At 47.5% G+C, this 72089-nt stretch overlaps 1 protein-coding gene across 6 annotated transcripts; it reads right to left on the reverse strand.

Annotated features, from left to right (window-relative positions):
- Window positions 1-14380: 14380 nt before the first annotated feature.
- On the reverse strand, window positions 14381-49812 carry FAM174B (family with sequence similarity 174 member B). 6 transcript variants are annotated; one of them, XR_011497491.1, is made up of 5 exons: window positions 48808-49322; window positions 48254-48299; window positions 30127-30258; window positions 16136-16226; window positions 14381-15021 (listed from the first exon to the last, which is right to left on the reverse strand). XR_011497491.1 is itself a non-coding variant. In XM_014842484.3 (3 exons), exons 1-3 carry the CDS (start codon window positions 49122-49124, stop codon window positions 16223-16225), a joined length of 453 nt encoding a protein of 150 aa, XP_014697970.3. In that variant the 5' UTR covers window positions 49125-49812; the 3' UTR covers window positions 14381-16222. The 6 variants fall into 6 exon arrangements, 1 of the variants encoding a protein (XP_014697970.3); XR_011497481.1 differs by lacking the exon at window positions 48254-48299 and adding an exon at window positions 22013-29975 and having other exon boundaries at window positions 48808-49311; XR_011497490.1 differs by having other exon boundaries at window positions 14381-16226.
- Between the last annotated feature and the right edge of the window lie 22277 nt (window positions 49813-72089).

Genomic DNA, 72089 nt, shown 5'->3' on the forward strand with positions numbered 1-72089 from the left:
TCACTTACATGTTTTGAGAAGTGCTAAATTGCAATCATGCAAATATGTTATACGTCCCATTTCTTAATCCGTGTAACGGAAAGAAATGCAAATGAATGCACCCGGCAGATACTGTGACTGGATCACGTCTTTTCTCAATCGCCAGAGTCCTCTGCAGATAGACATCGAGACCCCAGAAATGTCATTACCTCAGGTCCCAACATTCTCGCTATACTAACTTGTACCGCAACTTGCTCAGCTGACCTCTGGGCCGCCAGGGCAATGCGCCACCTGCCGCCTCTGACCGGCTCACAGCCCAGCCCCGCTTTCCTCCCCTGATGAAAGCCTGCCCGTGCTGACACTGAGCTCTGGTTTGTCCTGCAACTTGCCCTACCCCGCAGATACAAACCTGACAGAGGGCTCTGCCCAGCCCCAAAAGGCTAGCGATAAAAGCTAAAGAAACTGGATGCACCCCGGGCGGCTGGCAAATACAGTCCTGGAGGGAGCCCCCCTTGTTCAGGGACAAGTAACCATGGGGGAGAGGAGGAGTTTTGTAGCACAGGAGAGGGAAATCCTACTATGATGACTTAGAAGAGTGACAGATTCCTCAACGGGTCCTCATGCAGGAAAACACTCCTGAGAATGGGAAATCTACATGGGCAGGGCTATGTTTGGTCTGTTTTGTAGGCTGGTATGTCCCCAGCACCGAAAAGAAGACTTGGCACACAGTAGGTGCTCAGTAAATATTTGTGAAATGAATGAATGAATGAATCGATCAAGATTGGTTCCTTACAAACCTGTGGAATTATGAAGTTGAAGAGGGTCCAGGCCAGCCGAGCTGCCCAAGGAGGTCACTGGAGAGGCCAGCTACCTCACTGAGCAAAGGCCTGCTTCTCCCAACAGCCTGTGGGAGGACCAGAGGAGGCACAAGGCCCTCCCTCAGCCTTTGCAAATGCGGAAGCCTGGGTTTCCCTGGTATCCAAAACTGACAAAGTGTAAGCCCAAGGTAATCACTAGAAAAAAGAGAAAGACTTCTGTCGCAGGGGCCATGAGCATGGTGGCATATCTTCTTGGGTCTGCTCCCTCCTCTCTGCTCCTCTGAAGTCTGGAGGTCCCTCAGCATTACTCACTCCTCCTTGGCTTACATGAGGGCTGGGAAGTGTGAAATCAGGACAAGGCACATTAACAGGGGCACTTGGGCGAGACTCACATTATCATTTGCGGCTTCTTGGAGTGCAAGCTGGTGCGAATTCTCTAGAAAAGACAAAAGCAATGATTATATACACCAAGAACCTTTGCCCCCATGATCCCATTTTCAGGAATCTATCCTTAGAAATGATATGAGAAGGCAACCATAAGACATCTGTAAAAGGATGTTTTTCAAAGCATTAATGATAGCAATGAAAACTGGGAAGCCACGTAAACGTCCCAGAATAGGAGAATGGTTAGATAAAGAAACGTACGTCCCTCAGGAAATCCATCCATGCCCTCAGCAACACTGTAGAACCAAGAGATGGCAGGAAACTCAAATTCAAACAACCCAGCCCTACAAAGGATTCTGTAAATTGGCAGGAAGAGGAGGGGGTTTGTAGAGATGACTTAACATTGCAAAGAGACAGCATCTCATTCAAAACAGAAAAATTCGTGTACTCAGCTGTTGTCCCAGTGTCTCCCTGGGCTCGTCTCCAGCCTCCTGAGCACCCTGCTGTCCTCTAGACCCACTGGATTCAGCATCCCCCATTGCTTCTCCCTTCCTCCTTATTAGATATTTATAAAAAGAGAGACCTAAATCCAATGTGTCCCATGCCAAATAAGGGGTCATTGGCACAGGTACCTATGAGACATGGCAGAAAGAGGCCACAGGTCAGAAGGCACAAGCTGACCAAGGCTGACCCCAATAACATAAATGGATATATACATAAATATATGAAAAGAGAATTGGAGGGAATTTGCAGAAATATAAATGTAATTGGATTTCCATTTGGGCCTATTTTTCTATAACAATGCCTAAGTTCAGGAAAAAAAAAAACAGAATACACTCCCTAAAGGCTTAGGTGGGAGTCCCCCAGAAATACGTCGGCTCTTTATATCTGCAGGCAATTTAGTCTCTCCTCTCTGATCCTCTGAGGTCTGCAGGCCCCTCCAGCACTTGCAACTCCACCTGTCTCCTGAGCCATCCCTGCCGCCAAAGCCCCTTAGAGAAACACAAACTTGGCAGCTAGTGAATAAAGATGCCAGTTCTGGAGGCTCCCTTGGGTGGTCCAGATGCTGGACACTCCAAATCCTCTTGGGCAGGTGGGCAGGCCTCTGACTTGAGACTGTATCTCTGAACTCTTCCAGCCTCTTCCCCCACCCCAAGGCCCAGCCAACCTCCCTCTGCTCTTTCCCCTATGCTCTGCTGGACTCCGTTTTCCCACGGTGGGCATCTCTGAAGCTGGCGAGAAGCCCCAGGCAAGGAGGCACCAAGAGAAGTAACTAAGACTTCCGCTTCTGGAAATGGCCTACTAGGCCAAACAGTTGTTTTTTTTAAGGGTGGTATATCATAAGACAAACAATCTTCTTAAAGGCATATAACAAGATAGTGAGAAATTGCTGGGCAAAGTCGTAGAGAACCCAGAACAGTAAACCCAGCTCCCAAAGTTGCTTTTGCCTTGAGGGCACTGGTGGATCCAGATAAATCTGCTTAGAAACTGAGCCGTGCTTCCAATGGGCTTGTAGACGAAAGACACAGCCCAGCACCCACGGAAGTTGGGGGTCCTGATGAGGCCTCCCCCACCTCCTTTATTAACCCCGAAGGGTTATACTCTCAGAGCAAAGGTGATTTCGAATTAAGCCAACCCTCCAAGGACTTGCCGTTCAGCTTCGTGTCATCGGGTTGACTCAGGGGACCTCAAGCTGTGAACTTGGATTATGGTGGCCCCAGTCTGGTGCTGCCAGCAGGCATTTGTCTGAAGCAGAGAAAAGTCTTCTCCAGAAGATGATAACATCATCCTAGGCCTCAAATCGTTCCTACAAAGAAATAACCATCCTCTAAGTCCTGCCTCACCAGGAACTCCTGGCAGGTAGCTCCCCAGAAGGAATCATGGAAGTCACCTTTCAAGGATGCTGAAATGGCTGACCCCTGGGCAGAAACAAACCTGACCCCTCCCCACACTGCCACGAGCCCTCAGTGTGCCCTTTTCTGGGATGAACCTGGACCCAGATGCAGATTGTCCTTGAAATCAGCTGTGTCCATGCTGGAGGTCTCTTCTAGCTGAAATAAAAAATGCAAGTTAGAACCATTAAACTCATCGCCCTCTTCTCCCCCACTTTTCTTTGCACGGAGCCATGAAGATCTCTTAGGAATCAGGTAGCCATGACCCAAAGAGGGGGTCTGACACTGGGAAATCAGTGCCAGGCTCTTTGACAGCAAATTAGCCCCCATGATGGACTCACACACATGCCACCTGCTGGCCATTTCTCCCGAGCTTCACTCATGGTCCTCCTTCATCCTTCCCTCATTCCCCTCAAGTCTCTTCCTGTCCCTTCAAGCAGGGGGGCTGCCCACTGCCTGACTTGTGGTCGACACCGGTCAGGAGGCCACCACTCCGTCACCCCTTAGAGCTCTGAGCACAATGCCAGGATTTTTCCTTGCTTGCTCTCTGGCTTGTGCTTGTGATAAATTCCACGGAAACCGAAGCCAAGTCTGCTTTGTCCGCTAGGGTGTTCCCAGTTCCTAGAACAGTGCCTGGCACAGAGTAGGACTCAGCCACTTTGTATCCTGAGTGAATGAAGGAAATCACAGCATTTCCTATGAAGCCCAGAGACTCAGGATGGCCAGCTCAGGGCTTCACCCCTGCTTTTGCTGCATAGATGGATTTTCCCTTCCTTTGGGAATACTGGGAGACCCTCTCCTTATCTTGCTTCATTTTCCTCTTCTTTTGTCTTCTCCTTTTCTACAAGACTTTTGAGGTGCCTGGATCAACAGGTGCTTTTATACTAAGTGCTGGTTGACTCTCTTTTCTGTTCTAAAAATGGTCCCAAATTCACCTACTGGCAGGTCCTCAAACTACCGTCATTGTCACTACCAAAAGTGAACACTGCCCCTCTGCCCAAGTACAAGACCTGCCACAAAATGACTCAGCACAAAAAGGATCAGGAGTCCGTGCCTGGCCAGAAGCAGGACCAGCGAGGGCTCTGACCACGTTACAGACACATAAGTTTGAAATGTGCACCTTCTGAGAGAAAGAATGCTCTCTGCTGGGGTGGATGGGAGAGAGTGTGATCTGTGCTCATGGCAGAAGTGAGGTCCCAAGAGCCTGAGGTGGCCCATTCCCAGGCTCAAAGGAGAGGATGAAGTAACTGCCCACAAGAAGCAGGGAGACTGGGATGTTTTGGTTGGGGGAAAGGATGAGAGGGGCGAGCAGAGTGAGGCAACAGAGGGCTGGCAAAACGAGTGGAATCAGCAAGAGGCTGGACGCTGACCTGCGGCCCGGGGAACATTCCAGTGGCAAGTGGGCAGAAAGAATGTGTAAAAGCAGGAATGTCTAAGGCATGCTGGGGAAAGGGAGGGCACATGTTAGCCATCCCCAGAACATCCCCAGCTCCTCCAGAAAGTCAAAACACTGCCCCCGAATATTTTATGTGATTCAGCTTTGATTGCGTCTTACACCCAGAGTGATCCAGTAAACCGAGAGAGCAGATGTACAGAAGGCAGAAACCAGGAGGCCAAGATGACCCCACGGTCACAAGCCCCAGGCTTCCAAAGCAAGCAGACAAAGTGGGAAGGCATCAGAGCGCCCGAGACCTGGGATCTCAACGGGGCTGGCAGCCTCAGAGAACAGACACCTCTGGAGATCATCACCGCGGCCCCAGTGGGTGACGTCACCACACAAAAGTGGAGCTTGAACTGCATCTTGACTGGAAAGGGAAGGGTGTGTGGTACGTCCAGGAGTAACCGAGGAGATTGGCTGGACACCAATAAGAGGGTTGTGTAGATAAGAAGCGGAGGAAAGTGCAGGATGGGGCCGTGGGCTGCAGAGCCTCCAAAGCTAAGTTAAAGAGTTTGGACTTTTAATCTGTTGGCAATAGGGAGCCACTGAAGGTTTATTGACCAAAGGAGCACCTAGGTTGAAGAGTGCTTGAGACAACCCCCCCGAGGGTGGCGTTTGAGAGGCCCTGAGGCAGAGCAGGGAGCACCTAGAAGCCGAGGGACCAGTTAGGAAACTCTGCAGGAGTCCAGGCTCACGGGAGGAGGACCTGGACAGGGGCAGGGGCTGCGGGTTCTGCAAAGGCAGGATTGAGGATTATAATGGTTGGAGAATTGACAAGAATCAGGGAGCAGCTGGTTGGGGGCAGGGAGGGGGGAGGAGGACAGACATGGAGTCAAAGAGGACATGAACAATGTTGGTGCCTGGGAAGAGTGTGGGGAGAGGCAAGGGGACCCCGGAGAGAGGCAGGTGGGTTTCAGGGCGCTCCAGCTGGGAAATGCACCAGATGTGCTCATTTCGGAGGGAAAGGGGGTCAGCGGGAGAACTTCTTTACTTTGAAGCCACTTTTCTCAAATGCAAACTTCCTCTCACTCTCTTCCCCTGTCTTCTCAAGTGTACAGAGGCTCTGTGCCATCTTGCCTTGCGCTAAGAGAGGTATCTGTGTCTCATAGGACAGACACAGGCCACCCCAAAATGCCCACTTGGCAGCCACTCACACACCACTGGTTTACAGCACCTACGGGTGAGCCTGAGCAAGGCAGCTCTCACCTGCGGCGGGTCCTCTCCCCTGCCTTTCCGGGAGTCAGGCCAGGGGGACCACGTCCATCCCACCCTCCTGACCCTGCCCAGAATCTACACAGCTGCCCATCTGCCCACTCACTTTTTCTCTTACGCCATCTAGACCTCCACATACAAAAGCCCTTAACTCATTTGAAGTATCCACGGGCAAATGTCCGAAATTCTTGGAGACATTCAGCATATCTCACCTATCTGTTTACTCTTGCACTAGTCTCGTGATTCTTTACCTCTCCTTGCAAAGTCTGAACTTGTGACTTTTTATACATTGTAATCGAAGGTTTCAGGGTACTTTCTCTTTTTCTCCTTTGCATCTATTTCTTCCTCAGGCCAACCTGCACCAGTGCTTGGCTAGTTTCCAAATACTTCGCTGTATTCATCCCCTCCATGGCTGTCGTTCCGCTGGATAGAGAGTGACTATTTGGCCCAAAACCCTATATGCCATATCCCGTCTTTCTCTAATCCCAAAGAGGACTCTGGCACCACAAATCCTAGAGTCTTGCAACACCTTTTTTTGTTTTAACTTTCCCACCATCCTCCCGAGCTCTGATCTGGAGATGCTGCACTGATTACTGGCAATCCCGTTTTCCCTGGGACGTGCCCCTGGCACACTTGGAGGATGCGAGCTGGCATGCCACGGCAAGACTTCCTCTCCAATCCGGCCTGCAGTACAGGTGCGCCCTCCAGGAGACGCCTGGTTTTCCTCAAGGGCTGGACCCTCTCTTTCTGAATCAGAGTTTTTTCCACTTGTAGCTTGCTGAGAAGGGAAGGAAACTCTGTCGTGCTTTTTGAAATCTCAGGACCATCTTCCTGGCAACCACCACCCTAGAAACCCCGTTCCTCCAGACAGAGTGGCTCTCCTGAGCATGGGGAGGAAACTCACCCACCCAAGTCCCCGCTCTCCTCCAGGGCACGAGTGATATCCTCATCCCGGCCTTCTGGCCTCCAGTATCTGGGATGGTCTGTGGAATAGGCATGTGAGACTGCCCAGCCGGGACATCCATGTCTGCTTGCTGTGATTTTAATACGGTTGGGGGGGGGGGAAGCAACACGGTATCTGAGGGCTGTTGCAGAAGGGGGGATGGGTCAGGGGTGATCGCGGGGCTGTGGCCTAAACCTCCAGGGCCAGAGTTCAGTCAGCCAAGGTGGGCTGATGAAGCAGGGTGTAGGAAAAAAGCAACCTAGAACCTTGCTCTTCACGATGCAGTTCCCTGGACCAGTGGTGCTCCTCTCCTGGGAGCTTGTTGGAAATGCAGAGTCTTAGGCCACAGGTCTAACCAATCTCATCTAGGCTCCCGCAGTGAGTTCTCATGCATCTTCCACACACTGTGTGGCCTTGGCCTGAGGGGTCCCCGACTGGGCCTCCTGTGAGGCCGGCTGAGCTAGCTGTTGTCATTCCAGGGCCCGGCTGCTGCCTCCTCCCTCCGGGGCCCCTAGCACCCCTCACAGAATGCCCAGACCTGGCACCTCCTCCCCCAGAGTGAGACACATGTGGCGGAACCCAAGCAGCAGAAGCCACAGTGATGAGTTGGGGCCACCTCTCTCCACTGTGCTTCCTGGTCCCCCCTGGTGAAATTCAAGGCTTTCAGACTCCTGGGTCCTTGGTCACTGAACTCACTGCTTTGGGGAAACACCTTACAGAGAATTCCTTTGCTGGCACCACATTATGAATCTGGGGTTTTTCTATGGGTGGGTCCAAATCCATTCTCTGCCCCGCATGCAGTGGCCACATCCTTCCCAGTGTGGATGTGGGTGAGGTGTGCCCATCTAGACTCATCCAGCCACATCCTCCCCTGAGCGGGGTAGGAAAGCCATGAGGCACAGGTGTAGAAGGAAGAACTGGAGGAAGAGGAAGCCAGCAGCCTGCAGCTGAGTCTTGCTTAGAGTTCGGGGTAGAGATGTCCAACTTCAAAAGGAATTACTCTCCTGTGGAGGAAACAGTTGGAATTCCCAGAAACTCTGTGAGCCAGAGTTCCCTCAAGTATAGAATAAGGATGCTGGACTCCGTGATCCCCAAATGCCCATCCAGCCAGAATACCCACATTATAAGTCCCTGCTGTCAATCCTCAGGTACAGACTTGTGTTGGACCTTTCCAGGCCTTAGGACCTAGTCCTAAAGATAAGTAGAGATAAGATGCAAAAGCTTTAAACATAAGACTCTGATATAGAACTTACTATACAACAGAGATGGTGTTTCAATTCAGTGGTGTGGGGACAGGTGGATAGACATCTGAGAACAAACAAGATTGAATCCCAGCCTCACAGGACAGCTGCTTAGGGACAGGGCTCAAAGAGACCCGTGGTTCTGAACCCTTTCCACACATCAGGACCTCCGGGGGCTCTTAGCGCCACGATGCCTGCGGGGGTTGGGTGAAAGCTAGTGGGGCTTTGATGGGTCTGTCATAGGCGAGGAGCTTCGTTTCACTTTGCCCACTCCCTGCACAGGCTCCCCATGGGCTGTGGGATCCACTCAGTGACACGTGGACAATCACTGCGCTGCTCCACCCCGGGAGGGAGAGCTGAGGGTCAGAACGGCACCCAGCCCGGTTGTGATGGTTGCACCTGGCAGCAAGCAGAAGCTCCCCGGTGGCGCACAGATAATGATGGATCATGGTGAGCTGAGCTCTGCGCTCAGGCAGCCTTCATCCCGCTCCAGGTTGCAAGCTGAAATATTGAAAGGGGTGCAAAGGGGAGGGAGGAGGAGGAGGAGGAAAGGAAACTAATGGTTATCAGAGCTCTTCTTGGGGGCCAGTTCAGACCCCAGGGGCCTCACCCCTGTACTTTGCCATGGGGCCTCTTGCATCCATAGCTTTTGCCAATATAGGTCAGACACAGGGTCACACAGTGGTGCAATCCTACAAAATACAATTCTAAAGCTGCCTTTAAAAATTGTTTTAAATATTATGGATACGAGGAAATGCTTACAATATTAACTGAAAAAATCAGGTTATATGATGCAATTTTGTGGAGAAAAACATGGAAAGGCACCCACACAGAAGTCCAGAGATCACTTGCCCTCCAAGCAGAGCTGGCCCCTCCCTTGTCAGGGCTTCTGAGGCCCTCGTCCCAGTACAGCCCCTCATCCTCTGATGTCCCTGGAGGTCACGTGTCTGGTCCTCCACCAGACTCAGCTTCTTGAGCCTTCCAATTAACACAGCACTGGCACAGGTGGGCATTTGATAAGTGTTTGCAAATGAGAAGTGGATAAATGATGGAAAGAAGGAAGGAAGGAGGGAAGAAAGGAAGGAAGGGGTGAGTTCAGAGGGAAATACACCAAAATGTTAAGGGTTATTATCATCTGGATAATTTATTTTATCTTTATAATTATCTGTCTTCCAAAATTACATGAATGAAAGAATCACTTTTATAATAAATCCACTTCTTATCAAAATTCTGCTATTTAAATCAATCTGAACTTTCTCATAACTTCAAGTCCTGTTTTTAACTAGTGAATCCAGAAGACACTGAACTAGATCGTGTCCACCACAGCAGCCACATCTTCTAGAGCCAGTACTGGGACACACAATCTAACAGGTTCCCAAATGCTCATAAAAGAAATGGAACCGAATACTTGGAATCATGGTGCTTCACGAATCTGAGCAAGACCCCCACATGTAAGGAACAGGCACCTCATATCTAAGGAAGAAGGCAGCATTGCGGGGCGTGTGGGATCTGTTTCACCCAAAGCTGGCCCCTCTGAAATGCCCTAATAAGGATGGAAAGAGGGAAATGTGGAAGGAGACAGACACCCTATCCAGGTCCGATATTCCTTCCAGCCCAACCTTGCTTCCCCGAGGCTGAACTCATTCTGCTTCTAAGATATGTCTCTTGTCTTCCCCAACGAGGAGCTGGATATTCCAGGTAAAGGGAGGCCCTTCAGCAGCCTCCTCTCCCCACCGCATCCTCCCTTCTCCCTTCTGCCCAGGAGCAATATCCGTGGCCCCACTCTCCCAAGCACCAGCCATCAGAAACACCTGCCCCGGGCAAAGAGAACCGCCTCAGGGGGCCCTACAGGCCCCCAGCACTCTGCGCCTCTGGAACCCCACAGAACTTTGTAGCTCTGGCAGGGCCTCAAGGCCTGCATGGGACCTGACCCCCTGAGCTGGGAGCGAGCTCCAGCACTGCGTGGCGATGCAGCACTGTGCATAGCACCCAGGGCATCAGACCTGGGCAAGTCCATTACCAAAGCCTCGGTTTCCTCGCTTGTGAAGCAGAAGTGATAACAGAAGCTACTTTAGCATTAATGCATGTTAACACCTGAGTGCTGTGCGCCTGGGGGTAGTGTAAGCACTGTAAAGACGTCACGCATCCAGTCCACAATGCTCGATGAGGTGGGTGCTGTTACCACCCCCCTTTTACAGGAGAGCAGAGGGGTTCACAGAGGCGAAGAGCTGTGCCCGAGGTCCCACAGGTGGTAAATGTTAGAACCAGGATTCACTCTGGCTTCAGAGCCCGAGCTCCTAACACGGCACCTGGAACCTGTTAACAGCACAGTAAATAGCAGCCGATGCTGTACTGTCGCAGACGCCTTAATAAAGCAGAGGGTGGCCACGGTGGGGCTCTGTGTGCAATCCTCCTCTCCCTCCCACTCTAACTGCCTTAAAAGACGGAGGCGTGCCTGTCCCCTTCACCTTTGTCGCTCAACAGGCCCCGGCATCGTGACTTGTGGCTCCCTGAGCACCTGCTGGATGCACGGTGCAATGACATCCCATTTACTAAGCACATACTGGGTGCACGTTATCTCATCTGATCCTCCCACGCACACTCCCCCCATCTGCGGGCAGCTGAGAATGTCACTGTCTCAGCCAAAGGGACCCAGGCAGGAGGTGGCCAAGGTGGGTGTCTCCAGGCCACCTCGCCACCTCCCCACAAGCAAGGGGTGAACAGTGGACAAAGGGAGACTGATTCTCAAGGCCGTGTAACGTGCCCCTGGGGTGGCTTTCAAGTGAAAAGGAGATAAGTCCATTTCATTAGTTGCTTTATGTGGTGCTTATCCAACTCTGTTCCTCACTTTCTATTCCAGAACGTTTCCAGTAATTATTTTCCATGGATAGTGATTCCAAGTCAAGAGAGAAAAGAACACCAAGGCTCACCAAGGCCTTGAGGGAATCGGGAGGGAGAGCGAGAGCATCAGAAAACCGGGGCTGAGGCCAAGGCCAGTTCAAACAACAATGGTCTTAAAGTCTTATAATGTGAGAAACGGAATCACTGCAAAGAAAAACAAAGCGATCTCAGCACAGTGGCAATCTCCAAGCACGGCTGCCGACTTCATCTTTGATAAGAAAAAAGAGGAGACGTGGAAAATTCCCCCGGAACCCGACCCCAGTTGGGCAAGGGGTCCATTCTAACCTCACAGGCACCCAGAGCAGGCTCCTCATTGCGTGTGTGCGCTTGCTTCTCTGCCCACCCTTGGTTCTAATGTACGCCACTGCTGATGTGATCAGAACTAAAACTGAGACCAAATACACTACTTTCCTCAAATAAAAAAAATAAAAGTAAAGCCAGAGTCAGGACCAAGCCGACCTGCACCCGAAGTTTGCTGGGCCAGGATCAGGATTTCATTGAAGGCCCCTTCTCTTGCCTTCCTCATCTGGTCCACATTACAAGGGGCCTCGAACACCTGTGGACACCACAGCCTGCACACACCCATCCTAGTCACACCTGGTGCAGGTAGACAAGTGGCCCTAGGGAGGATGCCCTGGAAGCCAGCTCCAGGATATGTGGGCAGAGAATTCTAGGGTGAGATCTGGAAAGGGAAGGGCATGGGCCCCAGGGGACACGTCCCCTTTATCCCACCAATTCTTTTCCCCATCAGGAGGCCACAGCCAGAGTGGGGCCCTCTAGAGCGTGGGGTACCAGTTGGGACATTTGACCTTCAGTGTCCTTGACCCAGAGCTCAGACCTCTTATACCATCCCAATAGTGAGCTGCTTGGGTCTCAGAAGAGAAACCCCCCCCTCCTCCCTTCAGGGGAAATTGCTAGAGTGGGCAGGAGGCCCGTGGTCCAAGACCAGCCCCTTATAACCAGGTGACCCTACACAGCCACAGAACCTTCCTGGTCCTGTTCCTCCAAGTACAAAATAAAGACCATCGCCAGCCTCAGCACACTGCCGGCTGGACTCAGAGGGTGTTGAAGTGCTGGGCCAATGTGAGATTTGTTTTCTTACGGGGAGCCAGGGAGGGAAGCGGGGTTCTTGGTGGGAACAGCCCTGGGCCTATGGAAATGACAGTGGAACTCCAAGTGGGTTCCAGGGACGACGCCTACCTGAAGGACTCCCCAAAGGACTGAATAAGGAAGTGGATACAAAAGTGCCTGGCACGCAGGAGGGGCTCGAACATCACTCTCAGTGGAGGTGGTGGCCGTGACCATTTCCTGAGTGACCCTGTGCCGGTCACAGGCAACATGCACTTTGCTAGATTATTCCTTTTAATGATCATGGTAATTACAGAAGTAAGCTTGCCCATAATCCAGATGAGAAAAGTGAGGACAAGCTCACTTAGCTGGTGAGTCGGGGGCCAGGAATCGCACACGGGTTTGGACACAAGAGCTCACTCTGTTCCCGTCCACGTCAACTTGGCTAATCAAAAACCCATCCCGGGAGACAGAGCTTGCTGATAAACCAGCCAACGAACCCTGGAGGAGGCCCACCAGGAACTACCAGTGCATTCAGAGGCGCTTTACCATGAGAGTCACATTCAGACTCTCGTGGACCAGAGAACTCAGGTAGCAATGCAGAGCATGGCTCACGAGCACCCAGAACATTCGTGTCCATTTGGTTCCCAACAAAAATGCAAAATACACTTGTTTTCACAAGCTGTGTGCCATTCACACTGAGTCCACATCAAGCGTTCTTGAATCCACTGATAAGTAAAAACCACAGGAATGTTTCAAGATGCTGGCACTGCCAGGCCCAAGGTGAGCAGCCTGCGGGTCTTGTTGTGGCAGACCCTTTTTCTGCACTGTTGGGCTGCAGTAGACACCTCCAGGCCCCCAGAGCTCGCTGGCTCCTCAGGCTCAAAGGATGAAAGCATTTAATTGCGTCAGACAAGACCTAACCCCAATAGCCTCAGAAAACCCAGGAAGATGTGAGTGGTGAGAAATGTAAGCAATATGGGGACCTGCAGATTCATGACTGCCCTGGAAGAGGTGTTGTGGGTGGGGGGAGGGGGGCGGTCACTGAGAAAGCCTCCATGAGGGGAGGCAGCACCGAATGGGCACAGAGCCCTTCACTGCCTTTCTCTCCCATGCCCAGTGATCATCCTCTGCTGATGCTCCCCACCCCTCCTCACCTTCTCCCCTCCTTCCCCCTTCCCCGCCCCTCCTTCCCCCCTTCTCTTCCCCTCCCCTCCCTTCCTCCTTCCTTCCCTCCCGTCCTCCCCTTTCCTTCCTGTCTCCCCCTTCTCCTCCTCTCCTCTCTTCTTCCTCTCCCTCCCCTCTCCCCTTCCCTTCCTTCTCCAGGAAACGACAACACCCACGTCTCAATCTCTTGACCAGCTTTGGTTGCTGAGATCTCACAGGCAAGTATGGGGCACTGCTGCGCTCCAGCCCCCAGATCCTGCCCTTCAAGGTCATCTCACCCTAATTGCATTAAAACAGTATCCAAACGCAGGAATCCCACGGAGGGGGGCAGAGAAGGGACACAAACACAAGACTTCATCACGGGCCTTTGAGGATAACGTGCCAATGTCCTTATAAAATGTCATTTTGCAATGACACCCCAATCTCTCCCCCATCCCCACAGTGTGAGAGTAGACATATAATTAACTTCCATGATTGAAAATACAGGCAGTAGAGGGAAGGGCTTTGATATTATGAATTCTTTAATAACAGGCTTTCTGCGGGTCCCACATGGCCCACTGGGGAGACAGGTTTTCTTTGTGTAGAAGGGGGCACAGCAGGAATTGAGCCCCAACTGAATCCTCAAAAATAAATGGCAAGTTGCATATCGGCCAACCCTTGGGGGACCCCTGCCGACTCCAGAACATGCCTTGTCTCCCACTCAGGCCGGTCCCTCCCTGGGTGTCTGAAGGAACCTGCCTGATAGGACTTTGGGGGGGTGACTTGGAGAAAGAGCTCCCCAGACACCCAGCTGCTACTGCGGTTGTAGAGAAGGCAAGAACCGGAGCAGCCCTCTCGGGAGAGGGAGGCAGAACACCCGCCAGCTTCTCCAAACTTCCGAGGGCATCGTGTTAGAACGGAAGCACACAAGCTTTTCTTTCTGGCATTTCCTCACTCACACATTAACCCAGCCTGGACTTACTACGCTCGCCTTCCAGAAAGCTTAAGCCAAGCCAGGCAGAAGGCAGTAAGAAGCCAGCAGTTTTTGACTCAATTGGTTATCTATTCTTTGGAGAGATCCCAAGATGCCCCCAAAACAATGAGGCCTCACTATTTCCCAACCAAAGAGGCCGCTGCCAGGAAATGACCAGATGCACCTACAAATGTATGTGGGAAAATACTGCATCCCCTTTTCCCGGGCACCCTTTCATTCCTAAGATTTTTCTAAACCAGCAGCCCAGGGACCTCTCCCTGGCCCACCTCTGCCCTCCTCAGAGACTCGTGCCCCCACCCCCAATCACAAAAAGGCACCTCGCTGGCCGCCTTCTCAGAAAACATCCAAACTGGTGCACACATGGTTCACGCCGAAAGGGTTTTTATTTAAGAGCCTGCAGGGCTGAAGCTCCAGAATTTGGAAGGTCATTCTGGGCAGCTGCTTCTGCCAGGCCCAGTGGTGAGCCCCTGGCAGCCGCTGCCCTGGAGTCTGGCGTTTATGCATAAGGCAGAAAATTCCAGCTTTTCCGTAGATGGTTCAGCTGCAGTCGTCAGTTCCAGTTGGAGGGTTCAGAGGGCGCCCAGCTGCTTGGTGGCCAGTCGCGTTTAGTCACCGCTGGGGCCCATGAGTACACTGTGGAGGGGAGAGATAAGGCAGGCCCACCCTTCCAACAAATAGGGCAGAGAAATGGAGAAGGAAAGTCAACAAAACCAGTGCAATCAAGGGAGCCAAGGGCAACGTGTGCGTCCATACCGCGCTCTTCTCAGAGTGGCCTTCCCAAGCGGCCGTCTCCTTCCGGCACAGGCCAGCATGCCTTCCTAACAGGCCAGGGCTGCAGAACCCCGTGCCCAGGGGCCTGGGGAGCCAGAGGACCCTGCAGCACCGGCAGCCCCTTCTCAGAAAACTGAAGAATCTGAAACCAGGGGGAGTCGGGAAAGGCTGGAGTTTTCATCCAAAGCAACAGAGCAGACAGTAAACAGGCAAGTACACAAACCCTGCAGAATGCTAGAAAACAAAAGAGTAGATTAAAAAAAAACACCTTTCCAGAGAGAACAGAGTCCCAGGACCCCAAAGGCACTGCTAGCAGACTTTAGCAGAAGCATCCTAGTTGCAGCAAATAACCTCAACCCCAGGGAAAGAGAGAAACGGGAGACCTCGATCAGCCTGAGAAGTCAGCCCAAGGCCCTGCCCCCAGGAGCCAGCAGACGTCCTGGCACAGGAGCTCTGGGATCAGCCACCCCCCGGGACCCCCCCCCCACTGACCCCTGCGGGAGGGGCCCCCTGCAGTAACCTGCTGGTCCAGGTGGGTTTCTAGTCCAGTCTGGCCCAGACCAACATCAAATATAGTCCCTGACTGTACTCTTCCAGTCAACCAAACCGCCATCTGCTTAAATCACCACAGTGATTGTTTCAAATTACATTTCTAAGACCATCAACATAGAACCGTGACAGGGCAGAGAAACACACAAGGCTGTTACTAACCAAAGGCTGCCTCGTGCTGTCTTTTCCCTTCAGAGAAGAAGGAATTATTTCAAATGTATATGCACACACTCATCTATGCACACACACGCACACAGGTGTAGGTTTTTCCCTGATATTCAGAATTCTTTGTGAACTAGCCATGCCTGATTTTGCTGAACCCTTAAAAAAAAAAAGAAAAGAAAGAGAAGGAGCCACAGACAGGTGTGTACTTCTGCCAGGGCTGCACAGCTCTGAGCACTGTGACTTTGAGCTTCCACACGGTCATCACCAACCCAAGGCCAGAACTTGCCCAAGCCCTAAAGACCACCCAAGGGTCAGACATCTAGAACGTCATAGATCCAGGAGAAATCCTAAATATACAGCTGAATATCCTTCAGGCTTTGTTTAGGTTCTTGGTAACTTCTGATCTCTTTTACTTTTGTCAATAGTTGCTTTAAAATTATTATTTTTAAATCAACGTTTCTACCCTTTGCCCCTTAGCAGGGCAAAGCCCTCTTCAGGAGGGAGAAAGGGTGACATTCTAAAGGGGCATCCAGAGCGTGGCAGAGGTGACTCCTGCGGTGGCATGCTGAGCGGACGTTCGACACACACAACTGTGCCAGAGTGTCATAAATAATGTGTGTTTTGGTTTCAACACCTCAGATGAGACAGCTTCAGATCCTTCACATCCCAGACTTCAGGTGACCAACCTTCCACAGGATGCCGACACACTGGAAAACAGGTTTTACCTAAAAGAAAAGGAAGAACAAGTCAGTGTCCTCCAGCAGAGCCCCAAACCCATTCTGGCCCCTCCCTAACAGCCTCCATCATTCAGGCCACGCTGTTGCCAGCATGGCAGCTGACATCCCTCTCCATGCTTCTCACGCAATGCCTCCTACTCTCTCAACCCTCATCTCTACTCCTGCTACACAAGCCGTCTTTTCAGTCCTTGAAAACGCCATACTCCTCAACCACAGGACCTTTGAATGTGCTGTCTGGAAGGTACACTCCACTCCTCCAGGTAACTCCTTCCCTTCCCTCAGCTCCCAGCTCAGGATCCTTTCCTAGCTTCCCACACAGATGCCTTGTACACAACCCCTTTTCTCCTTGTATCCCTCCTTCTCAGCACAGTGTTTACTCCAGGGCTCAGCAAACTCTTCCTGTACAATTCCAGAGAGTAAATACTCTTGACTTTGCGGGACCTACAGTTTCTCTGGCAACTACTCAACCCTGCCACTGGAAATGCTTGGTGTGTCTATGTTCCAATAAAACTTTATTTGTGGATACTGAGATTTGAAGTGCATATAGTTCTTACACGTCATGAAATATTCTTCTTTTGATTCTTTTTCAACCATCAAAAATGTAAAAATCATTCTTGGTCCGTGAGCCATACAAACACAGGCAGTGGGCTAGACTCGCCCTACGGGCCATAGTTTACTGACCCCTGGCTTACGTAACCTGGCATATGGTTTCTGACCCCAGGTTGCATCACTATCTGATTCCTGTCTGTCTCTTGCTCAGACTGGCAGCTCCTTGCAGGCAAGACCCTCATCTGAGCTTGCACATCTTTAAACCCCAGCACCAAGCACAGTGTCAGACAATGTAGGGGGTGCAAGAAATATTTGTGCAATGAATGAAAGAAAGTTTAAAAATTGTATCTATTCAAGGGGCCGGCCCTGTGGCTGAGTGGTTAAGTTCACGTGCTCCGCTGAGGCAGCGTTCCACATGCCACAACTAGAAGGACCCACAACTAAAGATACACAACTATGTACCAGGGGGATATGGGGAGAAAAAGTAAAAAAGAAAGAAAAGAAGTTTGGCAACAGTTGTTAGCTCAGGTGCCAATCTTCAAAAAAAAATTTTTTTAAATCTATTCGAGACGTCATCCAAGGGAGTTTGAAAAGAAGGGAAAATCTGAGAGGTCGCCATGGGCATTCTATAATCACACGCGTAAAAGTAGGATTGAACAGAATTTATAAAATAATGAACTTGTTTTCCTAATGTTACAGGATCCCAAATACAATATAAATATCAGGTAGTTATTTACTACAATATATGGACATCATTTTTTTAGGAAATACACACTTAAGTATTTGCAGGAAAGCGACGTGATATATGTAACTAACCCTCAAATGGTTCGGAAAAAGAATCTGTGTGCACACATACACAGCCATCATAAGCCAAATGAGGCAAAATGCTAAAATGGGAAAATCTGGGAAAAGGATACAGGGTGTTCCCTATACTATTTTTGTTTTTGCAACTTTTTCTCTTTCCAAATAAAAGCTTTTTTAAAGGAAAAAAATACATATGGGTAACCTCATATTGGCCACCAGCATCCCCTACTCAACAGACTAGAGGAAGAAAAATACAAATGCCCACAGGCACGTCCAAGCTGTGCAGGCTGGCTTTCTTAGAGCACCCACCTGCCTCCAACTCTGGGTTGGGGAGTGGGGGGCAAACCCCCACTGACTGGCATCCATGGAGACCTGCACTCTACAAATGCAGCCTGGGGACCTCGAATGTGAAGACTCTTGCCAGCCCTGACTCAGCCTTCCACTGCCTCCCGCTGCAAGTTCAATGCTGAGGATAAGGAGCAGGCACTGGGGACAGAGCGGCGAAGGTTTCGAAGAAGAAACCAAGATCAGACCACAGAGAAGGGACCCTCCTCCCGATAGCTCCACCAGAGCAGACGTGCACACGAGCAAAAGCAGCGACAGCGGGCCCGCTGAGCCTGGAAAGAGCAGACCCTCAGAATTCACAGGGACGTAAACTTCATATGCCTCCAATGCTGAAAATTCATTCCCGGGCATCCCAATATTGCTGTGCTGGGGACATGGCATCTTGTGGACACCCCAAGAGCACAGCCCAGGGGCCCTCTGCAGGTCCCCTGCCTGCACCCCCTCCCTCGTCTGCAGCTGTTCACACCCCTGTGCTTACAGGAACAAACGCCCACGAGTAAACACACACGGAGGGTGGGGGGAAACGGAGCAGAAGGAGGGGCCCCCCCAGCGACCATCAAGCACATCACAATCCTCAGGCCCCTTCCACAGCAGAAATAAACCTCCAGGGCTGCTACCAGAGTAGAGAAAACAACAGATCTTTCGTGCCCCTCCATGGGGAGCAGTGATTCTGGGCACGGGCGAGCGCCCACGGAAGCCACCTACTCAGCCTCTCAAGGAGGTGAGCCCATCTCAAGTGGGAGCAGTGGAGCTGGCAGGCCCTTCAGACTCTCTGGTGCGACTGTGACTCAGGAAGCTCCAGGGACAATGGAGAGGCTGGCTGTAAAGTCCCTGGTCTCCTCTTTTCATCTTCTGTCTCCCTGAGGCCATGCAGCTGCGGTTCTCCTGGAGAAGGGCCTGCGGGCAGAGACTCACAGTGGCAGCGCACCTGTTCACCCCTGCGCTCGCTTGAACTTGCACATGTTGCACATGCTGCTTCTTCTGGAATGTCCTCGCTCCACCCTGCACGTTAATCCGCTTTGGGCTCGCTTCCTGGTTCTTCCAAACCCACCCTAAGCTTCACCTCCTCTGGGGAGAGCTTCCTGCCCCGGAGAGGTGCCCCTCCTGGCTGCCCACAGCACCTGTGCATTCCTCCCTGCGGTGGCCAGGTGTCTCCTACTCTCAGCGCCAGCTGGCGGAGGGCAGGGCCAGGCTCACCCATCCTGCGCTCACAGGGAGCAGAATTAGCAGGCTCATGAGCTAGACTCACGAAGGGGTGACGAGCAGAGATTTCAAGCGGACTTTCTTGGTCCCTTTCTCTCCCCGAGAACAGCCAAACTGCTAATGACACTCCAGTTTCATCAAGTTAAACCGGAAGAATGTTAATGTCGACCCTGCCCCCACCCCCGGAAATGCCATGAGAAGTGAAGACACATTCAGGTGCTGTCACCCAGGCTCATTCCTTTCAAATTTCCACTATCCTGGACAACGACAGTGGGTTATAACCATCCCAGAGAAGGAGAGGGCCACGTCCCAACGTGTCCCATATTTACAAGAAGCTTGTCTATCAGCAGAAAGAGCCCGGCACCTGTCTCAGCACCTGTCCAGCCCCCTGGCAGCAGGCAAGGACACCTCAGGAAGAGGGCACAGAGGCCACGGGACAAATGACAGGGAAGCTGAGGGAGGAAGCCAGGCTCCATCTGTGAGTCTACCTGAGATGGACAGATGTAAGGACTAACCACCACGTGCCAGGGGCCCTCAGCAGTCCTACCCCTGTCATCCAGGACACCAAACGCGGAAAAGAGCATCTGGAAAACAGGGCTAGATTTCCAAAAGCATGGCCAGTCAGAATTATTTGTGCTGTTTTCCTTTTTTATTTTTATATTTCGTTTGAAGGCACACGATGCCTCTCCTGAGCACTGCCCCCAGAAGGCCAACACTGCTTTGCAAAGAAACAAAGATGCCTCATGACATGACCATTTTAACACCCAAGCTCAGCACTCAGCAAGGAAGATGGCTGGCAGAGCTTTATTTAAACTGGTCTGGGGATGACCTCTGTTTCAGGTCCAGGTAGGACACCCTGGCATCCTCAAGGGAGCCTGCAGGTCACCAGGTCCCCTCTGGTCCCTTCCAGGCCTCAGAAGCTCATGATATCCATTGCATCCACAGCCGTCCTCATGCGAATGCTTCTAACAGCTCTGCTCCTCATCCTCAGGAGATGAGGAAGCCTGGGGTGGGCAGAAGGGCCTTGTGAGCGCAAGCATTCAAGAAGTCACTACTTCGAGTGTGCTTAGCAACTGCCATAGGGTATCCATGGGGACCCTGAGCCCCAGGCCTCAGTCTAGGATAAGCAGGTCTGTTTTCTCCTACTCCCAGCCTAGCCTCCAGGGGCTTCTCGCTGCAAACAGCCACCAAATGCGCTTCATTGCAAAGACAAGATGCCAGGCACAGCCCCCAGTGCCACAGCAGAAATCTCTTCGGTTTCTAATTATATTCCCACAGGAAGCTCTATCCACGAGAAGGTGGGAGGCAGGCATTTCTAGAACATTCTAGAACACCCCCAGAGGCCGTATCTTTTCCAAACCTGAGAAGCAAAGGAGTGGAGCCCTCCCCCTAACAGGGAGGCAGGGCTGGCGGGAGCGGCGAGTTCTCCCAGCACCGCACCTTTGGGCTGCGCCTGTCACAGCTGCCAGTGCGCCTACCAGACAAACGGGAGGAAGAGCAGCGTCTGCCTCGCCTTAGGGGAGCGCCTGGAGGGTGTCACAAAAGTCTCCTGCAACAAACCAGGGATGCGCAGAGCCCCAAAACATCAGCCACAACCGCACGCTAGGCCAACCAAGCTCAGAACACACGCAACCAGGACTCAAGTGCCTTTTGAAATATGGCACCATTTCCACAGCCCAGGGTTCCCTGTATTCCTGTATCCATGCAGCCACCATTTCTCTCTTCTAATTAGCCTTTTTAAGTACAGAGTTAGAAACTCATTTCCACAGGCTTTTTTCCCTCCCCACATCCGGCCCTAAACATTGAGGGTCTTGCCCCATGGAGAATAACATCCCTGTTTCGTGGAAGCCTAAGAGGAGGGCTGTTCACGGAGGCCTCCCCGCCCCCCCCCCCCCCCCCCCCCCCCCCCCCCCCCGGCCTTCTCTCCGTTTCCTGCCCGGCTGTTGTGCACGGGCCTGAAGTCACGAGATGCTCAGAGAACTGTGTGTGTAACAACAGGAGCCAAGTTCCTGCCTAACTGCCCTGGCGTCAAAAACACGATTTTCCTCTTTGCACTCACTCATGAAACAACCCCAGGTCATGACGCAGCTGCATCCAATTTAAATGTAGTCTGTCTCCCAGGGGGAACCAAAAACTTTTGTGGAGCCATGTCTAAACAGGAGAGGCGAGAACCTGTGCGTGGATTATCACGTGCAGACACAGGCGTTCTCTGAAACACTGAACTCAACATAAACTGGCCTTCGAATTCCTGTTCTTTCCAACGTACTGACCTGAAAAGTTGTTTGCGAGATGTGGTTCAAGTGGAAAAACTTCCCAAAACAGCACGTGTAACGTGGGCCTAGTTCTGTAAAGAGTAAAACTCCACGGATCTGCACTCACACGCACTCTAGTGGTTAGCCTTCAGGAACGAGCTTAGAGCTCATTTTATTTTCCCTTTTTCTCATCAGTAATTTCTATACCATCCATGACACCTGTTAGAAGAAAAGTTGTCACTCGTTCTAAGTGGTCAGTCGTCTTTAGGCCTGAGGACTAGAGTGGTCTCGTGTCCAGGGCCTCACCTCCAAGTTCACTCACATTCTGATGTTACAGGCATTTGTCGCTTAATGACAGGGATACGTTCTGAGCAAGGCGTCGTTATGTGATTCCGTCGTTGTGTGAACATCACAGAGTGGACTTACACAAACCAAGACGGTATGGCCTACTGCACACCCAGGCTACATGTAGAGCCCGTTGCTCCTAGGCTTGCAAACTGGACTGAATACTGCAGGTAAGTGTAACACAACGGTAAGTATTTGTGAATCTAAACCTAGAAAAGGTACAGTAAAAATACAGTACAAAAGATTAAAAATGGTACCCCTGTACGGGGCACTTACCATGAATGGAGCTGGCAGGCCTGGAAGCTTCTCTGGGTGAGTCAGTGAGTGAGTGGTGAGTGGATGTGAAGGCTAGGACATCACTGGACACTGCTGTAGACTTTACCAACACTGTGCACTTGGGCCACGCCAAATTTACAAAAAAATATTTTTCTTTCTTCAATAATAAACTAACCTCAGCTTACTATAACTTTTTTGCTTTGTAAACTTTTCAATTTTTTTTTTTACTTTTTGGCTCTTTTGTAATAACACTTAGCTTAAAACACAAGCACATTGTACAGCTGTTCAAAAATATCTTCGCTCGGGCCAGCCCCGGTGGCCTAGTGGTTAAGCTCAGCACGTTCCACTTCGGCGGCCAAGGTTCGGTTCCGGGCACAGACCTACACCACTCTGTAAGTGGTCTTGCAGTGCTGGTGGCCCACATACTGAAAGATAGAGGAAGACTGGCACCGATGTTAGCTCAGGGTGAATCTTCCTCAGGAAAAAAAAAATTCTTTCTTTATATCCTTATTCTGTAAGCTTTTTTCTATTTTTAAAATTTATTTTTTTTTTTTTTACTTTTTTAACTGTTTTGTTAAAAGCTGAGTCACAAACACACACATTAGCCTAGGCCTACGCAGGGGCAGACTCATCAATATCACTGTCTTCCACCTCTCCGTCTTGTCCCACTGGAAGGTCTTCAGGGGCACTAACATGCACGGAGCTGTCATCTCCCATGATAACGATGTCTTTTCTGCAATATCTCCTGGAGGACCTGCCTCAGGCTCTTCTTGAGGGGGGTGTCATTCTTTTCAGAAATATTTCCATGGCGGTTTGCTTGGTTTGCTTCTTTTTTCATCACAGATTTGCTTGTAAGCAGATAATGCACCATGAACATTCCTCTCCATTAATGAAAACGTTTCGGTGTTGGGGTCTATGTTCTCAAACGTTTTAAGGAGCTTGCTGAGGTCTGCAAAAGCTTCTGATAAACCCTGCACTAGGAATTTTCTTGGAGGCTCTTCTTTTTCTTCTCATGCAGTTTCCTTTTCTCTTGCCTCTTCTTCAGCTATGCCTTCCTGTTCCACTTCCAACAACCCCTCACTAGCCACTTCCTCAGGAACCACCTCCAGGAGCCCCTCAGTGTCATCCTCATCCACATCCTGGCTAAAGCTGTTTGCCTTCTCAACCACAGCCTTGTCAACTTCTGCAACCTCACCCTTGGCAAATCCTTTGAATTCACTGACAAACTTCTCAGGTGTCTTCTTCCAGATGCCATTCATAGTCTCCTTGGTGACATGACCTCAAGCCCAAGCAAGGTTCTTGACGCAGTCATAGATGTTGTAATCTTCCAGAATTGCATCAGTGTCTTCCTCAGTTGCAGCAATAGTCTGGGCAAAGGTCCTCCTCAGGCAGTAGATCTTAAAAGCTGCTATAACTCCTTGATCCATTGGATGGGTCAAAGATGCGGTGTTTGGAGGGAGAAACACCACTTTGATGTTGGGATGAAGATTACCAATAAAAGGAGAACGTCTGGGAGCATTATCAACAATAAGCAAAATCTTAAAAGGTATGTTGTTCTCCACATAGTATTTCTTCATTTCACTAGCATAGCAATTCAGGAGGCATCTTAGAAGAGGAGCTGGGTCATCCATGACTTCCTGTTGCTCCTGTAGTACGCTGCCAGCGTGTGCTTACTGATACGCTTGAAGGCCCTGCGGTTCTCACTGTGCCCGATCACAAAGGGTTTCAATTTGTAGCCTGCAACATTGCCCCCAAGCAAGACTGTTATCCTGTCCTTAAAAGTCTTGAAACCTGGCATTGTGTTGGCCACCTTATGGATGATTCATTTCCAGAATAGGCAGGTTTCATCCATATTGAATATTTGCTCTGGCAAGTAATTTTCCTCCACAATCAGCTCATCTAGAGTTTCCAAAACTTCTTCAGCTGCCGTCGCATCAGCACTCACAGACTCACCCCTCACTTTCACATTATGGAATTAATAATGATTCTCGAATTGTTTAAACCATCCGGAGATAGCAGTAAATTCAACATCGTAATCCCGTCCAGCCTTTTCTTTCAACATTGCAAACAAACTTTTTGCTCTGGCCGTGATCCCCAGAGTGACAAGAGGGATACACTTCTTGTGTCTGGTCTTCAATCCAGGCCATTAGAAGTTTCTCCATGCCTGATCTAAGCCCTTCTCGAATTTTTGTTAGTCTCATTGCCTTCAATGAAGCAGATCCTTTAATAGCTCCCATCACTTTGCTGTTACTCTTCAAGATTGTAGCTAAGGTGGAATGGGACATGCCTGACTGGTGAGCAATAACCATCACTGATTTTCCACCTTCTCAGTCCTTAGTCACTTCTAATTTCTTTTCCAGGTCAATCACTCAACATGGCCTTTTATTGTCAACGTTAGCAGTGAATTTTGTACCCTTAGGGGCCATGATGAACAAAACAACATGAGGTTAAATCAAGCACAAGAGAAAATGATGCAGTCAAGATACACGGTATAAACACAGGATATATAAGCTGCTGCTACATAACAGGGCATATTGTTTTACAGTAAACTTTTTTTATAAGTAAAAAGAGTATATGCTAAAAGAATGATAAAAAGTATAGTACAGTAAATGCATAAACCAGTACATAGTTGTTTATTATCATTATCAAGCATTATGTATTGTACATAATTGTATGTGCTATGCTTTTATACAACTGGCTGCACAGTAGGTTTGTTTACCAGCATCACCACAAACAAGTGAGTAATGCATTGCATTACAACAGCGACAACGTCACCAGGCCATAGAAATTTTTCAGCTCCATTATAATTTTATGGAATCACTGTTGTATATTCAGTCCATCGTTGACCGAAACGACTAACGTTGTTAGACAGCATGACTGTATTCCACCCACAAACGACACAAACTTCTAATGTGAGCAACTTGAATTCCAATTCTTCACAACCAACAGGGAGGCAGGAGAGTGCCTGGCAGTGATAAGGAAGCCCGTGGGAGGCAGCTGAAGCAGATGAAGTTTCAGAATAAATGCTTACACCAGAAAAGAAGGCTGAAAATGAAGGAGCTAAATATTCAGTGGAAGAAGTCAGAAAAAAGAAGAGAATAGACCCAAAGAAAGCATAAGGAAGTGAAGCAGAAATCAATGGAAACTGAAAATGAGAGCCAGCCCTGATGGCCTAGTGGTTGAAGCTCTGTGGTCACCACGATGGCAGCCCAAGGTCGTTTCCCAGTTGTGGAACCACACCAGCCATCTGTCAGTAGCCATGCTGTGGTGGTGGCTCACGTAGAAGAACTAGAAGGACCTACAACTAGAATATACAACCATGCCCTGGGGCTTGGGGAGGAAAAAAAAAAGAGGTAGATTGGCCACAGAGGTTAGCTCAGGGTGAGTCCCTGTAAAAACAAAAGAAAAGAGAAATGGAAAATGATAATATAATAGAGAGGATCAAAGAAGCAAAAAACTGGTTCTTTACGTAGACAAATAAAATTAAACTTCCAGTAGGATTGATCAAGAAAAAGGAGAAAAGGAGAACATAATCAATATTAAGAATGAAAAGGGGGCCATGACTACACGTTACAAAGGTTAAAAAGACAATAATAAGAAAATGTTGTGAACAACTTTAGGTGAATCCATTTGAAAACTTAGAGGAAATGGACAAACCCCCAGAAAAATACAACCCATTGAAATTGACCCAAGAAGAAAGAAAGACTAAATAGTCCCATAACTATTCAAAGAATTGAGCATCAATCCTTTTTAAAAATCTTTGCACAAGAAAAGCATCAGGCTCCAGACAGTTTTAGAACCTTCTAAACATTTAGGAAACAAATAATTCTAATCGGATCCAAACTATTCCAGAGAAAAGGAAAATAAGGAACACGTCTCAGCTGGTTTTATGAAGCTAGTAAAACTTTCACCAAAGCCTGATAAGGATATTATAAAACAGGAAATGATAAGCCACTCTTGGTCATTAAGAGAAATAAGAAAGTCCTAAACAAAACAGCAGCAAAGTGAATGCAGCAATGTGCATAAAAAGATAACACCAGGCGGCCGGCCCGGTGGCACAGCAGTTAAGTTCGCTCGTTCCACTTCTGCAGCCCAGGGCTCATGGGTTCAGATCCCAGGCGTGGACATGGCACTGCTTGGCAAGCCATGCTGTGGCAGGCGTCCCACATATAAAATAGAGGAAGATGGGCATGGATGTTAGCTCAGGGCCAGTCTTCCTCAGCAAAAATAGGAGGATTGGTGGCAGATGTTAGCTCAGGGCAAATCTTTCCCCAAAAAAAAAGATTTTTTTGTTTTTTTAAATATAGCACAACCACGACCAAGCTCGTGTGATCTCAGAAACGTAATTTGGTTTAATATTAGCAATATCAATGAATATAATTTCACCACTGTAACAGATTAAAGGAAAAAAACATGATCCTCTCAATGGAGCTAGAAGAAACATTTAATAAAATCCAACATTAGTAAACTAGGAAGAGAGAAACTTTCTGGAAAAAGTAAAATCTAGAAAACCCTATAGCAAACACCATTCTTAGTGGGCAGTATGAAAGGGTACCCTTTAAGATCAAGAACAAGATCAAGACAGGATGCCTATTACCATCACTTCTATTTAACAATGACTTCGAGGCCAAGAGGACAAAAAGGCTAAAAAAAGAGAGAAAACGTTTAAGGACTGGGACCACAGGGGAGTGGGTGGGATTCATTAGTTTCAGATGATACATCCATAAAGAAAACCCAAAAGAATCCTCATTTACACTACTAGAATTAATAAGAGTTTAGTGAGGTTGCTGGCTTTTAAAAATCAATATTTTAAAAAATCAAAGTGCACGTCTAGACACCATGAACAAAAAGTTAGAAAATGATTTTTTTAAAAAAAAGATATCAGAGACGAGGTCACCAATCATGTGACAGCAGTTTGCGGAGGAACCTGTCTTTGAAACTGTCCCCAAAGTGACGGCAGAGAGGAGCCAGCAACCGGGGAAGCAGACACCCAGGCGTGGAGACTGACCCTGCGGGACAGGGGGATTCATTACCGCAGGTGATCTGGGTAAATTTGCTGGGTCCTGAGCTTCTGCCCAGAGTAGGGCTGGAGAAGAAACACTGAGGAACCTGAAGGACCTAACGTGATTCCTGTGTCAAAAACAACTGCGTGTGGAAGGGTTCCAGGCTACTGCTGTGTCAGATGGGGACGGAGTGGGGTTATCACCGTGGCCAATGAAAGCGCTCCAGATCACGCTTTGAGACCCAGTTTCTTACCTGCTTTTGTCCTCGCAACAGACCAGGTAGTAAGCTTGGACTTTCAAAAAACAGAAGTATTATCTGTTCCTTTAACACCTAGCAGGTGGTTCCATTTAAACATTTGCCCTTGGTGAGCAGTTTCACGGCCAGCAGCAAAGCCAATGCAGCACTGTCAGCCGAGAAAAGGAACGTGCTCCACTATTTGAAGACTTGAGACAAGCTGTGGAAGTTTCTTAATCTGACAGTGGTTTCAATGTGTACTTTATCTTCATTATACCAGAGCCAATATCAAGCCAGCAGTCTTTAGACTGCAATAATATTGGGATCCACGTACTCAAGAAAGGGCCCTTTTTCTACCTTATACTCAAGACAGAGCCTGTAAGTAGAATTTCTGGACAGACTGACGGTTCTATTTCTTTGTTTAGGGTCTTCTCTTATTTGGCTGAGTCTATCACAGCTCCACGATTTAGGCCAGGCACCAAATACGGATGAGATGCTATTCAGTGGCTCAGAATCAAAACAGGGCGCTGATCCACTTAAGCCATCAAGCACTCCCCATTGTACCACACTCCCAGGCCTGCAGGATGCAACAGACCCTTTTTACTATGACTAACAACAAGGACGTAATTTTCTTCACCTTATGTTTTATTTCTGTGCATTGAATGTGAGACAGATAAAACAGCTTAGGAATAAAATCAATACCATCGCTAACTTTCTTATGTATATATTATTCTGCAGTATGGATGAATATTACTAATTGCTCTGGTTCTTCTCAAAGGGTGCTGCTCTTTATCGAAAATGCAAATTATAGCTAATGGTTTGTTCCCCCACTCTATCTATAACCAATCCATGTTCTAATGTTTGTATGTTCTTCATAAAACTTAAGTATGACTGATTAACAAACTCTGTTTCCAAGAGGGGTATGCACGTAAACAGGATAATAGAGTCATTTTTTTCAGACGTGAGTATAAATAAAATAGTATTTTTTAGAGTTAATATATATGTGTGTGTATATATATATATATACATATATATATATACACATACACACATATATCTCTCTCTTAAAAATGTGAAACACCTGGGAATATATCTAACAAAACTTATAGGGACTGGCCCAGTGGTGTAGTGGTTAAGTTTGTGCAATCTGCTTTGGTGGCCCTGGGCTCGCAGGTTCAGATCCCAGGCACAGACCTACACACCATTCATCAAGCCATGCTGTGCCAGCATCCCACATAAAAAATAGAGGAAGATGGGCACAGATGTTAGCTCAGAGACAATCTTCCTCAAGCAAAAAGAGGAAAATTGGCAACAGATGTTAGCTCAGAGCCAATCTTCCTCACCAAAAAAAAAAAAATTATAATATATTTATGGAGAAATTTTTGAAAGCACTGAAAGGCATTTTAAAAAATAGCTAAATAAATGGAAAGTCATTCCATGTTCATGGGTTGAGAGAGTCAACATAAAGAGGCTGATTCTCTCTAAATCCACCTAGGGAGTCAGTGCAGTTCTCATCAAAATCCCAAACATTGTTTTGTTGAATCTGACAACTGATCTACATAGAAGGGCCAAGGGCTAAGAATAGCCAAGGCTGTGCCAAATAAGATCAAGTCAGGAGAGGCGGGGAAGACTTGCCTTCCCAGGTGTGGAAAAGCTATGTGTGATGGTTAATCTCATGAGTCAACTTGACAGGTCACACAGTGCCCAGATATACGGTCAAACATTATTCTGGACAGTCTGGGAGGGTGTTTTGGGTGAGATTAACAAGTATCTGAGTAAACTGAGTAAAGGAGATTGCTGTCCCCAGTGTGGGTGGGCCGCATCCAATCAGTCGAAGGCCTGAACAGAAGATAAAGACTGTCCCTCACACTGACTGCCTTGGAGCTGGGACATGGCTTTTTTCCTGCCTTCAGACTCAACCCAAAACATTAGCTCTTCTTGGGTCTTCATCCAATCCACTGGAGGCCTGAACAGAATAAAAGGTGGGATAAAGGAGAATTCACTCTGCTTAATTCTTTTTGAGCTGGGACATTGGTCTTTTCCTGCCCTCAGACTGGAACTTACACCATTGGCTCTCCGGTTCTCAGGCCTTCAGATTGGACCTTTACAACAAATCTCTGTCTGTACAGAGATGCATATCCTATTGGTTCTGCTTCTCTGGAGAACCCTGGGGGGAAAGCTCAGGGCTGGGTCCAGCCTGGATTTGTGTCTCACCTTTGCTACTAATAACTGGGTCCCTGGGCAAGCGACTGCCCCTCTCTGGGCCTTGGAGCCCTCACCTCTAAACTGTGCTCACCCCTAGCCCTTACACGGAGAATCTCACATATCCAAAGTACATTCCAAAAGGATCCCAAAAGGATCCCAAAGGCACCACAATCCTGAAGGCACAGTCATTCTGACCTTCTTTTAGGAAACACACCCGTCTTTGCGGCTCATCGGTAAATTTCCTCCAAGGAGTTACCCCTCCACCACCCCCCCCCCCACACTCTCGGCATTGACTTAAGTGAAGCTGAATGAGAAGCTTCCACTTGTGCGCACGGCGTGTGGCACATGCAGGTGCTGGGACCAGGTCTCCCACAGCGGGTGCACGACAAGCTCGTTGCCTGAAATCCAGCCCCCCTTTTGCTCTCATAAAGGTGGCTTCTCGGTGTTGGCATTTGGGAAAAGCAGGGAACACCCCTTCTTTGGCAGTACTTCTCGGCTGGCTTTCCAGGTGCTGTGTGCCCTAGGAAGGGATGAGAGCAATTCTCCCCATCATTAGAATGCACCAACACTCAAAGACAGAACAGCCCGACCTCGTGGTGTTCTCAGAGATGAACCGTCCCACCACCCCACGCCCACAAGCCCAGGAGGAAGCCGCCGTCCCCACCCCGGACCTGTATTTGATGTCGAATACTGTGGAGTCCTCATCCTCGTCATCCTCTTCGTTCAGCGGGGCCATCTCCACCCGCTCGGCTGGAGTGGTGATAATGTCATACTTGCGGGTCTTCTTCAGCCTCCTTCCCGACCTGGCAGAGGAGAAGCACATCCCTGAGAACTCCACCATCCCCACCTGGGGAAACCAGGCCGCTGCCTCCAGCCAGGCTCCCAGGAGACCTAGCCAACACCCCAGCTCCTCCACTTCCAGCCACGGGACCTCGGGCGGGTCACTGGCCTCGCTGACCCTCGTCATCCTCATCCACAAAGCAAAGATGATTACACCTGCTCCGAGCACGGAAAAACCCAGAAATCAAGATAAAGAATACCCAAATGCAATATTTTAGAAAGGCAAAATTAACGTAAAGAAAATACACCATGAGCAAAAGATCAAAATGTTCAATGAGGACAAGGTCTAGCCCTGCGCTTGCACAGGCACGACAGCCCTGACCCCTACCCCCCTTCCCCCCCACCCTCCACCCAGCCCCGCTGTGTCTGCAGGTCTCTCCTCCGAGCACAGACGACAGCGCCTGGCATTGAGAGCACTGGCCTATGGGCCGGCCAGGTGGGACTAGGGTCAGGGCTCGGGCACTCCCTGCCGGGGTGATCATGGACAAGTCAGTGAATCTCCCCAAGCCTCAGTCTCCTCATAAACAAAATGGGATAAGAATAGTGTTTGTCCCTCACAGGCGAGGGAGGATTAAATGAGATGATGCGTTTAACAAGCCTACAAATGAGGCTCTCAGCAAAAATTACTGTTAGTAGGGGCTGGCCCAGTGGCATAGTGGTTGAGTTCACGTGCTCTGCTTCAGTGGCCTGGGGTTCACAGGCTCGGATCCCAGGTGCAGACCTACACACTGTTCATCAAGCCATGCCGTGGTGGTGTCCCACATACAAAATAGAGGAAGATGGGCACAGATGTTAGCTCAGTGACAATCTTCCTCAAGCAAAAAGAGGAAAATTGGCAACAGATGTTAGCTCAGGGCCAATCTTCCTCACCAAAAAAAAAAAAAATACTGTTAGCAAAAATAATAAACAGAAGTACTACAGCCTCTCTTGTATGACAATGACTTGTAAAAATGAGTCAATATCATATCCACCACAAGGATTTATGAGGATAGCAAGTTACAACACTAAGCTTTTACCTCTGGGATGGTAGAGGGTCACTGTGGACCACAGGGAAAGTGCTGAGAGAGGCCACTTGGGTCTCTGGCGTCAGTCCCTCTGCATGAAGGATGCCATATATATGGAGCATGGCTGAAAGTTTATGATGCCACCGGGAATACTACTATTATTATGACTACTGATGCTCTTTGCATTTATTTCCCCACTATCTTGACCTTTTCTCCAAATGTCTTGTATTCTCTAGTGTCCCTCCTTCTGAAGTATATCTGAGAACCAGCCAAGCCCAAAAATCCTAAGTGGGGCACTGAAGAATCATATTCTCTAAGCATTCTTCCTGCAAACTGTAAGCCGTTCCCGGGGGGAGACCACACCAAGGACACATGTGAGATCTTGTCCTCCGCAAGCAGAAATTCTTCAAGAAGTTTGCAAAATAATGAAAAAAGAAGTGCACCTTCAGGCAGCAACTTGCTCTCATCGTACCTAGTCTGATTAAACAGAAACGTAATCTACGAAAGTGTCACTTACATATAAAATACACATATTTGTCTGTATCTTTGGCGTAAAGCAACCTCTACAGTCTATGGTACCTGCTCCCTGTGGTTCTTTGGGTAGAGGCCTTGGGAGACAGGGAGAAAGCAGCTATGAAGCTGATGAGCCCCAAGCCCCACCCCAAAGTTGTGTGTCCCTCTTGCTTTCACCACAGTATACACACACACACGCACACACACGCTCAGAGGCACGGGTGTGAGACTTCTTGGATTTTGAAGACAGGATGAAGCACAGTACAGATGCCAAGCCTGGTGGTGGGAGGCGGGAGGGGCACAGCCAGTCGCCTCCCGCATGGCCCTGGGACAACGGTACCTTGGAAGCAGGCTTTGTGCGGGAGTGTCAGTACGAACCTTATAAACGCCGTTGGCCCCATGTGCTCACCATCCCCAGATTCTTCTTTTTCTCCACCTCCCCTCAAAGGAGGGAAATAAATCTTTGCATTCTGCCTGAGATGATTTATAATCCCCGACCAATTCCCTCTCTAATACCGGATGGGGGAAATTTAAGCCCAGAAACAGCTCCGTATGCCACAAGCAACCCAAGGCAAAGCCACAGGAAAACCAGCCGTCCTCAAGCCCTCAAGACTAGACTCAAACTCCCCATCTACGCAGACCCACACACCACACCTTCCTCTGGAAGACGGCCCCCTGGCTCTGCCCAGATGATTCACGCTGTGGGGAGGGAGCACGTGGCTTTGCAAGCAGCGGGGCACGCCCCTCTGTTGACCCTGCCGTGCACCCATCTGAACAAGCATCTGGGGTCCTAGGAAAGGAGCCGCCCAGTGAAGCCAGGTCTTGAGGACGCACCTGTAGACGCCTGGAGAGTCTGCCGCCCGATGGCTACAGGCTGAAGGCTCCCAGGCTGCCTGTGACTCTTTCTCAGGTGTCGTGAAGCCTAGAAACCACAAACTCGGATTCAAAAAAGACTTGAAACCTCGTTTAGTCTTTGGCCCTGGGGCAGGACTGACTGCTGACCTTGGAAGAAGGTTCCAGAGGCTCTGACTTCAGCCCTGTTTCATGGGAGTGGATCCCAATCACCCATAAAGTCTTCTTCCTTCTTCCCGACTCAGTCTTCCTGCCTCAGAATCTGGTGATGAGAAAACTAACCTATTTAGCTCAAAAGAAGACCCTTAACAGTTACCCACGGAGAAGCTGGAAAACAACCCCAGCCTCTAGAACATCATGGCCCACATGCTTTAATGCCAACCATTGCAACCACATCACCTCAGAAAATAATTGTAAACCCTGAGATTACACAGAAGGTGTGATGGTTCATTTTACATGTCAACTTGACTGGGCCACTGGGTGCCCACACATTTGGTCAAACATTATTTCTGGGTGTGTCTGTGAGGGTATTTCTGGAAGAGATTAACGTTTGAATCAGCAGACCGACTAAAACAGATTACCCTCCCTAACGTGGATGGGCCACATCTAATCAGTTGAAGGCCCGAATAGAACATAAAGACTGATCCTCCCACAAATCAGACAGCGTTCCTCCTGCCTGACTGACTTTGAGCTGGGGCATCCTTTTGTTTTGTTTTCTCCTGCCTTCAGACTCAAACTGAAACATTGGCTCTTCTTAGATCTCAAGCCTGCCAGCCTTGGGACTGGAACTTACCCCACTGGGTCTCTTGGGTCTCAGCTTGCCCACTCATCCCACAAACCTTGGGGCTTGTCAGCCTCCACAATGGCATGAGCCAATTACTTATAATAAATCTCCATCTCTATCTCCTTGGTTCCATTTCTCTGGAGAACCCTGACTAACCCAGAAGGCCGTTAGCGAGAGTCCTCATGCACGCTTCAAACGCCAGTTCCGACAGAAGGAGCTGAAGAAATTACATCTCAAACAGTCAATTCTCTGAGACACAACACCCCTCACAAAGGAAGAGTCACTTCTGCTGTTTGGCTGTCGAGCGTGTTAATAAGGGAAAACTGGGACTCGTGAGTCAAAAGAGACTCAAGCTCGTTCGTGGCAGAGGCTCACGGGCTGCACCGAGGAGGGCCTCCACGGGCAGGGGGGAAACTACGCGATGTATGAATGGAGTCAGGTGGGGTAGGGGGAAAGGGGGTCTTCACATTGCTCGCAAATTAAAAGGCGAACCCTTCCTTTACCAGCTGTGCGAGTCAGAAGCAGGAAAACGTGTGAACAGAGTGGCTCAGCGTTTCCCGCATATCCTCAGATTGCCGAGCCTAACCGTCCTGGGGTCAGAGGATGTGCCATCCCGCCTCAGAGAGGGAGACCATGAAAGCCGGACACAGCTCAAAGCCGAAACCACCTTGCCACGTCCTGCTCTCTCTTCTCTGAGTAGGGACCCCCCCGATGTGTCTTTTCTAATTAATAACAGTCCACAACAGCTGAGCTCTCCCTGGGTACTGGCTCAGCAATTCACACGTACGATGGCATGGAAAACATACAAATCACCTTAGAAGGCACTGTTGTTACCTGTTTTACAGCTGAGGAAACAGGCTCAGAAAGGTTGACGTCCCCATAGCCACATGGCTAATAAGTAGCAGAGTCGGGGTTTGAAGGCAGGCGGCCCGATGACTAGACAGCTGGACATCTGCGCCTCCTTCGCACATGCTTAAGTGACAGTGCTACCCGACTACTCGGTTTGCAATGTGCCCAGGGCTTGAGAGCTTAGACTGTGGAGACAACTCAGGAAAACCCAAGGGCGTAGTGAGTGCATGTCGTTCCTGATTTGCTCAAAAGAGGGCCAAGGGCTGCCCCAGCGCCACCTTCCCTGATGGGTCACCTTGACCCACGTCATGCTTGCCAAGAGGCCGGGCACCAGCTCTCCTCGCCACCTCCCACTCCCTCCCAACAGCAAACCCCCTCCATATCCCCAGCAGACTTCGCTCGACTTTAACACCCAGAAACTCTCGTTCTGGAACTTGTCACTCTATACACGTTCCTATTTCAAGTTGATCTGGGTGCACGTCTAATAAACTCTCTCTAAATCGTGACTCCTTCAGGACATGTGCCAGTTTGGGGCAGGCCAGCATCCGTGTCCTCCCTCCTTTGGGCATCTGTATCCTCAGTGGCCTTAGTGAATCCCCGTCCCACACGGTCCCTGTGGTTGAGAAGGCCTGACCACTGACCTCACTCCCAACTCCAGGAGGGAACATGGGACTCAAGCCAGAGCCAACGTGTTGCAACCCCCAGGCCATGGCAATGGGGTGCAGTCTGGGAGGGCACGTGACCTATCAGGGCCAGTGACCCTTTGCTAGGAAGGCAGGAAAAGGGGCAGTAAATGCCCTGCCCATACTCACTGGCATCTTACCACCTTCTAGAAATGGAAAACAAAGCCAACATGGCAGAGAACAGATCAGACAGAGAGAGACCATGTTCCAACCCACTATGAAGCCAGCCGTCCTTGGTAACTACAAGGCTACTCTCTTTTCACCAAAGTCAGTCTGGGCCAGGTTTTCTGTCACTCAACCTAAAGAATTCTAAGTGCCACCAGATCTCAAAGGAACAAGGGCAGGCCCAGCATGAAGAGGAACCATCATTGTGAGAATAAACACCATCTTGGGATTTCTCCACATTTTAAGAGTAAACCTTCCACATATAATTCTCTCATTTCCTCAAACCCTTTAAAACCTTAGGACTCTTCTCTGCTCGAGAAACAAACAATTATAGAGAAAGAGTTTCTCCATGGCAGTATCATAAATATTTCTGCTTCCGGCTCCCCTGTGAACAGGTTTTCCAAGAAGACAATCATCCTCAAGACCCCCTCATGGGGCGTTTAGGAGCACCCTGGCCTGAGGAGACAGTGAAGGCCACACGGCCACGGAGAATCTGAAGTCACCCCAGCCTCTCCAGGGCACAGTGGGCCAGCCTCAGGGACAGAGCCCTCACCTCCCAGACGCACGCACCTTGAGGAGGAAGCACCTGGTTCTAGAATGAGCACAGGTTGAAGGTCAGACTTAGGTTCAATCTCAGCGTTTCTGCAGAAACACAGAGCAGTTTCCTCAGCCATCCAGGGGGTGGGGTGGGCGCCCGAGCAGCACAGCAGCTGCGAAAACTGTCAGTCATAGGAGATTCAGGAATCAAAGATGGGAAAGGATATTGCTGGCCCACCCTCAACAGCACGGCACCCTTGCCACAGCTTTTCTTTTCTGGAACAAGGTCTCATTAAACCAGGTGGCCTCAACGAAGAAACTGCAAAGGGGGGTTGTAAGGAAATGTCCCTATTGTGCCTCCCAGGAACAGGCAAGGCCAGAGAAGTTCAGGAAGAGACAAAGGATTCTTCCACTGGAGCCAAAACACACATTTCCAACAAGACAGAGGAGAAGTTCAAATTCTTTACTCTGAAATGTAATCCTAAAACCAGAGGGTTGTTTATTCAAAGGCCCTTTCAACAGCTGCTCAGAAGCAGGTTTCCCAAGGGGCGCCAGCCGGCTGCTTGTGCAAACAGCAGGGCCGAGCGAGCGGAGCCTGGAGCTGGGCCACCGACTTGGAGAGGGGCCTCCCTTCCTGCCCTCCCCCAAAGAGAAACTAAACAAAGCCAGCCCTCCAGGGCGAGTTTGTTATTTGAACTTCAGCTCTAGACCACGTGTCCAGACACGGAGGTTTGGATCTCGCCTCCGCCACTCCTCAGGGCAAGTCGCTCACCCGGAACCTGAATCTCGTGTCCGTTTCTACTGCTTGCCAGGTACAGTCAGGGTTCTGGTGACAGATCCTCATGGTGCTTCCTCACCCTATCCACTCCATGGGGCCACCGTTTTCCCATTCCCCAACAAGGCCTTGCCAGGACAGCCTGGGCAGGCCAGGTTTCCCCCTTCTTCAGGCTCCTGTGGTCTCCATTCATAGCCACCACCCCCACTGCAGGGTGCCATCAACCTGAGACTCTGACGTACACGGGCCTTCCTGCATCATCGCTCCACTAGGGTGATAGGGACAGCAGCCACCATGAGGCAGCAACCCTTGGTGCCAGGCACTGATGCATCGTCTCATCGCAGCCTCCAGCCAGTGAGGCATCACGGGGTCAGGGAGATAGAAGCCAGGAGGCAGCACACAACCTGCCCTGTGAGTGGGACTCAGATTCAGGCTGCCCGAGGCCAGGACCCGAGCTCTTCACACTCCAACGAGAGGCAGGAAACTCTCCTCAGACGTTTGGTCTCCTCATGCCCTTGGAGTGGCCCCCCCAGGGACACCTCTCAGGCAGCCAGAAGTGCAGTCGCAAGATCTCTTGGCTGCCCGCCACCTCCTGCTACAACCAAAAGCAACCCAGCGAAGATGGTGTCAAGAGAAGGAGGCCACATCGCGCTCTCGACTAGAAAGTTTCAACCTCATCGAGATCCCATGCCTCCTGAATTCATCTACAAGCTTCACAAAATCAAAGAAAACACTGACGGATTTTTGCTGGAGAATCTAGACTAGCTGATGCCAAAGTTCAGAGGAGGGGAAAAAAAGGGCAGCAAGAATAGCCAGGAAAATTCCAGGAAGGAGGAGCGTGAAGGGAAACTGACGTTAACTAGAGTTCGCCGAAGGCTAGGGCTCGAGACGGGGCTGGGGTGACTGCTGATGGGCTCAGGGTTTCTTTCTGGGGGGTGTCGCTCTGAAATTGATTGGGGTGATGGTGCACAGCTCTGTGAATAGACTAAAAACCATAAATTGGACACTCCCAATGGATGAACCGTATGGTATGTGAATTACATCTTATAAAGCTGTTATCAAAAACAGAGAAATAGATGTATACTTATAGAGGCCTGTGTATATATCACATTCATGTGTGTACTTATATAATCTCTCTGGAAAGAGTCACAAGGATGGACAGCTCCAGAGAAGGAAGCTAGGTGGCTGAGCGACAGGGGTCGGAGGAGACTATACACTGGCTCCTCATCAATTTCAAGCATTGTAATTATACGACCCATTTTTAAAACAAATAAAATTCAAAGTAAGTAACTAAAATAAAATTTTAAAATGAACTAAGCATGTGTCACACCTGCCTCTTCCTGGAGCTGGCGTGGGAGTCCCTCTGTCCTGCCCAGAGGCTGCACGTCGCCTCCTCAGTGTGGTTTTGCTCATCTGCTGACTTCAGGAGCCAAACCCAGCAACTCAAACCTTTCTTCCCCCTTAGCTGTTCTCATCTTAAGCCCATGAAAGTAGCTCTGTAGCTGGCTTTCTGCTGGAACCACACTACTTCTCACAAAGAGCATGTAACCTTGGATATCTAGAAAAATGAAAATAGAAAATGAAAACAAAACGTGGAGGACGAGACCAAATCAAGTAGCTGCTGCAAGTGGATGGGAGTGCCAAACCGGCGGGCCTCATGGCCTGGCGGAAGCTTCGGGTGCTCTGGGGACAGAGGTCTGTCCCCTTTTAACCTCTGACCTCCACCCTGAACCTTCTCCCTCAGATCACAAGACATAACTGAGCCTTCCCTAACCACCAAGTAGACTTGAAAAGAGAAAGAACGTGACTCCAGAACCCACTTTCCAGCCCCAGCCCCCACTCCATCCTGTAGGGATTAGGTGCCCCAGAGGCTGTGACAACAGCGCTGCTTCCCCTGGAAAATGAGCGATGACCTAGGATCACTCCTGGGCTTGGGTGGCAAAGCCACCACTACCAACCACCAAGGCGGGTGGCCGGTGGTACAATTCCCAAGTCCCAGCCTTCCTCCCTCTCCCGCCTTGGACACAGCCCCTCCTCTTAGAGCAGTTGAGAGAAGCCACTGAGAAGGCCAGTGTGACATGAATCTCACCCCACTCCGCTCCAGATGGGCAAGTTGAGGCACTCGGTTACACACGACCAAAGCAGTTCCGCCACTGCAGCACGAGCTTCCGCATCTCAGCAGCCCAGCTCTAACACGGCCCCGGCCAGCCCTCCTGAACACGGGTGTCCCAGAGCCTTCCAGATGCACCCGGCGGCATCTCCACACCTTACCCCTGTCCTGGGGCTGCCCCCTCCCGCAGAACCAGGGCCCCTCTGTTCCAGGACCAGCGCCCAGTCAAGCGCAATGACTCCAAGCACCATGTCAAGGCCCCAAATGCCCCAGAGCCCCACAGGCGCAGGAAACCAGTGAAGCAGCCTGGTGTGACAGAAATATTAGAACAAACACAGTGACAAATGGTGACCAATGCTCTGTCTCAGAGTCAAGAAGACACAAGGAGTGGCACTCAAACCCAGCCGAGCTGGAATGGCCACTCCCCAGCTCCCACCCGTTCCTGTCACATGGAACAGAGGCCTTGTGTTTCCAGGTATTCCCACCTGTCAAGAAAAGCAGATCCAGATTTTCACTCAAACACCCCCGATTTTTAAGTGTTCTTAACCACCCCAGTGGTTAAAACCACTGTGCAGATCAACACAAAACTAAACTAAAACACACGTCTCTGGGCCATCAGTTTGCAACCTCTGACTTAGTTTCCAGGCCACGGTTTATTTGGTCATGGGTGTCAAGCATGAGTGATATTGAATAATTCAGCTAAAAATCATGAGCCCAGAGACACGGACTGATATCCACATTCAACCCAGTGCTTCCTTCTGTCAGTCCACCAGCAGTTCAGTCACGATAGAGGGGGACCAGTTGCTATTTATACAACCTAGCTGCTTCCCTCCCCTCTTGGGCACCATCCCCTCAGGATTAACAAAATGGTACCACTGTTGATTGATGCCAATGCCTGCATCCAGCACACAATACAGAGTGTGCCCTGGGGGGCTTATACTTCATATAGGATCACACAATGTGGGCCAGATAACCCCAAAGAGCTCAACTACAAGTCTTAGGATTTTTCTTCTTAACACTATAGCATTTTGCCTCCATCTGCTCCCCACCCTTGATTCTCTTTCCCCATCAATCCCTGAGGGATAGATCTAACTGTCATTCTTCCAAGACAAAATAAGCACACCCAGGGTTTGACCTTTTTGAGGAGGCACATGAAATATGGCAACTGCAAACGCCCCAAGACCTGTTCCTCCAGCTCCTGAGTGTGTTTGCCAAGGGCTGGGCTCACTTCGCTTTCACAGGAGATGCCAGGTAGGGGAAGCCAGGCTTAAAGTGACGAAGGAGACTCTAGGGCAGCTCCATGGTTTCCAGGGCAGTGGCAAGACAGCCAACAGGGACTCTCTGGTGGACCCAGGGGACCCAACCACAGCCTGGAAACTCTGGGGTCACTGTGCTGTGGGACACACGTCATAAGTGACCCTTTTAACAACCACTTGGCCCTGCCACGTGGTAGGGGAGGCGTGGGAATGTCAGTCCTTGCCACCACCACCTCCACTTGAGAGACAGTCACTTCTCAGCAGACGCTCCTGACCTCTCCGCCTCAAGCCCAGATGTCCAGCTGCATGGCTGGCATCTCCATGAGCAAGTTTCACCTGTACCACATCCTTTTTCTCACCAAGCTTTCTCCCCTGCCTGACCACCCCCTTTACCACATCTCCCCCTTCTCCCGGTCCTTCAGGGCATCCTGGCATTTTCCTCTTCCTCCTTTTCATCCACTCGGGTCTCCAGCGCCCCCAACTGGTCCTTTCAGCACCTTCCACAGGTCTCTGAGCCACCCCGCACCCCGACTCAGCCATGTCGCTCTTTATCCATTCACTCAGCAAACACTTATTAAGCACCTAAAATGGGTCAGCATTTCTAAAGCAGCCCTCTGATTGTTTCACTCCTGTATTCCAATCCTCCATTTGCTCCTCTGACCCAAAACAACTCCCCAAATCCTCCAGCTGGAATTCCTGTCTGCAACAGGGGAAGGGTGAGGAATGTTGGATTGGGAGCCACACTGCTGCCCTTCACCAGCTGCGTGGCCTTGAGCAAGACACTCATCAGTCTGTGCCTTGATTTACTCCTCTGTAAAATGGGGACTCCAACGGCACTCTCATCATAGGAACAAGGAAACACACAGAAAACACTTAGCATGGAGCCTGGTACACAGCAAGGGCTTAATAAATACTAGTTGCTATTCTTATTGTCAACATCATGACCATTTTCACAAACCTTACCCACCACAAACCCTCCCTGGCCATCTGGTCCTGGGAGGACCTCTTCTGCCACACTGAAGTCCTAACCATCCTCCTCCCCAGGCCATTCTGTCCCCACCAAAGGCCCTGGGGCCGTCCTTTCGAGGTTGATGCTTTTGTTTGACACATCACTCTCCTAATGAATTGGATTGCTTCTCATCTGCCAAGGAGAGCCATCTCCCAGATTGAACTGGAAGCACCCTAGCCTCTGGTGTGTTCCCCACAAACCCTCTAGGTTCACAGCAGGCATCATTAAATACACTGGGAAGATCGCTCTATCCATTCAGCCATGTTTTCTCCTGGGTCCTTGGCTGGGTACTGGGGAGGCCCAGCTGGTCCAGGCCAAAACCTAGCCTACTACGTCTTGGAGGCCCAGTAAAGGCCAAGCTGAGAATCAAGACCCCTCAGCTTAAGTCCGACTTTCCCTACAAACTCACTGGATGACCTTAATAAGCCCTTCCCAGTTCTGGGCCTCAGTTTCCTCATCTGTACAATGGGTGGAGGCAGAGAGGTCAGGGGAGCTCTCAGTGCAAAGAAACCCCACACCTGAGAGGTTACAAGGCCCTGCAGCCCTCTCAGGCCTGAGGAGCCCTGCCCAGGCTCTCCCCATGTGCCCCAGCCCCTTCTCTGCTCCACACCGGCCGGGGGGAGTGAATTTCCTCCTCCCTGCACCCCTAGGAATATAAAGATCAAGTCCGGATTCCCGGCAGACGGCCCTTAGATTAAGTACAGATTTTTACGGTGAAACCATGACAACATAGTTCTAAATTCATAGTCCCAGAAATTCCCTTTACAAATGGTTAGAACCAAATACCAGCCATAAAACTAAAATACCGGACACAACCCCTTAAGCCTTCCCTGCTGAAATCTGGGAGACCTTTCCTCCCGGGACCCTCTCCCTACAGGACGCCATGCAGACGCTGACACTGGAGGTGCCCCACGCCTCGACGTGCCTCGGGTCTCAAGAAGAATCCACGTTTGCAGAGCCCAAACACAATAGGCACACAGGCATGAGTTTACAGGTAAAACCAGACAGGCCAGAGGGCTCAGGGGTAAATTACAGAGGGATTTCCCTCCCTTTCCATCTCTATAGAAGGAATCAGCGGCAGGTGCCGGGTGCTGGTGGGGCACCTCCTTCACTCGGGAAATCACTAGTCGAGGGAGGTCCTATGTGGGGTCCCACGTGTCCACGGAGGCTCACTCAGGCTAAAGAGTCACCAATTTCATTTTGTAAAGGCTCAGAAGCAGATGCACCTGTCTGATTATTTCGACCATATGGCTGTATCCTCATTTACAGGCAGAAGCAAGACCAAAAGGTTGGGTGTAAATTATATCTGCTTTCAGGGTGTTATTTTTAAATACAATAGGACACTCGGCTGCTTAAAGGGGAACTGGGGACCTGGTTGACTCGCTCTCAGCTAAACACCCCCATAGCCCTTGGCAGCGTGCACTCTAATTAGTGATGCCCAGAAAGGTTCGGAAAACTGCTCACATCAGACACCCAGCAGCCTCGCAGCCAGGACTCTCAGAGTTCTCACCCTCGCACTACTGACCTCTTGGGCTGCATCATCCTTTGTGGAGGGGGCTATCCTGTGCACTGCAGGATGTTCAGCAGCACCGCTGGCCTCTAATCACGACATGCCAGCAGCATCCCCCTCCCCAAGTCAAGACGACCAAAAATGTCTCCAGACATTGCCAAATGACCCCAAAGGGGGCGAAATCCGCCCCAGGTGAGAACCATTTGAGGGACCCTATTCTTCCCTTATTCTTCCCATGTGCCATGCCTTCTTTTTTTTTTTTTCTTTTTGAGGAAGATTAGCTCTGAGCTAACATCTGCTGCCAATCCTCCTGTTTTTGCTGAGGAGGACTGGCCCTGAGCTAACATCCGTGCACATCTTCCTCTACTTTCTATGTGGGATGCCTGCCACAGCATGGCTTGCCAAGCGGTGCCATGTCCACACCTGGGATCTGAACCAGCGAACCCTGGGCCACCAAAATGGAATGTGCGAACTTCACCGCTGCACCACCGGGCCGGCCCCCATGACTTTTTTTTAACTTGGTGGAGAAGTGAATCAAGGGCACAGTCTCTACCCTCTTTAAAAGACAATCTGGATTTTTGCTGTTTGAGGTTTCTTTAATACTCTTTCTTCACTGCGGTATATAAAATGACACAAGGTGGGCTGGGGAAGGTGGTCAAAAGGTACAAAATTCCAGTTATAATACAGATAAGTCCTGTGGATGTCACATACAGCATGGTGACTGTAGCCAACACTGCTCTAAGGATGAGAGCTGCTAAGGGAATAGATCTCAAAAGTTCTCATCGCAAGGAAGAGACTTTTTTGTCTTTTTCTTTTTTTTTTGGATCTATATGAGCTGATGGATGTTAATTAAACTTATTGTGGCAATCATTTCACAATATATGTAAGTCAAGTCCTTCTGCTGTATATCTTAAACTTATATGGTGCTGTATGTCAATTACATCTCAATAAAAAATCCAATTAAAATTAAATTAAGATGAATATGTTTCACTTCTATAGCTTTTCCCCCAATTCAAAACCTTGGTCAAACAATCAAAAATGACCTCCTGGTGCCAAACCACCTCCACAATCTCAAAGTCACAAAAAAGGACTAGGCCTTCTAACCACAACTCTGCCCAAAGCACCGATTTATTAAAATAATGTTAATATGCTAATGAGCAATAACTAAAAACATTTCAGAATGGTCACTTTCCCCAAACCCTGAAAATATTAAGCTTTTGTATTTTTTCTTAACTTAGATTCTTATTACAAATGTCAATACACAGACGATGGGGAATTGGGGAAAGCCGGCGGAGCAGGAAAGCTTTCGTTCCTTTTCAAAGACCTGGCTTAGGAAACGAGCTAGGCTTCCATGGTGCCAGCGTCTTCGGGACACGGCAGTGTGTGCCTCTGCCACGGATCCAAGTGTGACAGCTGGGCAATGTCAGATCACCTAGAATTCACCTTCCTCCGCATCTCCCAGGAAGCACCAAAACAAACCCTCCTTTCAGATAAGAGGATTTTACAGGGCTTTTGAAATAAGAAGTGGCTGGGCATGCAGCCAACAGAGATCTGGGAGAAATGTGGCCTGGGTAGTAGAGCTGGGAGACCTGCCAAGATGGGGAAAGGATCCGCAAAGCAAAGGAGAGTGGTGGTTTCAGGTGGTGGTTACCCCGCCTTGTCTACACTCTGTTCATAAGATAACAGAGAGTGAAGTCAGATCCTCCCAGATCTCAACTGGTAAAGGCAGACCCAAGAGAGTGCATGGGGAAAAGATACAGAGAACAGGCCCGCTGGCTGAGGCCTGCTCTGCCTGAATCCATGCAACCCCAGCGGACACTTCCCAACATCAAAAGACCAGAGGAATCACAGTTTTCCACTTCAACACCACCTCTTTGTTGATTCCCTTCCAGCTCTCACAAACATGACAAGTAACAGACCAATGGGGGATGGCGCACACACGCGCGCAGAGACACACACACACACACACACACACACACACACACACACACACACGCACGCAAGAAGATACCCTCGCCAGAGGGCCCTCTGCTTCCAGATTGCCTTTTCCTCCTTCCAAATTTGTCTCCAGGCTTAAAATAGTTTTCCTTAATGATTAAAATACATGAAAAAGGTGGAAATGATTCTGCAGATGGGGAAATCGGATTGCTTACTAAGTATGAGAAGAGACAGCTGCCCAACCTCAGCAGAAAACAGAGAAATGCAAAACAAAACAATGAGACACCAAATTATACCCCTCTGATTGGAAACCATTAGACAATTGGACAATACTAAGTGTCGGATATGACGGGAGGATCTGAGGACCCTCAGGCACTGCAAGTGGGAGGGTAAACTGGTTTATACTCAAGGAAATCAAGTCTGAGCACCGTGGGACCCAGAAATCCCACTCCTACGTGACACCCCAGATGGTCTTGTACGGGTCCTCAGGAAGACACGTCCAAGGATGCAGCAAGGAGCTGAGTGTACAGACAAGGAGAGAAACAATGAATACGTGTCCATAAGGAAATTCATACAATGTAGAAATATATCATGAATCATAAATAAATACACGATAAAATAACAATCACCCACATTCACACATGTGCACGCACACATATATAGATTTCTTTGTGCATTCACATCAATATATATAATTTATCAATTTAAATAAGCTCATACTATACCTGCTGTTTTGTGACCTGGCCCGCTCACCAACATCCAGCGAGTACTATATCAACATCACCATTTTTACCAGCTGCACAGTCCTCCACTGTCAGCATTACCATAATTTATTTAACCAATGCCCAATTGTCGGATACATAGGTTATTTAAGGCTTTTCATTATCAAACAGAACTGCTCTGAACTTCGTTGCCCATGCATCTTTCTGTCCGCTTCTAATTAATAAAATTAGAAGCAGAGTACGTATCAGTGTGAAAAATGTGCATGCCTTAGGAATGGAATTGCTTGGTTAAAGTTATATATATTTTTCACTACAATACACATTCTTTGCTTCTAATTTTAACAGTTTCCTTAGATCCACATTTTTTCTGTTGTCTGCCAAAGTGACTCCTTCAGGGAAAACAGAAAACTGGGCTAGGATTGCTGCTTCCTAAGCAATAATACTAACTATGCTCTTCCTCCCTTATCTGCATTGTTAAGAAAACGGAGGGCCGCCATGGGAACAAATCTTGACCTCACAGGTTTCCGGCATCAGCCACGCACCTAGTCACAGAGGACATTTTGAGAAGCATCAGCAATGCAAAATACTAGACGTTCAAAATTCGTTTGTTAAAAATATCTTTACGCCATGCCGGCTTGTGCTTGGAGCCACAGCAGGTGTCAGAGAGACACAAAGGATGAAGGCCCAGCCCTGCTCTTGGAAGCCCTCAGCCTGGGAAGGCAGAGGGACACATGCAGAGAGACTCAACTCCTGAGTAGAAAATTCAAAACTTGAGTATGTTCTGGGAGCACTGGGGGTCCTGGCTGGGACCAGGAGGAGGCTCAGAGGAGGCAACACAGGCAGCCAACAGCAGTGAGCTGGCCACACAGTCTTGGTGGTGGAAGGGACTCCAGACAGAGGGTCAGAGACAAGACACGCAGGCCCGAGGCCACACGACACCTCCGGAGAACCCCTCAAAGTCCAGCAGGGCTGGAGCAGCAGGGAGAGCCGAGAGGGGGGCTCCCGAGGGAGGCAGGGCCCCAGTCACGAAGAGCCAGCCTTGCCACACGCTAAGGAGCTTGCGCATGGGGGCAAGGGGTGGGCAGAAAAAGGATGAGACCAGAAGAAGGAGGATGGACGGGAGTGTGGACAAGGTTGATGGCAGGAGCGCCAGCCTGAAGGATGCCGCTGTGATTCAGGAGACAAGGTCGACAGGTGCTGGCAGGTGGGGAAGCTTCTGTGGGGGAAGGTGTGTAGATGCAGGTGAGGGAGCCTTGGGGGGCAGGTGGTGATGGCCAGGATGCAGCTAAGGAGCTGGGAGAGGGAGCAGGTACAGAAGACGCTCAGCCAGCACAGAGGCGTTCAAGGGACCTGATAAACCAAAATGTAGAGGACCATGAAAAGGCGGAAAGGTGACAGCACAGAACACCCAGCAGCGAGATGGGCTCTGGTCCTGCCTCAGTCACAGATTTGCAGAGGTTCTAGAATCTTGTGGATGACTTACTCCACTCCCCGGTATGCAACATTCTGCTCCGCAAAGGAGTACGTGGGGACTGTGTACCATCAAGGTCCCTGCCAGCTGTAAAATGCTGTAAGCTTCCGTCTACATCAGAAACCGGGGTGGCAGGTGTCCGCCTGCAAAGTCACCCCAACAAGAATGCCTTCTTGGGAAGACACAGATCACGGCCATAACTGGCTCCTCCTATGAATCGGACGGAACCTTCTTCCAACACTCTGCACACAAGGCAATGAGGAGCCCTCCTTTCCAGGCCTGCGAGCCGGTGCTCCCACTCAGACACGCGCCTCAAGGCCCTCACATCTGGCCGCATGCTGCTTGCTTTCTCCCCCATTCCTGGGTAATAAGGAGCAGACTGGCAAAATAGTTCAAATACCTTCTTAAAAAGTACACCGCCTTGTGGGCTCGGTGGCCTATTTTAAGCGAACTGTTTCAAATCTCCAGGCTCAGAGCGGCTCTAGGCATCAACGTTCACTTCATCTGAACAAGCAGGAGGTCAGTAAAGGACTACGGGGCACCCACTGAACACCAGGCCAGCATGGGTCACAGAGACACTAGGACAGACTGGACATCCCCGCCTGCAGGGCTGTCTGCTGAGTTGGGGAGCTGGGCACTAAACCCAGCCTCGCAGCACAGCAGGAGAAGGGTTGTATGGAGGATGCACAAGGCTAGGGCTGGGGGAGGCCAGAAAAGGAAGTGGTGGTCTCACTCGGACGTCCAGGAAAACTGCACAGAGGAAAGAGCATGGGAGCTGGGCCTGGTGGCTGTGTGCAGTCTCGGCAGGCGGCAGCAGAAACCAGCCCAGGAGCGAGAAAGCACACGCCAGCACCGTGAAGTGTAAAGAACAGAGCAAGCGACAGGGAGAAGGCTCAAAAGGGCTGGCTGATGGCCACAAGATGTGCCAGGGCCAGCGTGTAAGGGTCCTGAATGGCATGCTCAAGTGGTAGCTCCAGGGAGCCAGTGAAGTTTGTAAGCAGAGGAGCGAGCACAGTGAGAAGGATAGGGTGAAGAGGGGGGCAATTCGATGCCCAGAGCACATCAAGGGGACCAGCACAGTGAAGAACGACGTGGCCTGAGCCAGGGCAGGAGATGGTGGGACAAATGTGAGACCACGGTTCCCCCTCCTCCATTTTCTCAGGACCACTGGCATTTAAGCCCACGGACCCACAAGGAAACACCTTGACTCAAAGTCACACAGCAACAACAGCAAAGCTCAATAGAGAGCTCCCAACCCTGCCTTCCCAGGTCTGGTTTCTGCTCCTGTGCTGAAAATGCTCCCGGAGGGGAGAGCACACCCATGGCCCCAAACCTCCAAGAGCTGATCAAACACAGAAGCACACTGCATACATTTGGAAGGGGAGGGAATGGGCCGTGAATAACTGACACACGCACACCCAGATTTCCCGGCGGCCGGCCTGAATAACAGGACACATTTAGTTCATTTCCTGCACAAACAGAATTTCCCAGGCATTCGGGGAAAATGTCCTCCTTGCATTCCCTTAGCCCCCTCCATCTCACTACTCCAGGGAGCTGGGTCACCCTTCCTAATTTCCCAGAAACTTTCTCCCTGAACTTGAGCAACCTACAAAAGCTTCTCCAAGATCCCTCACGCCCCTAGGCATCCTCACTGGGGCGGCTCAGGCAGCCAGAGGCATGGGAGAGTGGTCTGCATCCCCCACTGACAGAAAGTCACCATGGGCGCAGAGGGTCACCAGGCATCCCCGAACCCATCTCCAATCCAGGGCACAAAACGCACCTCAAACAGCCGTCCTGGGGGCATCCACACACGCCAGACACTGCTTCTTTTGGTAGAACAACGAGGAAAAGAAAAAAGATAGGTGGGGTGTGAGGGAGCGTCAAACGGAAGGAAGGGAGGGGTACCAAGGTAGGAAAGGTCAGCCAGCCTGGGCTCAAAGTCTACCTCCACCACTGAGTTTACTTGGATAAGCCACCCTACCTCTACTGGAAATCTTTTCATCATCTGTGAAATGGGTATGAAAATAAATTCCGTGTAAGGTTATCAGAATTCGGAGCCCTCCTGTGACTGTTAACCATTAGCAGGGTTCAAAGGAATCTAATAGTTAGCATATATCGTTAAAAGGGGAGAAAATTCCTAAAATGTTACCAGGGAAAACCAGACGGGCGCACCCCTGCGTGGCAAAGCCGGGAGCCGCTTGGCCAGCCGGAGCGCATCAAGGCGCCAGGCTGGAGCCGAGCCACGCACCCGGAGCATCTGTGCGCGCAGGTGGAGCGGGCGCGTGGGGACAGCAGGTGGGCCCGCGCGGGAGGACCAGGGGCAGCCGGACCCACCTGAAGACGCGCAACAGCAGGCAGGCGATGAGCAGCGCGGTGAAGGCGCACGCCACGATCACAGCCGCCTTCAGGGTGGGCAGGTCGCGGAGCAGGCTGGAGATGCGGGTCACCAGGGTGTCACCGCTGCTGTTGGAGCTACTGCCGCCGCCGCCCGCCGTCCAGGTGGCGTTCCCGGGCCCCGGGCCGGGCTGCGGCGGCGCGGCGGACTCGGCTCTGCTGGCCCGGGCGCCGGGTGCGGCCAGGAGCGCGAGCAGCAGCAGCAGCGGCAGCGGCAGTGGCAGCTGGAGCGGCAGCGGGAGCGGCGCAGCGCGCATGGTGCGGGCGGAGGCGCGGGCCAGGCGGGGCGCGCGGCGGAGCCCCGGGTCCCGCGCGAGCGCCGAGGCCTGCACCGGGGCGCCCGTGGCGGAGGCGGCTGCGCGGGGCTTGGCAGGAAGCTGCGGCGCCCGGAAGAGCCCGCGCCGCCGCCGCCACCAACACGTTGCAAGGAGTCATTCGACGGGCCGCGGCCCCACGTGGGCGGGGCAGGCCACCAGGCCCGGTGCGTGCTGCGCTCCGCTCGCCGGCCGCCCCTATTCCTCTGGGACCTGGGACCCGTTGGAGAAGTAAGAACAGCCAGGCTCACTCTTCTGCAGGCGCTGTCCTGCCCGTTTCATGTTTTATTTCTTTTAATCCTAAAACCTCCTTAGGAGACAGGTATTTGTCATCCTCCTTTAATCGTTGATTTAGGACCCAGAGAGCCAGTTCACAGCAACCCAGATTGTCAGACTAAGAATCAAAGACCGTGGAGGGAAACCTCCGTTTCACAGATGGGAAACTTAAGGCTCTAGAGGGAAGAGGGTTGCCCGATGACCTAGGCATTGCATATATTTCAATACCTCCCCAATTTCCCCCTTTCTCTCAAAAGGGGTTTCTTATCTCATGGCTTGCGATTTTTCAGGCGTTCTGCACCTCTGCTGATGAACTAGACTGAGGTGTGCATTTCTGCATTCATACCTTTGCTGTGGAACAGCAGTGGGGCAGTTAGCAGCCTCCCTCCCAGGCTCAAGTTTCAGACTCCAGGGAGTAATTGGCTTGCTGCCTCTGGTTTGTAGGCTAAATGATGCTGAAGTGGAGAAAGACCTTTACGGAGGTTCTAGTGGGAAGCTCAAAGGTGGGAACTGATGGAGGGCACAGAGCACTTTCCTGGAGAACTAGAAGCTACACTGAGGGCCTCAGGTTCCACCTTGCACCCTGAGGATGGATCCTGGCAGGAAGCTCTCTAATGGTGGGAAATCAAGTAAACACACATGACAAAGATTCAACGACCTTAAACAGCTCATTCTTGGTCCTGCTAGAGAGAGAGACAGATAAGTAAAGATAGTACAGTGTATTCCTTAGCCATTGCTGCCTTGAAAATTACCCCAAGACTCATCCGCTTAAAAGAATACATATGTATTATCTCACAGTGTCTGTAGGTCAAGAATCTGAGCATAGCTTAGCTGAGTCCTCTGCTTCAGGGGCTCTCACAGGGGTGCAATCAAGGCTGGGGCTGGAGTCTCATCTGAAGACTTGACTGGGGAAGGATCCAAGCACAATCAGTAGTTTTTGGCCACATTCAGTTTCTCACAGACTGTTGAACTGAGAGCCTTCGTTCCCCACTGGCTGTTGGCCAGAAGCCACCCTCAGTTCCTTACCATGTGAGCCTCTCCAACATGACAGCTTGTCTCGGCCAAATGTGCAAGTCTAACAAAATAGCAATGTTGAGAGGATGTGGAGAAAAGGGGACCCTCATACACTGCTCATGGGAATGCAAACTAGTGCAGGCACTATGGAAAACAGTATGGAGATTCCTCAAAAAACTAAAAACAGAAATACTATATGACCCAGTGATCCCATTACTGGGTATTTACCCAAAGAACTTGAAATCAACAATTCAAAGAGACTTATGCACCCCTATGTTCATTGCAGAATTATTCACAAGAGCCAAGAATTGAAAGCAACCGAGGTGCCCATCCCCTGATGACTGGATAAAGAAGCTGTGGTATATATATATATATATATATATATATATACACACACACACATACACAATGGAGTACTACTCAGCCAGAAAAAAGACAAAACCTGGGGCCAGCCCAGTGGCACAGAGGTTAAGTTAGCATGTTCTGCTTCAGTGGCCCGGGGTTCTCCTGTTCAGATCCCAAGTGTGGACCTATGCACCATGTATCAAGCCATGCTGTGGCAGGCATCCCACATATAAAATAGAGGAAGATGGGACAGGATGTTAGCTCAGGGCCAGTCTTCCTCAAAAAAAAAAGACAAAATCATCCCATTTGCAACAACATGGATGGACCGTGAGGGTATTATGTTAACTGAAATAAGCCAGACAGAGAAAGACAAATACTGCATGATTTCACTTGTATGTGGAAGATAAACAAATACATGGACAAAGAGAACAGATTAGTGGTTAGCAGAGGGGAAGGGGTTTGTGGGGTAGGCAAAAGGGGTAAAGGAGCACATATGTATGGAGATGGATAAAAATTAGATTAGTGGTGAGCATGATACGGTCTATACAGAAATTGATAAATAATAATGTACACTGGAAATTACACAATGTTATAAATCTTTATGACTTCAGTAAAATAATTAGAAAAAAAATGTGCAAGTCTAGTCTACTAGCCTACTAGCCTACTAGTCACTAGTCTACTAGCAAGACAGAAGTCACTATCTTAGGAAACCTAATCACAGACATCCCAACGCCTTTGCTGTAGTCTGTTGGTTAGAAGCAAGTCACAGATCTCAGCCACACTCAAGAGAAGGGGAGTACACAAGGGCATGAATGTCAGGAAGCCGGGATTATTGGGGCCATGTAAGAAGCTGCCTGCCACTTTATGTGATACATTTCAATTTAGTGGGATGAACAATAATCAGGTTATCAGAAGACAGACCCCAGGAAGTACTATTTGAAATGCACATTGAAAATTACAGCATGACCCAGTGGTGAGAAATTTGGACAGATGACATGATTTAGGCCTCGTCCAACTCTAAAATACCACTTTGTGGTATGTCGAAAATGTTGCATTGGTACACAGCCAGCATTACCATAGCATCAGGATAGAATCTGTAAAAGAAATCCCTTTAAAAGAGCACCTCTGACGTCCAGGATTTTGCAGCACTGCCCTCTAAGGCATAAACCTCAGACGTCACAGGCTCCCACTTTTGTCCTTAACAGTAATTCCTGTGCGATAGAGCAAAGAGGTCCTGGGTTTGGAGACTCAGCCAAGATGACAATTTTGACCACTGAGTGGCCTTGGCCAAGGACTTAACCAACAAATCCCAGTTTTTTAAATATCTAAAATGAGGACAATAAGACTGAGCTCAGTGAGGTCACTGGAAGCATTCATAAGAAGAGAGAAAATATTAGCACTCCTACCCTTCTTTTGCCACAATTCATGGACTGACACAGACTTGTTTGATCAGTTAACATTGACTTAACACCAAGAATGTAGAGAGCACAAATGTTAGATGTTTTTAGTAAAGTGAAACTTTAGAATCTTTCCTTCTTCCTGATTGTTTGCTGGGAAAATCATGACAACAAAAGGCTTACTTATAAATTGCCCTAAATTAGAGTTCATTAAACATTTTGATTCAACCAACCATAAGAAATGACATTTTTAACATGGAACACTGGTGACAGGCAACAGAAACCAACTGGCTGATTTCAGAAAAAGGGATTTTATCAGAAGCATGTTGGGTTGCTTCCAGAATCAACTATAGGCTACAGCAGAAGTTCTGCAAGTGTGGTCTGTGGATTCCTGGGGCCTCTGAGATCTTTTCAGGGAACCCATAAAGTCAAAACTAATTCCATAATAATACTAAGATGTCATTTGACTTTTTCACTGAGTTAACATTTGCACAGATGGTGCAAAAGCAATAGTGATGAAAACTGATGGTCTCTTAGCATGAATTAAGACAAACTGTACTCCCAGTAATTGTATTCTTCACAACTATGCACTATAGGAAAAAAATGCCAGTTTTACTTTAGAATGTCCTTGATATAGCCATGAAATTATTAATCTTGACTCTTGAGAACAGATCATTTTAATATTATATGTGATGAAATGGGAAGTATGAATAAATCACTTCAACTGCACACTGAAGCATGGTGATTGTCTTAAGAAAAAGTACGTGCAATTGTTAGAGTTGCAAACTGAGCTACCCACTTTTTTCATGGAACACCGTTTTTAATCAAAAGAGAGCCTGAAAGACTTCAGATCTGGTCTTTGGCAGGCATTTTCTCAGAAAGGAATGAGATGAGCCTGTCATTTCAAGGATAACAACTGACAGTATTGTAGCCAATAATAAAATTCAAACCTTCAAGGACAAGCTTGAATTTTTAGAAAACTTGTCACTTAGGATGCTTTCTGCTGTGAGCTGGACTGCTTCCCAATACTTCAAGACTTTTCTGATGAGCTTGGTGGCGATACTAAAAACTGTGGAGTTTTATATTGTATAATGAAATATGTCAAAATTTTGAAGATCTGCATAAATCAGCAAACCAGTTTTTCCAAATGACCAATACACAATGTTACAAAATCATGTACAGGTAAAAGATCCATTCAAAGTGCAAAATAGACCATTTGATTTTGATGAAACAGAGTACAAAAGTTCATTGATATGGTTCCAGAGTTCACACTGGAACTAATCTTTAAGAAACTACTAGTTGCAAGAGCATATAATACTTGTAAATATCTATGCACCCAACATAGGAGCATATAAATATATAAAGCAATTATTAACAGACATAAAAGGAGAAATAGATAGTAATGCAATAACCGTAGGGGAGTTTAACACTCTACTTATATCAATGGATAGATCATCCAAACAGAAGATCAATATGGAAACATTGGCCTTAAATGACACATTAGACCAGGTGGACTTATTCCATCCAAAAACTGCAGAATACACATTCTTTTATAATGCACATGGAACATTCTCCAGGATAGAACACATATTAGGGCACAAAACAAGTCTAAATAAATTTAAGAAGACTGAAATAATACCAAGTGTCTTTGCTGACTACAACAGTATGAAATTAGAAATCAACTACAGGAAAAAAACTGGAAAAGCCACAAATCTGTTGAGATTAAACAAAATGCTACTGAGCAATGATTGGGTCAATGAAGAAATCAAAGGATAAATCAAAAAATATCTGGAGACAAATGAAAATGAAAGTATGACATGCCAAAGTTTATGAGATACAGCAAAAGCTAAGAGATAAGTTTATAGCACTACAGGCCTACCTCAACAATGAAGAAAAATCTCAAATAAATAATCTAACAGTGCACCTAAAGGAACTAGAAAAAGAACAAACAAAGCCCAAAATCAGCAGAAGGAAATAACAAAAGAGCAGAAATAAGTGAAATAGAGGCTTGAAAAAATGAATGAAACAAAGAACTGGTTCTTTGAAAAGATAAACAAAACTGACAAAACTTTAGCTAGACTCACCAAGAAAAAAAGAGAGAAGGCTCAAAAAATAAGACCAGAAATGAAAGAGGAGAAATTATAATGGACACCTCAGAAATACAAAAGATTACAAGAGAATACTACAAAAAGCTATATGCCAACAAACTGGATAATCTAAAAGAAATGGATAAATTCTTAGAATCATGCAACCTTCCAAAACTGAATCAAGAAAAAATAGAGAATTTGAATAGACTAATCACCAGTAAGGAGATTGAAACAGTAATCAAAAACCTCCCCAAAAATAAGAGTCCAGGACCAGACAGCTTCCCTGGTGAATTATACCAAACATTCAAAGAAGATTTAATACGTATCCTTCTCAAACTCTTCCAAAAAATTGAAGTGGAGGGCAAGCTTCCTAATTCATTCTATGAAGCCAACATTACGCTGACACCAAAACCAGATGAGGACAACACAAAAAAAAGAAAATTACAGGCCAACATCACTGATGGACATCAATGCAAAAATCCTCAACAAAATACTAGCAAATCGAATACGATAATATATTTAAAAGATCACACATCATGATCAAGTGGGATTTATTCCAGGGATGCAGGGATGGCTTAACATCTGCAAATCAATTGACATGATACACCACATTAACAAAATGAAGAATAAAAATCACATTATCATCTTAATACATCCAGAGAAAGCATTTGACAAGATACAGCATCCATTTGTGATTAAAAATTCTCAATAAATTGGATATAGAAGGAAAGCAACTCAATATAATAAAGCCCATATATGACAAACCCACAGCTAACATCATACTCAACAGTGAAAAACCAAAAGTCATCCCTCTGAGAACAGGAACAAGACAAGCATGCCCACTCTCACCACTCTCACTCAGCATACTACTGGAAGTTTTAGCCAGAGGAATTAGGCAAGAAAAAGAAGTGAAAGCCATCCAAATTGGAAAGAAAGAAGTTAAACTGTCACTTTTTGCAGATGACATGATTTTATATATAGAAACCCCTAAATCCACCAAAAAAAATATATTAGAAATAATAAATGAATACAGTAAAGTTGCAGGATACAAAATCAACACACAAAAATCAGTTGCATTTCTATACACTAACAATAAAGTAGCAGAAAGAGAAGTTAAAAATACAATCACATTTACAATTGCAACAAAAAGAGTAAAATACCTAGGAATAAACTTAACCAAAGAGGTGAAAGACCTATACACTGAAAACCATAAAACATTGTTGAAAGAAATTGAAGAAGACACACAGAAATGGGAAGAATTTCCATGCTTTTGGATTGGAAGAATTAACATAGTTAAAATATCTATACTTCCCAAAGCAATCTACAGATTCAGTGCAATCCCTATCAAAGTCCCAATGACACTTTTGACAGAAATAGAACAAAGAATCCTAAAATGTATATGGAACAACAAAAGACCGCAATTAGCCAAAGCCATCCTGAGACAAAAGAACAAAGCTAGAGGTATCACACTCCCTGATTTCAAAATATACTACAAAGCCATAGTAACCAAAACAGCATGGCACTGGCACAAAAACAGACACACAGACCAATGGAACTGAATCGAGAGCCCAGAAATAAAACCACACATCTGTGGACAGCTAATTTTCACCAAGGGAGTCAAGAACACACAACGGAGAAAGGAAAGTCTTTTCAATAAATGGCATTGGGAAAACTGGACAGCCACATGCAAAAGAATGAAAGTAGACCATTATCGTACACCATACACAAAGCTTAACTCAAAATGAATTAAAGATTTGAATGTTAAACCTGAAACCATAAAACTTCTAGCAGAAAACATAGGCAGCATGCTCTTCAACATCAGTCTTAGCAGCATATTTTCAAATACCATGTCTGACCAGGCAAGGGAAACAAAAGAAAAAATAAACAAATGGGACTACATTAAACTAAAAAGCTTCTGCACAGCAAAGGAAACCATCAACGAAATGAAAAGACAACCTAACAATTGGGAGAAGATATTTGCAAACCATATATCTGATAAGGGGTTATTATCCAAAATATATAAAGACTCATACATCTCAACAATGACCAAAAAAACCACCCAATTAAAAAATGGGCAAAAGATCTGAACAGACAGTTCTCCAAAGAAGATATACAGATGGCCAACAGGCACATGAAAAGATGTTCAACATCACTATCAGGGAAATGCAAATCAAAACTACAATGAGATATCACCTCACACCTGTCAGAATGGCTATAATGAACAGGACAGGAAACAACAAGTGTTAGAGAGGATGTGGAGAAAAGGGAACCCTCATATACTGCTGGTGGGAATGCAAACTGGTGCAGCCACTATAGAAAACAGTATGGAGATTCCTCAAAAAATTAAAAATAGAACTACCATATGATCCAGCTATTCCACTGCTGGCTATTTATCCAAAGAACATGAAAACATGAATGCCTAAAGATATATGCACCCCTATGTTCATTGCGGTGTTATTCACAATAGCCAAAACATGGAAACAGCCCAAGTGCCAATCAAGGGACAAACGGATAAAGAAGATGTGGTTTATATACACAATAGAATACTACTCAGCTATAAAAAAAGATGAAATCTTGCCATTTGTGACAACATGGATGGACCTCGAGGGTATTATGCCAAGTGAAATAAGTCAGATGGAGAAGGTCAAATACCATACGATCTCACTCATAAATAGAAGATAAAAACAACAACAACAGGGCTGGCCCCGTGGCCGAGTGGTTAAGTTCGTGCGCTCCGCTGCAGGCGGCCCAGTGTTTCGACGGTTCGAATCCTGGGCGCGGACATGGCACTGCTCGTCAGACCACGCTGAGGCAGCGTCCCACATGCCACAACTAGAGGAACCCACAACGAAGAATACACAACTATGTACCGGGGGGCTTTGGGGAGAAAAAGGAAAAAATAAAATCTTTAAAAAAAAAAAAAACAACAACAACAACAAACAATCACATAGATACAGAGATTATAGTGGTGGTTACCAGAGAGGAAGGGAGGAGGGAGAAGGGTGAAAGAGCTGACTGGGCACGTGGTCGTGGTGATGGATGGTAATTAGTCTCTGGGTGGTGAACACGATGTAATCTACACAGAAATCAAAATATAATGATGTACACCTGAAGTTTATATAATGTTATAAACGAATGTTACCTCAATAAAAAGTATATGATAAAATTTTTTTAATTTAAAACAATTTTGAAAAGAAAGAAACTGCTAGCTGCAAGTTTTGATGTGCTATCAAAGGAGAATATCCACACTATCTGAAAAAAGCTATTAAAATTCTCCTCCCTTTTCCAGCAACATATCTGGGTGAGGCTGGATTTTCTTCATATTCTTCAACCAAAACAACGAATTGCAACAGATTGCCATGCAAATTGCAAAAATAGATATGAGAATCCAGCTATTTTCTATCAAGCCAGGCATTTAAAAGATTTGCAAAGAAAATGTTACACTGTTAACAAAAGCTCAACTCTTGTCTTTAATTTTTTTGAGAAAATACATTTATTTTTCATAGCAACATGTTATTGATGTTAACATGTTAATATATTTATTACTTTTGTTTTTAAATGAATTAAATATTTTAAAGACTTCTCCATTTTAAATACCTATTGCAGTAAATATCGATAGCTATAACCCACATAAACAGAAGCTCTTTGAGGTCCTTCATCTTTCTTAAGCCTGGAAATTAAAAAGAGACCAAAAATTTCCTGATGCCAAAAAGTTGTTTGAGAAATGCTGAGCTTAGAGAATCAAGCTAGAGGAAAAAAGAAGCAAAAAAAAAAATCAATGAGGATATTTTTTGCTGTGAGAAACTGAAAACCCACCTTGAACTGAATATAAACGAAATGGAAATCCTTTCTCTCACATAAAGGAAGTCCCAGGTGGGGCAACTCCAGGGTTGGTTGATTCAGCAGCTACATGATGTCAAGGACCCTGGCTCTTTCCATCTGTCTGCTGTGCTGCCCACAGCATTGGCTTCAGCCTTAGGAGGGTGGCCTCCTGGTCACAAGATCACTGCAGTGGCAATCAGGGTGGCATGCCTTCATGTTCACACACGGCAGGTGAGAGAAAACACCTTCCAGCCATGGAATATAAACCCTCCTCTCAGTCTGACTGGCGCATGTTGAGTTATAGCCCACCAAGAGAACGCCCTACTGATTGGACTGTACCTGCCTTGGAACTGGGGATAGGGCAGCCCCCTGAGGAAAATGAAAGGGGAGGGAAGTCTTTGTTAGAGAGGAGGAAGGGAAGAAATGGACGCTGCATAGACTGCAACTTCCATTCCAACAGGCAGGAAATAGGGAACTGAGTGTGGCTGGACTTCTAGAACCAAAGCCAAAATCAGACCCCAGGAAGGCTGCAGTGAGGAAACCACTACCCAGTGGCATTGTCCAGCAGATGTTCTACAGACCCCACCGTTACCACTACCTCTTCTGTCACTGGACCACAGATGCCACTGTCATCACTGCTGCTGCTGGAAGAGCAATTTCTATACTGCCCTTGAACTGCACCACTTGCTTAAAATTCTAAGTCTTGGGATGGGGAATCTGATTTGCTGACATAGTTATTGTCCTAGCTGTTCCAGGAGAGAGAAAGGACTACCCCACCTCCTTCAGCTTCCCAATGAGAGGTGGGGTCCTCCTCCACCAAGGCTCATACCAGGTCGGGGAGTCCAGCAAAATAAGAAGGACATCTGGATGCAGTGTAGCCAAAAATGCAAATGGCCACTTGCAGCATAGATAAAAATTCTTCAGAAATAATTTAGATCAAACAAGGATAGATAGATAGATAGATAGATAGATAGATAGATAGATAGATAGAAGAGATAGTTATATATACATATTTTTATATATGCATCCTTATTTATTTATTTATACGTAGCAAATACAAGAGCAGTAATTTATCCCAACACACCATTTACTAGCTGTGTGGCCTGGCTTAAACCTCCTATGCCCTCAGTTTTCTCACCTGTAAAATAGGGATAATAGAGAACCTACCTCATGAGTGTATTTCAAGGTCTAAATAAGTTAATACCTGTAGCATGCTTAACGCAATATCTAAGAAATGGTAATGCTCAGGAAGCGTTAATTATTAACAGCAATGACGAAGGAACATTGAAATGGCATAAAACATTTAACTGTAAATTCTCTTTCCTACCTTCGAGGCTCACCAATACCCAAAGGAGAGAGTTTCCAATTTCTTGCTTGAGATGCCTCCTGGGGCAGTAGCTGACGAGCAAAACTGGTACCTTTGTTCACAGTGGCTAGACTACCTTTAATTCAGAGCATGAACAACCATTGGATGTCTCTCCCCTATTCACTGGTTTTCCATGTGTCAGCCCAGAGGAAACAGTTCTCTAGCAAGTAACCTAACCTTTCGAGGGCAGATGTTCTCAGTTCTCTGGAACTAACAGCTGACTTAAAACGGAAGGACACCAGAGAAAAAGACATTGGAAGGAAATATACCAACGTGTTAATAGCAGCTATCCCTAAATGTGCGGTCATGGATATTTGCATTTCCTTCTTTTCCTTGTCAGAATCTTCTAGTCTCTATAATAAATAATTAATTCTGTATTTTATTTTGTGTTAATAGTATTAATTTTGTAATTTTTTTACATGCAGTATATATTCTAATCTGAACTATTTTGTTGCCTAAAACTAATAATGGAGTGAATCAACTTCTTTTTAATATAACTTTGGGGAAAAAGTTTGCAAAGATGACCAGAGATCAGACTTGAGAGCGTGTGTAAGGAAAACGTGAAAGGCAGACTCGGGAACCCAAGGGCTGGCACTCTCCCTTCCTGCTCCACCTCACACCCCAACACCCTCTAGTGAAAATGATTCCTAAGGATTGACTTAATGGGGGTAAAGAAGCTCCGGATAATAATGGCCACTGTTCATTGAGCTTTACATGCGTAATCACACTTAACCTTCCAACCCTAGAGGATGTAGGCATCAGCATCCCTATTTTACAGATGAGGAAACTGAGGCTCATCTCAGTTTCTCAGTTTAAGGACTGGAGAGGGACACGTGTGTTGGGCAGTGAGAGTAAGGTCAGGCCTGGTGAGGGGCTCCCTATGGGCCTTGGGGGGTTTCTACTCCAGCTTGGAGCAGCGGCTGACCCACCATCTTCCTGAAGGGCACCCAGGGCAAAGAGGTAGAGGAGATACCCAACACAACTGAGCCAGAAGCCCAGGGCTGCAACCCCACAGTGTCCCGGCCCATCTTTCATTTTTCCTCAGTATGTCAGCAGAGCTCATGTCATCTGCAAGGCTTCTCACCACAGCAAGAGATATTTTCTGTGCTCCTATTATGGGCTGAGCACTGTGGGGAGAGGAGAAGCATGGGACCCGTGGCCTCTGGCCTTAATGAAAGCTGTTCTGATCTGCAGACAAGACCTGCTGGCCGCTAATCCAATCATAGTAAATAATGTTTCCAGACCCAAGAGGAAAGGGTCAGGGAGAGTAGATAATTGGGTTTGAGGGTGCTGCACAATCACTGCCAGAAGAGTTCACACGGGGAACTGATATATATTGAGTGCCCACCTCATACACGTCGGCGCTTCAGTCCTCACAGCAGCCGTCTGTGGTCTGTGTTCTCCCGGGGGTCCCACAACTGTCTGAGGTCACACCAGTACCTAGGATCAGAGCCAGATCCCACCCCCCAGGCTGTCCTCCTCCTGATGGAGGGCGAGACCCTCTCCAGGCAGCCCACTGCCCCCTTAAGGATGCCCGTTCACCACCAAAACCTCCACAGTCTGTGAGCATTCGGAAGAGGAGTGCTGGCTCAGAGGGAGAACCCTCCAGAAGCTCGTCCCAAACCCCTTTTACATAGGCCTCAGTCATGAAACATAAGCCCAGAATACCAGTGAAACATCAATCAAGTCTCAAAAGGGGCTCCTCTATACTCATTTTTATCATCTATATTATAAAAGGATTTGTATTTCTTTCATTTTTAAGTCCTTGCACAATTTCTTCCCACTTCTCCTGGGTCAACTGGGAAGCTTTGGGGGCGATGGCAGGGGTTGGGGGGGAAGGCCCCAGTTCACAATTCTCTGTAAGCAAGTGGCCCTGGGGGCAGAGGGAGTCATGCATGTAAGATGGCTCTCCCGTCCCTTTCTACACGCAGGTAAGTTAGTGACCTGTTATCAGGAGGGCACGTCCCAGAGGACAGACAACCGCATGCATGCTGGAGCTCCGGCACTGTGAAACAGTCTACGGAGAGGAACAGAGAGGAAGAATAAAAGGCAAATCCATGCCAAACTAACTCAGGAGGGTGACCAGCGCTCCGGCGTGCCTGGGTCTGAGAGGGTCCCCGGGATGCAGGACTTTCCGTGTTAAATCCAGGCTAGTCCTGGACAAAGCAGGAAGAGTTGGGCACCTTACCCAACCTCTCGCGCTCAGGTAATGAGGCCTCTGTCTCTCATCCTTCCTTGGCCCACGTGCACACCCCACCCAGTGATCCCCAGCTGGCCAACTTTAGTAACAGCCGCTGTTTCTCGAGTGTTTACTCAGTGTCAGGCACTTTACACATTTGCCTCATTTAATCCTCAGCTCAGACCTAAGGAGAAAACACAATTATCACCTCCTTTCACAGATGAAGAAACTGAGGCTTAAAGAGGTTAAGTAACTTGTATACAAATATTTTCATAAGACCAGCTTCTGCCCACACTTGAGTTTAGAAAGGGGCTCTGTTCTCTGCTTTCTGAAGTTTGTCGGAGCGAGAGACAGAGGGAAGGAGAGAGGAAGTTAGGAAGGAAATTAGAAAGTTGGGAAGTTGGGAAGGAAGCGGGGGGGTGGAGGGAGAGAAAAAGGAAGAAAGAGGGAGAGAGGGAAGGAGGATAAGAGGGAAGGATGAGTGAGAGAAGGGAGACTTGAACGTCCTCCCAGGAGGACGTGCGGCATCTCAGAAATCAACCTTCCGAAGGATTCACCCATCCTCGTCTTGCTCCCACTCGGCTCTCCCGTGGAGCTGAGAGCACCAGCTGCAGGTCATTTTACTTCCTGCTAGAAATGAGGGTATTATCATATGATATTCATGCCTATTTTTATAAATAATTCATCTTTTTTTGCACAAAAGTAAAATAGCCTGAAGCTGGAACATTTAAAAGGAACGTTGGAGCCTTATTCATAAAATAATAATGTGCTGGTTTGCCTGACAGTTTGTGAAAGTCCCAAAGCTAAAATACACCAAGTTCTAGGTCTATTTTTAGCCTGGAAAAGGCCTTCCGATGTCTTTCTCAGTTCACACTTGATAAGGGCAGTGTTATGCTTTCTCTGAAACTGGGCTTTCCCAAATCAGTTACATTCGCATAGGGAAATCTAAAAGATAACTTGGCAAATAAGCATATTTATGTAATCCAAGCTCCTAGTACACACATGCTTTTTTTAACTCCACAAAAATAAATTATAAACAAGAGCATGATGGAGTCTATGGTCAACCATGGCTATGGGAATGGGGCCACAGACGATGCTTACGTGAGTCTTTTTCCCAAGCCTGAGAGGGGAGTTTCTTTTGCAGAGAGATGGCAATTCCAGAGCTGGGAAGGCTTAGAAACAATCATTAGACAATAAGATTTGGGTCTCCATGTTATTATGGGTACCTCCTCCCCTCCCCCACCCCCCCATATCATGGACTACTTTTTTACAAGATCTTTGTTTCGCCACCTGTGATGATTTTTAAAATACTATGATGGCTCTCATTCAATTATCTCAAAAGGACACACAACAAACATTTTTTAATTAATTTTTTTATTGCAGTAACGTTGGATTATAATATTATGTAGCTTTCAGATGTACATCATGATATATTTCAAATTCTGTGTAGATTACATCATGTTCACCACCCAAAAACTAATTATAGTCCATCCCCTCACATGTGAGCCTAATCACCCCTTTTGCCCTCTACCCTCGTCCCCTATGGTAACCACCAATCCAATCTCCGTTGCTGTGTGTTTGTTTGTCATTTTTATCTTCTACTTATGAGTGAGATCTTACGGTATTTGACTTTCTCCTTTTGACATTTCACTTAGCATAATACCCTCAAGGTCCATCGATGTTGTCACAAATGGCTGGATTTCATCATTTCTTATGGCTGAGTAGTAGTCCATCATGTATATATATCACATCTTCTTTATCCATTCATCCCTTGATGGGCACCTAGGTTGCTTCCAAGTCTTGGCTATTGTGTATAATGCTGCAATGAACCTAGGGGTGCGTGTGTCTTTATGCATTTGTGTTTTCAAGTTCTTTGGACAAATGTCCAGCAGTGGGATAGCTGGATCATATGGTAGTTCTATTCTTAATTTTCTGAGGATACTCCATACTGCTTTCCATAGTGGCTGCACCAGTTTGCATTCCCACCAGCAGTGTACAAGGGTTCCCTTCTCTCCACATCCTCTCCAACATTTGTTGTTTCCTGTCTCACACAACAAACTTATAATGTTGGTTGTATATGACATAGCGTGACCAACCCATTTGCTAGGGATTGAGGGTTTTCTGGGACACAGGACTTTCAGCGCTAAACCAGAAAGTCCCAGGAAAACCAGGAGCAGTTGGTCATCCTACCTACGCCCAGGGATCTGGATCGCTGGGATAGGGCAGAGGGGAAAATGGTAACTATACCCTTTCACACATTTGGAATGTTGAACCATGTGAGTTTATTACCTTTTCAAAAATAATAGGTTAAAAACATTCTGTCAATCAGGTGAGAGGACTATTTATTTAAATTAGTAGATCTCTAAGAATGGCAAACAATAGTTTATTAGACCTTTGCAGAATTAACATCACCATGCTTAAGTCCTGCTTGTGTATTATTTCATTCATTCCTAAAACATATGCTCCAAAGGACTTTACAATTATTCACCAAAAGAACTCAAAATTTGGCGAAGTTCTTTAACACTAATTCTCACAACACCAGAAGATAACTGAGGCTCCTTTGGTTGTTCTGTTTGAAAGATCAGGAAATGGAGGCCTAAAGAGGTGAGCTAACTTGCCCAGGCTTAGAGGCGAGTGCATGCCGGGCCATCTCTCCCCCGGGGCAGCGTCTCCTCTGCTGGCCTACTTTACATCTGGTTAATATTGTCCAAGCATGGAAACAGCAGGCCGTTGCCAAAGAGAAATATTTCTATCAAAGTTTCTCAAGTGTCCCCTAGGAGAGCCCGCCGACAACCAGTGATGACATAATATTGGCTGACGGAGCCCTCCCAGCCAATCACGATGCAGCAAAGAATGCCACCCACAGAGAAACTTTTTATGGGATTTCAACAGGACACAAAGTCCTGAGGTGCATAATGTGGGCACGGCCCCAATCTCCAATCTAAGGGTGACCATCTGGCCACAGCTCCTTTTGCTGTTCAGCATTTGTCTCACGCACATCAAAGTCACATTCATTCATACTCTTCTCAAAATGAAGATTCTGAGAGGCGAAGACCAGCTGAGCAGAACAGGCCACAGACTTCTTTCTCCAAAACAGCTGAGGGTGGGGAGGGGGGCCGTTCACCCTCCGGATGGCCGTTTGTAAAATAAATATCGATGTGAGGCGGACTCCAGCCTGCTCGATGAAAACACACCAGCTGTTGTCGCTGCATGTTTCAGGGTCTGCAGTTCCAAGTGAGAGTCACCCCCACATCCAGAGACATCCCTTCCATGCCTGTCCTGCTGTAATTCCCACAAGTGGCATCATTGGCCTCTCAGTGAAGGCTGGAATTAGGTACCACATTTTTGAGAATTCGTTTTCCAGTTCCCTTTGAAGGACAGGGCAGAAGAAGGGTAAGTTTTGAGATGGTCCCAGGTGGCACCCTCTCCCATCCCCACAGTGTGAATTCCAAACCTTTACCCATCTGTGGATGCCTCTGAGTCCCACTCTCGACCCTTCTGTCTCACAAACAACCTTGTCACCTGCTTCCCAAGAAGCTCTGCTCTGCATCCCTACCCTTCTTTCCTTTTCCCCTCCAATCTCAGGGATATGCCCCCCCATTCAAGACCATCCCTCCCCATTTACCCCAGATCCTGCCTTCTCCATCTCTTCTAAGACTTTGCTCCACAAATTGCCTCCACTTTCTCCTGTATCTTCAATCCTCTGCTAGATATTTCCCATTCTGGTCTCTCATCAAGTTTCAAGAAAAATCCCATCAACTTTGTGTGTCTCCCTCCTGGACCCCAATATCTCCGGCTGCTCCTTCCCGGAAGCTCTAGGAGGCATTTGTCGATGCTGGGGCTTCCTGATTCAGAACTCTCTGCTTCCTGGAGGGCCGGGACCTCTTTCTCTCCAGCTTTTCCATCTTCTCTCTGACTTGCTCTTCCTCTTTGGAGCTGACTTCTCTGCCTTGAGCTCAGTCCCCAGGGTTTCCACCTGCGACCTCTTCTCACCCTGTCCCCCTCCCTGGGTCTTCAACCATGGCCCCAGCTTTAAGTGGCTTTCTCAATTTGTCCCTTGATCATCCTTAAGAGCTTCTGACTCCAGGAACCTCAAACTCAACATGCTCAAAACTGGACTCTCGTCTTCCCCCCAAACCTATTCTGCTTCCTGAGCTCCCTGTCTCTGTTGACAGAGCCAGAAACCTGGGGGTCCCACATACCCCTCCCCCTCCTCACTCCCACTTCGCAGAGTCCTGTCTCTTCTCCCTCAAAACGGAGTCCAGATCTATCCACAATTAAATTATACTGACTCATTCATTTGCTTATTTGTCTTCTCAAAACACACAAAGACATGCATGAACGTAATATACATCAAGTCAGGAATTATGTCTGCTTTGTTCGTTGCTGTATCCTTATCAGCCAGAAATGTGCCTGGCACATAGTCAGTGCTCAATAAATGATGCTCAGCTGAATGAGCATATAGGCACTGTGTTAGTTTATGTCAGGTAGTGTAGTGGTTGAGCGTATACATTTAAAGTCAGAAGGCAAGAGTTTGAATCTTGACCCTGCCATTTACTCTCTGTGTGACTTTTTAACTAAATTAACTTAACCTAAGTCTGAACTTCCTCATCAGTAATACAGGCATAAAAATAGTAGGTGACTCAAGAGTTCAGTATTAGGATTAAGTGAGACGATACACGCAAAGAGCTCATCACTGTGCCTGGTGCATATCAAGAAATCGACAGCTGCTAGATACTACCATTGTTGTTGTCGTCATTCTTCCCTGTCCTCAGGTCTCACTTGTGTTATAACGCCCTCCCAACTGTTCTCTTAGAGTCCACACACCTCCCCTCAGGGGTATCCCCACCCTATTCTCAAATCAGAGTGAGCTCTTTGCCTCTAGAGTCCAGACCCCTTAGGTACGGCCCCAGCCTCATCTACCCCCACCCCCAGGCACCCCAAACTGTAACGTTACTAAACTACTTGCTATCCCTCCCCTCCGAGCCTTAGCCTAAGCTATTCCTGGGTTCTTCTCCCAGGAATCCTCTTCCATACACCCCTCTCCTCCATTTTTTGCCTAAAGAACCCTTAGTCATTCTACAAATAAGACATGCGCTCCTTTATGAAGTTTTTCCTGATCTCCTCTTCACAACCCTCTGCCATCCCATGCAAATTTACCCCATCCCACACACAGTCCTCTGTGACAGCTAGGATGGCCAACTGTCGCAGCTTACCCAGGACAGAAGAGTTGCCCAGAATGTGGGACTTTTAGTGCTAAAACCAGAGAGTCCTGGGCAAACAGGGGCATTTGGTCACCCCAATAGTATTAATCACATTGCTTTGGAGCTAGCTATCTTTCTGATAAGATTGGAGAGCAGAAATTTTACCTTGTTCAGCTTTGTATCCCCAACATCTAACCTAGTGTCAGGTACATTCATGGTCCATACTCAATAAATATTTGCTGAATTTGTTCACTGAGGTAGCAATTAATTGGGTCAGTGGAAGAGCTAAAGGTCATGAGTCAAATCCTATCCCCCTTCCTGCATGACCTTGAGCAAGTTATTACTTTCATTTACATATTTATTTGTTTGTGCCTGGATGATTTAAGAGAGATTTCATGGTCTCGCTTATCCTCTGTTTCCTCATTTGTAAAATGGACATAATAATATTCATTTCATAGAGATGTTGTGATGACTAAATGCATGTAAAGTGGTTAACATAATACCTGGCATATAACGAGCTTTCAATAAACATTAGCTGCTGTTACTATATATTATTATTGTTTAAAGAGTTAACACAGTACATTCAATAAAGGTTGGTTCCCTTCCTCTCATTTAATAAATTAATACAGGTGGCCTCAAATGTAATTATACCATAGAGAAGCTTTCCTTAAAACATTGCTTGGGGAGGAGAGTCCAAGATGGCGGCACAGGAAGACTCTGAACTCACCTCCTACCATGGACACATCAAATCTACACTTACCTATAGAGCAACTCCTCCTGAAGGAGATCTGTGGGCTAAAGGAACAGCTTCTACACAACAAACGATAGAGGGACCACACAGAGAGACAGAGATGGAGGTAGGAGAGACGGAGACATGGTATCGATGGGAATCCCACTCCAATGCAGTGAATGCAGTAGGGAGAGACATCACTGAGGGGCCCACACACAGTCTCGCCAACCCTGGGGCACAGTGAACAAAACAGCAGTTTAAAGGGCATCTAGACTATATCTGGAGGAAATCCATTTACTAATCCTAGAGCATTTGCAAAATGGGTGGGGAACTGCTGGAACTCTCTCCGGGGTCAGAGGAGCTGGTGAGCTCCATTTTTGGCATTCCCCCTCCACCTTGATGGCATGAGAGGGAACATAGTCCAGACTCTTTAGTCAGCCTGCCAAGGCCACCCCAGTGCACCCTGGACCCCTGACCCACACCAGCTCTAGCCATCCTGCCAAGGCAGCCCCGGCAGATTTGCCCCAGGACCCCCTGCCCCTAGCCTGCACACAATCCAGCCATCTTGCCAAAGCTGCCCCAATTCAAGGCACCCTGGAACTCCCAAGCCCACACCTGCTCCAGCTCCAGTCAGTCTTCCAAAGCTGCCTGGCACATCCAGTCTACACAGAGGATGCTCCTTCAAGACTGGGAGAGGTAGCTCTTTTGTCTAATTAATAGAAACAAACACAGAAAGCCAAACAAAATGAAGAGACAAAGGCATATGTTCCAAACAAAATGACAAGATAAAACTCTGATGAAATAGTGATAAATAACTTAGCTCATAAAGAGTTCAAAGTAATGGTCATAAAGATGCTCACCAAACTCAGGAGAAGAATGGACGAACACAGTGAGAACTTCAACAAAGAGTTAGAAAATATAAGACAGAACCAATCAGAGCCAAAGAATACAATAACTAAAGTGAAAAATACACTAGAGGGAATCAACAGCAGATTAATGATGATACAGAAGAACAGATCAGTGATCTGGAAGACAAAATAGTAGAAATCATCCAATCAGAACAGCAAAAAGAAAAAATAACTTTAAAAAATTAGGATAGTTTGGCCATGGCCCAGTGGTGTAGTGGTTAAGTTCACACGTTCCGCTTTGGCGGCCCAGCTTCACCAGTTCAAATCCCGGGCATGGACCTATGCACTGCTTATCAAGCCATGCTATGGCAGCATCCCACATATAAAATTGAGGAAGATGGACACAGATGTTAGCTCAGGGCCAATCTTCCTCAAAACAAAATGAGGATAGTTTAAGGGAATTTGGGACAACATCAAATGTACTAACATTCACATTATACCTATCCCAGAAGGAGAAGGGGGGCAGAAAACTTACTTGAAGAAATAATGGCTGAAAATTTCCCTAATTTGGGGAAGAAAACAGACATCCAGGTACAGGAAACACAGAGAGTACCAAACAAGATGAATTCAAAGAAAGTCACACCAAGACATAGTATAATCAAAACACCAAAAGTTAAAGAGAGGATCTTAAAGGCAGCAAGAGCAAAACAACCAGTCACATACAAGGGAACTCTCATAAGACTACCAGTTGGCTTTTCAGCAGAAACTTTGCAGGCCAGAAGGGAGTGACACGATGTATTCAAAGGGCTAAAAGGAAACAACTTACAACCAAGAACACTCTACGCAGCAAAGTTATCTTTCAGAATTAAAGGAGAGATCGAGCTTCCCAGACAAGCAAAACTAAAGGAGTTCATCATCACTAAACTGGCCTTACAAGAAATGTTAAAGGGTCTTGAGCTAGCACTGTGGCCTAGTGGTTAAGTTTGGTATGCCCTGCTTCAGTGGCCTGGGTTTGGTTCCTTGGAGAGGACCTACACCACTTGTTGGTGGCCATGTTGTGGCAGTGACTCACATACAAAAATAGAGGAAGATTGGCACAGATGTTACCACAGTGTAAATCTTCCTCAAGGAAAAAGAGGAAGATTGGCAACAGATGTTAGCTCAGGGCCAATCTTCCTCAGCATGCATCAATAAATAAATAAATAAATAAATAAATAAATAAATAAAATGTGTCTGTTTAAAAAAACAATAAAGAAGTGTTAAAGGGTCTTATTTAAGTGGAAAAGAAAAGGTCATAACTAGAAATAAGAAAATATGTGAAAGAAAAATATTTCACTGGTAAAGGAAAGTACATAATAAAAGAAGTAGGGGCCGGCCTGGAGGTGCAGTGGTTAAGTGCACAGGTTCCGCTTCAGCGGCCCAGGGTTCGCTGGTTCCGATCTTGGGTGCGGACATGGCACCACTTGTCAAGCCATGCTGTGGTAGGTGTCCCACGTATAAAGTAGAGGAAGATGGGCATGGATGTTAGCTCAGGGCCAGTCTTCTCAGCAAAAAAGAGGAGGATTGGCGGCGGATGTTAGCTCAGGCCTGGTCCTCCTCAGAAAAAAATAAATAAATAAAAGAAGTAGATTAGCCACTTAAAAAGCTAGTATGAAGGTTAAAAGCAAAAGTAATAAAGTCAACTATAACTACAATAAGTAGTTAAGGGATACACAGAATAAATAAATGTAAAAGTATGATATCAAAGACATAAACATGATGGGGAGGAGTAAAAATGTGGTGCTTTTAGAATGCATTCAAACTTAAGCAAGTATTAGCTTAAAATAGAGTACTATATATATAGGTTGATATAAATGAACCTCATGGTAACCACAAACCAAAAACCTACAATTGATACACAAAAAATAAAAAGAAAGGAATACAAACATAATCCTAAAAAACATCAAACCACAAGAGAGGAACAGAGAAGAAGTACAAAAACAACCAGAAAACAATTCTAAAAACAGCAATATGTACACACTTATTAATAATTACTTCCAATGTAAATAGACTAAATGCTTCAATCAAAATGCATAGGGTGGGGGCTGGCCTCATGGCTGAGTGGCTAAGTTCACATGCTCCACTTCAGCAGCCCAGGGTTTTACAGGTTCAGCTACATGGCACCACTCACCAAGCCATGTTGAGGCAGCGTCCCACATAGCACAACCAGAGGTACTCACAAGTAGAATATACAACTATATACTTGGGGGCTTTGGAGAGAAGAAGGGGGAAAAAAAGACATAGAGTGGCTGAATGGATAAAAAAAAAAAAAGAAGACCCATCTATATGCTGCCTACAAGAGACTCACTTCAGCTCTAAAGACACACACAGACTGAAAGCAATGGAATGGAAAAAGATATTCCATGAAAACTACAAAGAAGTGATAAAGGGGTCAATCCAAAAAGAGGATATAACATCTATAAATATTTATGCACCCAAGATAGGAGCACCTAAATATACTAAGCAAATATTAACAGACATAAAGGGAAAAGTTGATGAGAATACAAAATAGTAAGGAATTTTAATACTCCTCTCACATCAATGAATAAATCATCCAGACAGAAAATCAATAAGGAAACATTGGTCTTAAATGACCCATTAGACTAGATGAACTTAATAGATATGTACAGAACATTCTATCCAAAAACTGCAGAATACACCTTCTTTTCAAGTGCACGTGGAACATTCTCCAGGATAGATCACATGTTAGGCACAAAACAAGTCTCAATAAATTTAAGAAGACTGAAATTATATGAAGCATCTTTTCCAACCACAACAATATGAAATCAGAATCAATTACAAGATGAAAACTGGAAAAAAAAAAAACACGTAGAGACTAAACAACATGCTACTAAACAACCAATGGGTCAACAAAGAAATGAAAGAGGAACTCAAAACATAGCTTGAGACAAATGAAAATGGAAACACAACTTTCCAAAATCTATGGCATGCAGCAAAAGCAGTCCTAAGAGGTAAGTTCATAGCAATACAGGCCTACCTCAAGAAACAAGAAAAAATCTCAGATAAGCAATCTAACTTTACACGTAAAAGAACTAGAAAAAAGAAGAACAAACAAAGCCCAAAGTTAGTAGAAGCAAGGAAAAAATAAAGATCAGAGTAGAAATAAATGAAATATAAACTTTAAAAAACAATAGAAAAGATCAATGAAACTAAGAGTTGGTTCTTTGAAAAGATAAACAAAATTGATAAGCCTTTAGCCAGACTTATCAAGAAAAAAAGAGAAAGGACCCAAATAAATAAAATCAGAAATGAAAGAGAAGTTACTGCTGACACCACAGAAATACAAAGGATCATAAGAGACTACTACAAAAAATTATATGTAAACAAATTGGAAAACTTAGAAGAAACTGATAAATTCCTAGAAACACACAACCTTCCAAGAGTGAATCAGGAAGAAATAGAAAATTTGAATAGACTGATTACAAGTAATGAAATTGAATCACTAATTTAAAAACTCCCAAAAAACAAAAATCCGGGACGAGATAGCTTCACAGGTGAATTCTACCAAACATTCAAAGAAGAGTTAATACCTATCCTTCTCAAATTATTCCAAAAAATTCAAGAGGAAAGAATGCTTCCA

Source organism: Equus asinus, chromosome 2, assembly GCF_041296235.1.
Source record: "Equus asinus isolate D_3611 breed Donkey chromosome 2, EquAss-T2T_v2, whole genome shotgun sequence".
Taxonomy (NCBI): domain Eukaryota; kingdom Metazoa; phylum Chordata; class Mammalia; order Perissodactyla; family Equidae; genus Equus; species Equus asinus.

Bases quoted from the DNA above. Each gene is read 5' to 3' on its own strand.
- FAM174B (XM_014842484.3), bottom strand. From the start codon at position 49,124: ATGCGCGCTGCGCCGCTCCCGCTGCCGCTCCAGCTGCCACTGCCGCTG. The intron at 30,259-48,807 runs GTGGGTCCGGCT...CTCCTCTGCCAG, and splicing joins CTGCTGTTGCGCGTCTTCAG to GTCGGGAAGGAGGCTGAAGA.